At 39.1% G+C, this 72,089-nt stretch overlaps 1 pseudogene; it reads left to right on the forward strand.

Moving 5' to 3' along the window:
- Positions 1-35,660: 35,660 nt before the first annotated feature.
- Positions 35,661-36,191, forward strand: LOC118834265 (annotated as a pseudogene).
- Positions 36,192-72,089: the final 35,898 nt, after the last annotated feature.

Raw genomic sequence — 72,089 nt, forward strand, 5'->3', positions numbered from 1 at the left:
CTCAGGAAGAAACAGGAAAAACCAAAGTGATTCATCTCCATTGGGTCATGGGCAGTAATGAATTTCACTATAGATCCTAGAACGGCCACCCACATCTATAATTTGCTACTTTACAACCTCCAAGGTATTTCACTCATAAACATTAAATGAAGAGTCAAAGACACATTTCAGCTCAAAGCAAATGTGATTCAGGGACTCCAAAGTCTCCTGTATCAAACAGATTGGGACTGCTGGAGACTGAGGACTGGTGACTGATTGGACTAGGTCATTATCTCCTGGTTTTTTTTCCTTCTTTTGGCTCTTGGCCCCAACATGGAGTAAATCCAAGATCATTTCCAGAGTAAAGTATAATGCTTTAATGTTTCTTGTCCAGATTCCCCCAAAAGCGGGGAACAGCATCCCTACTCTCTCTTAGGTATTCAATATGCAATAGTAACAGGTATGGGACAGCCTTTATCTCCTCCACTTCTGAAAATGCATAATGGCAGTCAGGCAACAAGTACTTATCGATCACTTATTATATCAGAAGCTACATGCTAAGTGCTGGGAATACAAAGAGTCAGAATGATTATAGGCAGCATTTACTTAGTGTTTTACAAATATTATCTCTGTTTTTCCTTACACCAACCCTGGGAGATGGGTGTTATTTTTATCTCCATTCTACAAATAAGGAAAGTGAGGCTGAGAGATGTTTAGTAATGTGCCTAGGGTCACATCAGTAAGTGAAAGCCCCAAATTTGAGGCTAAATTGGAACTCAGGTTTTCCCCTACATTCATAATAGGCATTCATACCCAGCCCATGCTCTAAAATCCCACCTTTCCCAACCCCTTCCTCCCAGTGCCTTTTCTCTGTCAATTTTTTTTCCCCTAACTATGCTTTATGTAGTTTGCTCTACATATTTCTCTTTGCATGTTGTCTCCCCCATTAGATTGTAAGGTCCTTGAGGGCAAGGACTATCTTTTGCCTCTTTTTGTTTCCCCCAGTGGCACAGTGCCTGATATATACATATGTGTGTGTGTGTGTATGCACCACATATGCCATATATATGCCACAAATATGCCATATGTCCATACACACATGCATGCACATATATGTACATATGCACAGAAAACATGGCTATATATGCATACACATATAATGCATGTATATGTATAGACATCTGTGTATGTATGTATATGCACACAGATACACATAGATACATATATGTACATGTGTATATGTGTGTATGTACATATGAATATATGGAACTTAATGTTTATTGCTTAGTTGGCTAATTATTTTTGCTCTCTAGTTATCTTTCATTTGCACTGTCCAGACAACTCACAGTAACATAATTGAGGGTTGGCAGACTCCAGATCTCCTGGTGCCCTGCTCCTGCCCTACCCCCATCCCACCTTGTGATCCTCCAGCTACAAGACAGTCCTCTGCCTTCTCCAAATTACACAATGTTGAGAAAATCCACTCCCACCCCTGGAGATGAATGCCTGATTCACAAATTCATGAACTTGTAGAAACTCTGGTATTTGAAAGACCTCAACCCAAGTTACCCATCAGATAACCTCCAGGTGGGAAATATTCTCTCTTATTATTACAAGTCTATGACCTGTATGTTGAAAAATAAAACATAACAAAAGGGCAGAAGAAGAAAGATGGAAATTGCAAATCAAGGAATTCTTTCAGACTCATTGATCAAGTAAATGCCATTTGCCCTGTGCTTCTCCTGAAAGCTACCATTTACTGCTAGGTGGATGTGGAGAAAGGAGAAAGCCCATCCTGCCTTGTTGTGCACTCCTTTCTGGCCTTCTAAGGCAGAAGAAACACAAAAAAGAAAAGGATTTGAGTCTTTTCACAGTTCACTTTTATAGGCCACAAAGGGCCCCTCAACAAAGTCTAATTCTCCTGAGCCTCAGGCAACCAATTAGAAAAAGGCACCCTTATTTTCTTGAGACCAATGAATAAGGTGTCAATATGTAAGTCCACATTCATTGGAGGTGCCCATGAGATGCCTACAGCAATTAGCCTCAATTAGCCTCATCAAGCTGGTTGGGGAAAATGAAAAGGAATCTGAGACTCTCCTGACCAATGCTTTGTTACACAAAGAAAGCCTTTTTAACAATCAAAGCTGCCCAAAGTAGAATGAAGTTTTGCAGCGCAAGAAGGGGGTGGGGGGAGCGGAGAGAAAAGGAAGGCTCATCACTTGTCACCTGGATTATTGCAGCAGCCTCCTAAATGGTCTCCCTGAATGAGGACTCTAACTACTCTGGTCCATTCTAATATCCAAAGTAATTTTCCTGAGTGAAGATCAAACTGTTGACTCTTCTGCTCAGCCAACTGTGGTGGCTTATTATTGCTTCTAGAATAAAATATAAGCCATGTAGCTTTTACCCTATGCAACCTGATGCCAACCCAACTTTCTAACCTCAATGGATATTACTCCCTCTCCTGCACTCTGCAATCCAAGGAAACTGGCCTCTCTTTTCTTCACTTGCAATGCTCTATCTCCCATCTCTGTGCCTTTGAACTGGTTACCCCCACCCCCTCCACTAGAATGTACTCCTTTCTTACCTCAGCCTCAGAGTCCCCCAGTTCAGACACTGTCTTTTGCATGATGTCTTTCCTAATTGCCCCAAGTGCTAGTGCCCTCCAAACTATCTTGTATTTCATTGCTCTGTGTGTGTGTGTGTATTATACACATATGTGTGTACATGTATATATGTATGAACATGTTTCTTGTCTCCCTCATTAAAATGTAAGTTCATTGAAAGAAGGTTTTTTTTTTTCATTCTTGACTTGGCACATGGTGTGGGCACTACCTAAATGTTTATTCCCTTCCCTTCTTTTCTACTTATATCTTTAGCATCTTGCACAGTGCTTGGCATATAGCAGATGCTTAATAGACATTTGCTAATTGATTGAGTCTATACTTTCTTCTCCCTTCTCCAGGAAAACACTTTTTAATCTCTCCAAGCCACCCTCAGTAGCAAGCAGGTGAAGAATTTCACAGCTTGGGAAGAAGCAAATGAGCAAATTAAGATTGCTCCACTTTTGCACAAAAATGCAATGCATGTGTGACATTCCAAAATCACAGAATTGGAATAATAATGCTAGGATCATAGGATTTTATTTGATTTTGTTGTTTTATTGATTTCTATTTTTTTTTTGCATCACATGCATTTCTTCATATATGCCCTGAATTCAGGGAGCCCTCCTTTACAACAAAATTTAAATACAACACACACACACACACACACACACACACACAGAGGAACACATAGACTACACTTGACACAATATGCAAAATTGTCCCCCTCTATCTCCAATGAAAAGAGGAAGGTGCATTTTCTCATTTCTCCTCCTGGGACAAGCTTGGTCACTATAATTATATGACATTCACTTTTGTTTTATTGCTTAACTTAAATCCACTTCACACACAAGTCAAATTCCTCTTCAAAAATGAAGGACAAACAACAGCTGTCCTTTCCTTTTGCATTGTTGAAGTCAATGTATCTGCTGAATTCCTGGTTCTGCTTTCCTTTCTTTGAATCAGTTCATATAAGTCCTCCTATATTTCCCTGAATACTTTGTTTTTGTCATTTCTTATGGCATAGTCATAGTCTGTCACATGCATATACGAAATGATCTCACCATTTCCCAAGAGATCAACAAGAACTTTTTTCTACTTCTTTGTTATCCCTCAATTGCCAATACAAATATTTTGGTATGCAGTGGAAACTCTGGATTGAAAAGTAATGTCATTTTGACTATTATAAACACTCAAATTAACTACAAAGGACATATGAAGGAATACACTATCTGCACCCAGAGAAAAAAATTGATAAAGTTATGTGTAGAAAGATTTTACATACATACATACATATTTGTGTCTTATTGTAGCCACCTCTAGGGTGGGAGGGAAGGAAATAAAAAGAAATTTACATGATAGCTTTTTATATTTAAAAAATAGCAAGTTATATAAAATATATTTGCAATTTCATGTGCAATCATCTTTTTATTATACTATCTTGTGGAAATGCTTGTTTAAAAGAAAGGAAAGAAAGAAAATGTGCACATTTTATTCACCTTTATCATAATTCTAAATTTGCTTTCTAGAATATTTGGATGAATTCACAGTTCCACCATAAGTATAGTAACGTAGCTGTCTTCCCAAAGAGCTGCATCATGGGATTTTATAACTGGAAAGGTACATAGACATTATTTAATCCAAACAATTTATTTTCCTGATGTGTGACGTGTGAACTACGTCCAAGAGAAATCAAGTTCTATGAATAAGATCACTCATATGGGCAATGGAAAAAGAATGATTTTATCCCAGGTCAGTTGATGCCAAATTCATTGTTTTTCCTTTGTATAAAGCCTCCTCTTATCATTTGAATGCTGTTTATATTGAGCCCCAGGACCAAATTCCTGGGCAGCACCACACCAGGATCATTCTGCTTCTAATTCTGAGGCCATTGGGAGCAGAAGAAAATTAATATCATCAAAAGCAGCTGATTAAAAGCAATTCTATGGTACACAGAGTCAAAAAAAAGTGGGGGGGTGGTGCGGGATACAGACCAGGTCTAAACTGGGGAAGAATTTCATTGTTTAACATATGTCACAAATATTACAGAGAAAAATTGTTATTGTTGTTTCATGTCCTACTCTTTGTGACCCCATTTGGGGTATTCTTGGCAAAGATGCTGTGATAGTTTGCCATTTCTTTCTTTAGCTCATTTTGTAGATGAGTAAACTAAGTCAAATAGGGTTAAGTGACTTGCCCTGGATCGCACAGCTAGTAAGTATCTTAGGCCAGATTTGAGCTTAGGAAAATGAGTCTTCCTGACTCCAGTCTGGCACTCTATCCACTGTGCCACCCAGCTGTCCCACAGAGAAAATAATGAAGCCTTAATATTTAGATGAAACTGACATGCATTTTTAGATTAGGCTGAAACCCCACAGGTAGACAACTCTTAACTAACAGAGGTCTCTTGTAAAGTGCCCCAGGGATCTGTCGTTGGCTCTGTAATACTGATCATTTTTATCAGTGATTTGGATGAAGGTACGGATAATTGCTCATCAAGTTGTGAATAACTCAAAGCTGAGAGGAATAACTATCGTTTTGTATTATATGATCCAAAATGAAAACAAAGGGCAGAATCTAATAATACGAAATTTAAGAAATAAATGTAAAGTCATGGAATCATCACAATACAATACGATAATAACAATACAATAATAGTTTAAATGTATACAAGACTTTAAACTTTGTAAAACATTATAATTATATTATCTCATTTGGTTGTCACAACAGTGAGATAGGGGCTAGAATCACAGAAGCTTAGAACATCCCAAAGTTATCTAGTTCAACCTTGCATGAACGTAGAGATCCCATCCAGGTTGTTCTCGACAGATGCCCATCTAGCCTTTGATTTAACATTTCCAGTGATGGGGAACTCACTGCCTTCTGAAGGAGCCTGTTTCACTGTTGAACAGCTCTTGAGTCTATATCACATGATGATTCCCTGAAGAAAATGAGGATACCAAGCCTAGAGAAGAGGAGAGTATGATAGCCATCTTCAAGGACTTGAAAGGTGTTCCTGTGAAAGAAGAATGAAATTTGTTCTGCCCAGCAGAAGAAATGGTCATAAATTTCAAAGAAGCAAATTTTGGCTTGATGTCAGGGGCAAAAACTTCATTAAGTGTTAAAGCTATACAAACGGGATACATGGGGTGAACTGACTAAGGAGGCAGTGGGTTCTCCTTCACTGGAGGTCTTAAAGCAAAATCTAGATGATCAATTACTGGGATTCTTTCAGAGATGTGAGTTGGACCAGATGGTCCTTTTGGACTCTGAAATGCCATGTTGGATGCTAGATGTTAGAAAGCAAGCCTCAAGCTGCCTCCTTGTAACTTCTACCCACTATCCTACCTGCTTCTAGAGCAACACAGCACCAGTCTATTGCTTCATATCTACTATAGTGTTTTCCCTTGCCTTTCTCTTTCCAAGATTAAACATCCCTAGTTGCTCATGTGATATGATTTCCCAGTCTCTCTTTCATTGTGCTAGCCCTCCAACTTTCCTATGGCCTGTCAAAGGATCCAGGTTCAAATCCTGGCTTTTCCACTTACTACTTGTATGACATTTGACAAGTCACTTAACCTCTCAGTATCTGACTCCCTAGCTTAAAATCTATGGTCCTACTACCTACTGTATCCTGCTCTGATTCTACCACATCTGAAGCATTCTGGGCAGCACGTTTTAGAAAGGATGCTGATAAGCTAGGGAACATCCAGAGAAGGATAATAAGGATGATGAGGGAGACAGAAGGTCATAATGTAAAAGAATTGGTTGACCAGGAAAGTTTAGCCTAGAGAAAAGAAGCTTTTGGGGGGACATGATTGATGCCCTTAAGAATTTCAAAGACTGTCATATGAGAAAGGAATTAGATCTGGTTTGTCTGTACTGGGTCTCCTTGGAAAGCAGTGCCCCAGCAATCCTCAGCAAAGACAAAGAGAAGGCAAGATGCATACTTGTTGGGTATGTTGTAAAGGAGTGGTTCTCCTTTATCATATGATGTATGACATGATATGATATGAACAGGCAGTTTTCCAATGAAGAAGTCAAAACAATTTATAGTCATATAAAAAAAACACTCTAAATCATTATTGATTAGAGAAATGCAAATTAAAACAACCTTGAGATATCATTTTACATCTATCAGATTGGCTAAAATAATTGAAGAGGAAAGCAATAAATGTTGGAGGAGATGTGGAAAAACTGGGACACATTTATTGTTGGTGAACTGATCCAACCATTTTGGAGAGCAATCTGGAATTGTACCCAAAGAGTAATTAAACTGTCTATGCCCTTTGTCCCAGCAATACCACTGCTAGATCTATTTCCTTTACATTCTGAAAAATTATTGAGGATCCCAAAGAGTTTTTCTTCATGTAGGTTATGTTTATTGATTCTTGTCATTTTAGAAAAGAAAACGTTTTTATGAAAATTACTCTGTTTTCCAGAATAAAAAATAGTGAGAAGAGTGACATTGTTTTATATTTTTCTATAAATCTCTTTAATGTCTGGCTTAATAGAAGATATGAAGGTTCCTGTATCAGCGGCATACAATATGCTTCAGTATGTTATTTTGGTTGAAGTATTTGAAGAAAATCTGGACCCACATAGATAGGTAGTTGGAAAAGGGAAGAGTCTTTTAATAGACAAAAAGGTCTTAGTATTTTTATGAAAGTAATTCTGTCATTATGAATCCTTGAAAGGCATCTCCAGGATTCCCCTCAGATCCAAGGAACACATCTTCAAGAGCTACTATTGTAAAGGGAATTCTTGGTCATGTATAGGATGGGTTCAGTGACCTTTGAAATCCCCTTCCAACTCTGGTTTCTGTGATTATCAGACACTAGTATTGGTATATAGGCACCTTATAATATAGTGCCCAGTCTCTAATTCACCCCATGAACAATATTTTCATATAGTTAGGATCAACATACCAAAAATACATATGGAATATTAATTCTAACAGGAGAAGGTGAGATACAGGGGACCTAGAGCTCGACAAAGCACTTGAGTTCAAATCCTGCTTCTGCTACTTCCTTCTTGCATCACTTCTCCTCAGAAGTGGGGGTTTGGAGTAGGTGAGAGTGGGATTAGAGGCAGATCTTCTCAAAGCTCAGTTCCAGCTCTAAATTCTTGGATTCTTTGTACAAGCCCCAGTGCTAAACAGTGAAGAAGATCTAAAGAAATACGGCATTATTCCTATCCATAAGTAGAGATTAGGTCTTCTATGAAAGATAAGATACACATACAAAGAGCTAGAACCGAACTAGAATGTGCTAAGTGTCTAAATCCAGCTAAATATGTAAAAGAGGATTCAAGAGGGTTATTGTATATATATATATATATATGTATATATATATATATATATGTATATATATATATATATTATTCAGGGAATAATTATACTAGCTCCCATTTGAATGACACTTTGCATTTTACAAGCATGGTACCTATCTTTTCATTTGATACTCGCAAATGCTCTGTGATATAAATTATTCAAATAGCATTTTCCCATTTTACAGATGAGGAAACTAAACATCAGAGGTGAGTGAACAATCAGTCATCCAATAAGCATTTAATAAGTGCCTATTGTGTGCCAGGCACAGCTAAGTGCTGGAGACACTGTGCTAAGCACTGGATCATCCTATTTTCCTATGAAAAGAGGAGAGCAGAGTCCTCAAGTAATTTCTGCTAACATTATTAGGAGACTATTATGCTAAAGTGAGCTAAGCTGAGATAGGAGATAAGAGATAGGAAGCCTGCATATATACAATGACTACAACAATGTAAATGGAAAAAAATAGCAACAAAGTAGCAAAAGAAAAAATAAAAATTTTTAAAAGAAATTCACATGATAAATTTATTATATATTTAAAAGGACTAGCAAGTTGTACATAATAGATTTGCAGTTTTGTGTAGAATCACCTTTTTAAAATTATACTATGCTATGAAAATGCTTGTTTTATTCCATAAATTAAAAATAAAATAAATTTTTAAAAACAGCAACAAAGCCATCATAAATGAATATGGCAAAATTATAAATACCAGGCTAGGTCCCAAAGAAGTGCTAGGGGAAGACACCTCCCCATCCTTCCTTTGTAGAGGTAGGGGTCAATAGGTCTACAACATTTGCATGTAATGTCGGAATTTGTTGCTGTGTTGATTCATTTTATTGATTTTTTCCCCTTTAAAAAAAAATCAGTCATAGAGGATAGCTCGCTCAGAGGAGCAGAGGGAAGGATCCACAGGGAGAAATTTAGATGATATAAGAACAAAGGATATCAATAAAACGTATTAGAAAAACCAAAAAACAGATGTGTGCATAGAACATTATTCTGCCTACTATGTGAGATAGAAATAAGAGAGACTCTGCCCTCAAGAAATTCAGTCCAGTAGGAAAAATAAGCCATACAAACATACTTAACAAAACTGGGATTTCTTAAATACAGGAGAAATTCTAGTGTGGGAACTCTTCTCACTGATGCAGATTATAACTTGTCTAATACTTGATAAGTAACCCTTAATAGGGTACCTGAGGTGCATGAAGGTTAAGTGATTTTCGCAGAATTACTAGTAATTGTCAGAAATAATTTATCATCTATTTATAATTGAGTTTTCTCCCCCTCAATATAATGAAAGCTCATTGAGGAGTGGGAGTGTTTTACATCTGTCTTTGTATTCCTAACACCTAACTCTGTGACTTGGACATAGTAGACATTTAAATGTTGATTAGATTGAATCAGGATTCATTCATTGTGGTGATGGTGGTGGTACTGGTGGTGATGGTGGTGGTATCTCTACTTCGACTCATTACCTGATTGATCTTTGGCAAGATGTTTAAACACTCTAGGCCTTGGTTTTCCTACCAACAAAAGGAGGTCAAATGCATTATTCAAGTAATATAATCTTAGAGAGGTGCCTGCAACACTGAGAGATTAAATAATTGCCCAGGGTCACACAGTAAATACATGAAAAAGAATTTGAATTCATGTCTTCCTGACTTCTAGTCCAACAACTTGTTTAGCCATACCATTTCATTGCCTGTATCAGGGAAGACTTGGATGAAAGAGATACCATTTGACCTGGGCCATGGAGTGTGATTTCAATAGGCAGATATGGGAAAAGGAGGAAGTGGGGTCCCAGAAATTTAGTTTGGCAGGAACACTGAGTCATTCAGCCTCCTCAGGAAGAAATGAGAGTTAACCATCGTAAACAGCTATGAATTGCATATACTTGCAAAGTATACTAAAGATTCACCCTCAGTCAATATTTTCACAGGGTGATATTTCTCAAGAAGATAGACCTGAATGAAGCAAATAAAGTGAGCTTAATTAATTTATCTGCCACCAACTGCACCATGATCAGAGCATTTATACCAAGTCTGGAGATTGGGCCCCACTACTAAAAGCATGGAATTAGATATAACCCAAAATTCTTTGGACCATTACAATCATTAAGGAAAGGATATTGCAGAATATTAAAAATTCTTGATTCATGGGACTGTAGAATCTCAGAAATAGGAAGAGACCTCAGAGATACTTTACTCAAACTTACCCTTGAACAATTCTGTCTACATCTCCAAAAAGTGGTCATCCAAAAATCTACTTAAATTCTTCCAATAATGGAAAACTCATGCTTATCAAAAAATAAAATATTCATTATTAGAAACCTCTATTTTATTTAGTGCTTTACAAATAGCATCTCATTTCCTACTCAGAACAATCCTGAGAAATATGTGCTATTTATTGTCTCCATTTTGCTGATGAAGAAACTGAGGCAGAAAAATGTTGAGTGATTTTTTTTCCGGGATCATCCGGCTAGCAAGAACCTCAGGCCAAATTTGAACTCAGGTCTTCCAGACTCTAGATCCAACATTCTATCCACTGCACCAGCTGCTTCCTGACAGCATAGGATTTAGGTCCCCAAGTAGCCTTATAAACCATCTCAAGCCTCTTATTTAAAGACAAGGAAATGGAAGCCAAGAAAGGTGAAATGAGTTGCTCATGGTGACAGAGACTAAATAAGTAGCAAAGCCAGGTTTGAACTTGGAGTCTTGGTTTGAAAAGCCTTCTCTTTCCACTATACATCTACGTATCTCCTTCCACTACTCATCTCCAGATATTTAAGAATAGAAATCACGCCCTCCATCTCAAAAAAAACCTATGCCAACCTGGTGATAGCGTCAAAATTGTAAAAAAAAAAACCCAAGCAAGGTGCAGATTAAAACATATGTTTTATGGCATGGCCAATGAGGTAATTAGTTTTGCTTGACTAGCCATATTGGTCACATGGTTATCTTGTTCTTTCTTTTTCCTAATGGGGAGAGATAAGAGGGAGAGAAAATAGATTGTTGTTAACTGAAAAAAATTAATTAAAAATAAAAGCTGCAGTAATGTCTCTTCTGCATGGTATTTTCCAATTCACAAAGCACCTCAGGTCCAGGTCTGAGGATATCATTTTCATCACTCAGTATTCTTCATTGTTCTCTCTTGCCTCCAGGATCAAATAAACTGACTTTAAAATATTTAACCAGTCAACAAACCTTCACCTTAAACCTATCATGTCCAAGAGTCTATAGTTAACAGAAAGATGAATTGGTTGTATTCCCTGCCCTCTAGAAGCTTGCTCTCTAGTAGGAGTGATATGATACATACAAGACAAAAAAGTAACTAAGAAAGAAAACCAGGCTGTGCTATGTATCCAAATCAGCAATGCTGGCAATTAGTGCTCAGCTGTGAAGGATTACAAAAATTCTGAAAGTCAGGTATCTTTAATTATGTAGCAAATTGCCTTCTGTACTATTCCTGCAGAATATACATCCCTTGAAAGCAGGGACTTTGTATCCAATAGGGCTTAATAAAATGCCTTTAAAATAGTATGCCCTTATTAAGACTCACTGAATTGTGTCGCATTGAATTATTCTTTATAGGGAATGGGGGAGGGGTAAGGCCTTGAGCAAATGCATAGAAGCAGAAGATAGAACCTTGAGTTCAAGGAACAGATAATACATGGTTCACTTTGGTGAGAGTATAGCAAGTTAAGTGGTATGGGACATGCCGGGAAAGCTAAGATGAATCCTGATGTTGAGATCTTGGGATAGATTTGGTTCAGTCACCAAAATAGCTTGCATTTACTTTACAAATATTATCTCATTGGATTCTCACAATAACTCTGGGAAGTAGCTGATATTATCATCCCCATTTTGTAGATGAAGAAACTGAGGCTGAGAAAGGTTAAATGATTGACCCAAAGGTCACTCAGCTAGCAAATGTATTTCAGTAGAATTTGAACTCAGGTCTTCCTGAGGCCAAGTCCAGCACTCTATCCACTGCACCACCTAGCCACCTCTGAAAAAGGCTTACAGAGATGATGTTGATAGCCCAGCAAGCACAAACTTTATTAATTAGTGCTTATTAATAATTTAGCCCAACAGTACCCAGCCACTGGTAGGAGAAGGCAGCCAGACACCCACCTCATGTAAAACTGAAATGGAAGGTACATCTCCAATCTGAATGTAATCCCTCCCTTCAGCCATTAAAATGTTTCTTTGTGTGGGACACAAACCTCTCACTCCTTGGAATGGTCAAGGAGGAAATGAAGTCTCAAATATAATAGAGGAGCAGCTTTGGACTATCACTTGCTCAGAGGGGATAGGTACATGGAGTTCTTAATCTGAGGTCCATCTACTTATTAAAAATATTTTGATGGGTCAGCAAATAAATATTTATTAAGTGCCTACTATGTGCCAGGTACTTTGCTAAGCATGGGGATATAAATATGAAAAATAAAGACAGTCCCTGCCCTCAAGGAACTTACAATCTAATAAGTGAAGATGATAAATAAAAGGGAGCTAAAAGTGGGGGAGGATTGTTGTTGTTGTTGTTTGTTCTTCATTCTCAAAGAAGACCATGACATCAGGGAGGTGATGCAATGACAGGAAAGTGAATTAGATTTAAGGGAAGGCAGGCTGTGCAAAGTCACCAGCCTCACTTTCTCCTCCAGAGCCATCCGGTCCAGTGGCCAGATATAGATCAGGATGACTGGAGATGGCCCAGGATGCAGTGGGAGACCTTGGCCCTTTTGAGCTAAGGTCTTTTCAAGTGCTCACTTTGAGTGAGTCGATGCCCATTCAGTGATTAAGACTTAATAAGAAATGAGGCAGAGAATGGCCTCTTTACCTAGTTAAATTTAAAAAAAATTGATCCAGGATGGAAACATCCTCAGGGTTTCTGGCCAAAACAGAAATAATTGCTATTTACATTCATTCTGAGCCAATCAGGGCCCAAATAATGACCAAACATAGCATCACCTCCCTGATGTCATGGTCCTTTTCAAAAACGAAGGGCAAACAACAGCCTCTATGAATAGAAAAGGAGCATCCCACTGGAGACCAAACTGGAACTGGCCAGGTGGGCAACACAACTTTCTCTTCCTTCCTTCCTTCCTCCCTCCCTCCCTTCCTTCCTTCCTTCCTTCCTTCCTTCCTTCCTTCCTTCCTTCCTTCCTTCCTTTTTCCTTTCCTTTCTTTCTTTCCTTCTTTCTTCTTCCTTTCTTTCTTTCCCTTTCCTCTGTCCACATAGAGCCTTACCTAGGGGTGCTCTGCCCAAAGGGAATGTAAATTTTCATCTCTGAAAAACCTGTTTTTTCTTTCTTTCTTCCTTAAAGATCAACCTTAACGCCAAATCACTCTGGCTCTCATTGACTAGGGGAGGAACGAAGGAGTAGGAGGCAGAGAGACAAGGTAAAAAGATAGCCAACCAGTAGGGGCCTTAATGGCAAGTTGAAAGAAGAGTAGTCAGGTAGAAGAAGAGATGGCTGGCCTGGGCACCCTCCTTTTGGGGAGAAGCTCATCACTCCAATCAAAGGTGCAGAGGATATTGATGAAATGTTTTTCAATCTAAAATTAGTTTCCTTTGTAATCCTATGTTTGTTTGTTTTTTACTTTAAGCATTTAAAAACATTACATGGAGGAGTTCATAGGCTTTGTCAGACTTCCAAAGGGGTCCACGACACAGACAGAAGTTAAAAACCAATGATTCTGTTGGGAGGAACAAACACTGCTAAACATTCCTAAGTATGGCAAAGCAGTACAGTTATCCTTTCCACGTGGTGACTTTCCCCATCACAGTTTCAATATATGGTGTCAGCATGAGAAATTAAATGGGAATTTTGGGGGAGTTTTGCAGAAGATGCAGACCACACAAAGGCCAGCAGATGACAAACATGAAAAACAGAAACTCTGAAAATATACCATATTTCATCACATAATCATCCCCGCCAAATAATTGTCACACCCCATTTTTTTAGTCCAAAAATTGATTTATGACTTTTCATCATGTAATCATTGCATGGTGTAACTCTGTGCCTCACAGAAGTAAACAGCGTAGCAGTGTATTCACCAGTGGCATATGGATATGCATTTATCTCTCATTGCAAGCCATGAGCCTAGCCTAGAACTCTCAGAACATGAGCATTTTCATTATCTTTCAGAGATTTGACCTGTGTTTACAGTGCTGCAGTACTAAGGGTATTGTCACTCAACCAAATGAAGAGCCCTAGGAGCAAGGGGAGCGGCAGGCAGGATGCCATGAGGAAGACGTGATATGGTAAGACTTGCATCTTCCTGCACTAGCTAAACTGTCCAGTTCATCTGCCAGAGATACAGTTTAGTAATAAATGATTTTTAATTAATACCAGCACAATTAAAAAAAAAGTTTCACATAATATCAAATCCCACTTTTTTACAAAAATATTTGGCATAAAATCTGTGATGATTATGCAATGAAATACAGTATGTATAGTATTGTGTAATATCAACCCAAATGTTACAATAAAGTACTGTAAACACCCCATTAAAGAAAAAAATCAAACTTTCTCTGGAAGACCAAAATAACTTATGCAGATTTTCCAGATCATGGGGCACCATGCCCCTAAGCTTTACGATATGGAAGGAATAACTGTAATAACGAAGAAAAAGCTCAAAGTAAAAAACAGTAAGGACCATAGGTGCCCCCAACATTCAGGAATCTAGTTTACTAGCTCCAAGAATCTATCCCTGGATCAGAAATGATAGAGCTAGAGCAAACCTTAGACATCACAATTTTTTGATCAGGAAGAAACTTTAGAAATAGCCTTATTCAACCCCCTCTTTTGATAGAGAGGTTCAGATTGACTTTAGAAATGCCCAGCAGCACAGCTTGACTTAGCCCAGGTGCTCTGTGGACAAAGCCATCCCACCAGGTTGCTGCCATAGAGAACCTCAGTTTCCCATTATATCTGAACACTTTCCTTCCCCATTCTTTGCCCTTTTAAACAGACTTAGTGATGAGTTAGCTGCTCCTGGGGTGTTGTTGGCAGCCTCATTTCCTCAGAGTAGTGGGGACAGAACAGATTTCAGGAGTAGGCTTTTAAACAGCATTATCTCTCTGGGGATTGTATTCACAGTTTTGATGAAGCCCTTTCCAAGTGTGTATTTAAAAAAGAAGAAGAAAAAGAGGAAGAAAGGGAGCAGATACAAATGATTGCAGGGATGCACCAGCCTGGCCCTTTGGCCCTCTGGCCCTCTCTTGGGTATCTTCCAATGCTAGCTGGAACAAAGACCAAATTGCTACGAGGGAATACACCCAGCGATTTCCTTGATTTTTTTCAAAAAACAAGACACACCCAGCCCATTTCTGATGTCATCCTGGACCCTTTCTGGAAATCTGGATATCCACTGAAAGGAACCATAAAATCCAAGGTTTAATAAGGAAAAAAAATAGCCTTATAATGAGGGGGGAAATGGCCTTTAAGCCTATCTAGCTATAACATTCTACTGTTACATAATTGTAAAGGTCATCTAGCCTAACTTCCTACCCCCTCTCCTAGAATCCCTTTAATAACTGCAATAACAGAATAGCAATAAATTCATTTAAGTTAATATTTATCAAGTACTTCTTATGAGCCAAGCCCTGTACTAGGTATTGCAGATTCAGATGAGAGAGGGAAAAATAGTTTTTGCCCTCTAGGCACTCACAGCATTTAGTGAGATAAATATAATATAATTTCAGAAAAGAGAAATAACAACTAGAGAGTTTAGAAAAGGCTTCCCTTAAGTGAAAGTATCTGAATTGAGCCTTCAAGAAAACGAAGTATAATAGTAAGTTTGCAAAGCCTGACAATTATCATTTAGCTTCAGCACCCCCAGGGATGATAAGCTTATTACCTAATGTGGGAGTATAATCTTTTATCAGACCTCTCTAATTCATAGCAAGTTCCTCCTCAATAAAGTCAAACAATTTTGTTAAGGACCTACTATGTGCCATAATGTCTAGAGTCATAATGACCCGAAACAAAAAACAAAATCCGGCCTCTGCCCTCAAAGAGCTTACATTCTACTATGGTGCCCCAAACTTCCTCGCTTCAATTTCCGTCCAATATCCCTAGCTCTGACCTCTACAGCTAATCATAGCATCTTTAATGTTTGCCTGAAACAGTCCTTCAAATATTTGACACAGCCATCTCATTCTCCCTAAGTCTTCTCTTCTCTAAACAGCCCATTTTCCTTCAATTGACTCCTCTAAGGAATGGTTCCCTTTCCCCTCACTATTTTCCTTATACTTCATGGGACATGTTATAGTTTGTTATGTGTTGTCAGATTGCTATATTCCAGATGTGGTCTAAGGCAGAAGATAGCAGGACTATCACTTTCACCATTGTGAAGGACAATATGTTTGGACGATACATTTCTACTGGTGTCTGGACAATATGTTTTTATCACTTAAAATTACATTGGTTTAATCTGGTTAGTGTGAAATTGAAATTAGGAGGCAGATCTTAGGGCTATGATCCCTGTCTCTGAAGCTACCAACCAAGAGAACATAGATAAGTAATGGAAAATGTCTACTGGGCTGAGTTATCCAAACAGACCACCTGCCTCCATAAAGCTATGCTGGTGCCTTCTTCTAAATAGCTGGGATTGGGCCAGAATCTTCTTGAACTAGGTTTCCGAAGCTCCAAATGGTTGACAGTTGCAGTTCTTGGCATAAGTCAAATTTAGATTCCAGTTATGCAAAAAGGGAGGGACACAATCCCCCAGGGAAGGTATATTCAGCTCTGAGCTGATAGGCCCCAGCTTTCATCCAGACTCACTAGGATTGGATTTCTAGAAAGCATGTCAGGAGGTAGTAAGTTTTTTTATCACTGGAGATGCTCAAGCAGGGGAGAATGGGATAGAGAAAGAGTCTTTCCTAGACAAAAACCATTTTCCCCAATTGTTTCCTGGTTTCTTAAGGGACTCAGGTCAATGGAAACAAAGATATTTTCATATGTGGATTGTAAGTTCCGGTATTGAGGATCCTTGAAGAGTTTGTTTCTTTTGATTAATTCAGTGTCTTTGATTGAGCCTTACTAGGTGCTAAGCTCCAAGACCAAACCCCTGTTAGGTGCTAAGCCTATGTAGGTGTGAATTGGCAACTAAGGTGGGGCTCCAGGTGGGACCAGTGAAGGGAGGTGCTAACACTGGAGCCAATAGAAGGAGCCTAAATTCTGGTCGCTCAGATGACATTTGATGACTTCTGAAACTGCATAAAAAGGGAAGACAGAGCTATTTGCTTAGGGCTCTCATTCTTGGTGGCCTGCTGATGTGGAGACTCTGGGCAGCTGTAACTAAGAGCCCTCCAGCTTGTAAACCAGGACGTTGGGACTTTGTTAAATTCTGGTAACTATGAATTGTATTGGGTCTGTTTGTAATTTGATTGTATTTGCTCTGAAGTTCAGGGTGCTCACTTTTTTCCCTGAACTAAGTGAGTGATATTTGTATGCTGGATTAAAGTAAGCTTGTTAACCCCTTAACGTTGCTTTCCTTAGTAAAGCAGGTCAAAAGAATTTGGGCTTGCCACATTCTGTGAGCTGGTTGTTGTTGGTTTTACACCCCCACGGCAGCTGCTAGCAGGGAGGACAAGGACACATCTGATCCAAACTTTGTATCTTCCCCAGAGTCAAGCACAGTTGTCACACAGTAGTAGATGTTTAATAAGTGTTTGTTGAATTGGGCAGACACACCAAAGCAAGAGAATATTAGTGTGTTAGAAAGTCAAAAGAGTTGTATAATGAGAGTCTGGCACATGCTCAGACCCCATCATCTCATTTGCCTGATGCAGTCTGTCCACATGAGGGACATATGGAAGGTAGTTACTGGGAGAATTATGATGACATGTAAAAGAAGAGCTTGGAGACACTGGAGCATTGTAGAGTTTCTGTAATTGATTCTGGTTGGCTAACCATGTGGCAAAAGAGGTTTTAGGATTGGCTTTGAAGGTATTCAGAAAGTCTTGTTAGAATCAGTTGGCTCCTCTTTCTTTCATTCACATCAGGGAGGAGTTCAGTAATACCTTTGTTCACAGAGTCGAATGAAAGACCTTACTGTAAGGACAACCTTTAGTGCCTTCCCCACTCTGAGGCTCACCGAGCCCTAACAAAGATGCCTCAGTCCTTGCCCTTTTCATTTGTTCTTTCCTGTTGTGGGTGAAGGGAATGGAGTCTTTGACCCTGGAAGTTTTGAAAGGTCATGAGGGTGCTCCCATATCCTGATGTTTCAGAGTTTCATTTCCAGATTGGATGTTGCAGGCGGCAGCAGCATTGCCCTGAAGGGGCAAATGCAAGCTTCAGGGCCCAGACCAGTGGAAGCTAAGATGAGGACTCATCTGGCAGTCGTGTTACTTTTGAACATGAACTTGATGGAACAAATGCTTTGTAGGAACAGAATTAAGTTTTGAGCCTACTCCTTTAGAGATTAAAATAATAGAGGTGAGTATATCCCTAAAGGTATGGGGATGTGGGGAGGGCATGGGTGGAGAAATAAAATGTGTGTAAGTTTGTACAAATGGAAAGATTTGCTAAATCTTTAAAGTAAGTATCTCTTTGTAAAATTAACCAAAATTAAACAGTCAAATGTAACTAGGATGCTACTTACTGGCCCCAACAATGGGTACAATAGAACCAATGGAGGCTCAAGCCAATGGCAGTAGAGAAGAGTCACACCCCAACCCCTCTGGATTACCTCCTGGAATCCCAAAAGGACAATATAGAAGCCTGGCTCTGAGAGAAAGGGAGAGAGCATGCATGCTACACTTGTATTCAAGTTTGGGTTTTGCTACTTACTGTGTAAGCAAAGAATACCCTCTTGACAATCTTCTTCAACTGTAAAATAAAGGAATTAACGCAGATGATCCTTCTGGTCCAACATTTTATGATATTGTCTCTAACAGCAAAAAAAGAGAAAAGTAATGAAAGAAACAAAAGTGACAAATATGCCGTCAGAGCCCTCTTAGAAAATAACACTTTAATCCAAAGGAAAATAATAATAATAATACCTGACATTAACCTATCACTATGATGCACATCCATCATTGCATTTGATCATCCTGATAATCCTATGTGCTCATTTGTCTTCAAAGGTAGGGAACCTGTGGCCTTGAGGCCTTCTAGGTCCTTTTGACTGAGTCTAAGTTTTTCAGAACAAATCCTTTTATTAAGGGAATTTCTTCTGTGAAGTTTGGATTCAGTCAAAGGGCTGCACTTGAGGATCTAGAGGGCCACATGTGGCCTCGAGGCCACAGGTTCCCCACCCCTGGAATGGTATTTATATCTTCCCCACTTTACAAATGAGGAAACTGAAGCTCAAAGAAGTTAAGTAAGTTGCTCACAGTCCCCAAAACTTTTGTTTAGTTGTTTGTCAGTCATGTCTGATGCTTTTAAAAAAAATTTATTTTTAGTTTTCAAAATTTACTTTTATAAGATTTCCCTCCTCCCTCCCCTCATCTGTCCCCAATACAGCATGCAATCTGATATAGGCTATACACATACGATCATATTAAACCTATTTCCACATTAGTCATGTTGTGAAAGAAGAATCAGGACAAAAGGGAAAAACCAAGAGAAAAAAAAGACAAAACAAAAAACAAAAGAAAGTAGTATGCTTTGATCTGCATTCAGCCTCTATGATTCTTTCTCTGGATGTGGTTAGCATTTTCCATCATGTGTCTTTTGGAATTGTCTTAGGTCATTGCATTGCTGAGAAGAGCTAAGTCTATCAAGGGTGGTCATTGCACAAAGTTGCTGTTATTGTGTACAATGTTCTGGTTCTGTTCACTTCACTCAGCATCAGTTCATGTAAGTCTTTCCAGGTTTTTCTGAAATCTGCCTGCTCATCATTTCTTATGGAATGATAGTATTCTATTAGATTCATATACCACAACTTGTTCAGCCATTCCCCAATCAATGGGCATCATCTCAATTTCCACACAAAAAAGAGCTGCTATAGATATTTTTGTATATGTGGGTCCTTTTCCTATTTTTATGATCTCTCTGGGATATAGACCTAGTAGTGGTATTGCTGGATCAAAGAGTATACACAACTTTGTAGCCTTTCCGGCATGGTTCCAAATTACTCTCCAGAATGGTTGGATCAGTTCACAACTCCACCAACAATTCATTAGTGTTCCAATTTTCCCATACCCTCTCCAACATTTATCATTTTCCTATTTTGTCACATTAGCCAATCTGATAGGTGTGATGTGGTATCTCAGAGTTGATTTAATTTGTATTTCTCTAATCAATAGTGATTTAGAGCACTTTTTCATATGCACATCTGACTCTTTATGACTTTTTTTTGTGTTTTCTTGGCAAAGATACTGCGGTGGTTTGCCATTTCCTTCTCTAGATCACTTTGTAGATGAGGAACTAAGGCAAACAGAGTGAAGTAACTTGGCTTGGGTAACACAGATAATGTCTAAGGCTGTATTGGAACTCAAGAAGAGGAGTCCTCCTGACTCCAGGCTTGGCACTCTTTCTATTCTGCCACCTAGATGTACCCCACAAAAAAATACTAGTAAGCGATATTAAAAAAAAACTGTTTGAACCTAAATCTTTCAACTCCAAATTCAGTTTCTTTCCAACACACCAAATATGTCTACAATAGCCTACTGGCTATTTAAAGGACCAAGTTTCTGGAGAGGTAAAAAATATTTGGGGATAAATATTTTGGTGTCCCTAAAATCATATCCTGTGGGTGGCCACCTATTCCGGCAATGGATACCACCAGTTCTTATCTAGGCCATTTAAACTTGTCAGATATTAACCGGAAGGAAAGGATCCCACACTAATCCAGTATCTATCTTTTTGCTATATCTGTCACAACTCAGCTTACCTTATTTATATACAATCAAAAATTCCCAGACCTCTGCAATAGACAGTCTTTGGGCTACAGTTTATCTCATCCTCTCTATTTCTAAATAAGTTCAATTCAACAAATATTTATTTAGGGTCTACCATATGCAAGGCACTATGTTGGACAGTGGGGACAAAAAACAAAAATAAACCAGTCCTTGTCTTCCTCTTCTGGGAGATTGGAACATGTACACAAACAAATGCAAAGTGCATGAAACTAATCAAAAGTCATTCCAATAGGGAGTGAGCACACTTATAACTGGGAAAATCCAGAAAGGATCTGCAGAGGAAATGGTCCCTCTTTGATTGCTGTTTGTCCTTCCTTCCCAAAGAGGACCATGATATCAGGAAGGTGATGTCCTGACATGCAAGTGAATTGGAGTTTAGTGAGGGAGGGCTGTGCAAAGTCTCATCCAGAGCCATCTGATTCAGTGGCCAGATACAGATCAGAAAAACTAGAGATGGCTCAGGATGTAGTGGGGAACCTTAGCCTTTTCACACTAAGGTCTTTAACAGGTCTCAGTTGGAAGCTGAGGCAAAGCTTATTCAGTGATTAAGGCTTAATAAGAAATGAGGCAAAGAATGGTCTCTTTAAAAAAATAGGTCTGAAAGGAAAGACCCTCAGGGTTTCAGCCAAAACAGAAAAAAGTTACTATTTAAGTTTATTTTCAGCTAATGAGGGCCAAACAATAACCTAGTAGGGCTTGGTCTGGGACCTATTATTGGTCCCCAAGTGCGTTTTGAAGGTAGCTAGGGATTGTATAAGAGGGAGGTGAAGAGGTAGTGAAATAGGAGACCACTTCTACAAAGGTGCAGAATTGGAAAATAAAATATCACGTCTGGGGAACAGCTAGTTGGTCAGTTTGAATAGATTGGAGAGTGTATAAAAGAGAAATAATCTGAATAAGACTGAAAAAGAAGGTGAGAGCCATATAGTGGAAGGCCTGCCAAGCCTGTGTGAGAATTTTTTCATTTTTTTCTGGTTGGTTGTTGTCCTTCATTCTCGAAGAAGACCAAAATGACATCACTACGCTAGAGGCAAGTTTCAATGTGTCCAACTGTGGCTGATCAGACCAATATAAACTCAGAATGCTCTAATAGTCCATGTGAACATTTAGGGTAGATTCTCTAAATTTGTGCATCCTGCATTTCCTTTGAGCTGTTTCAATTCTGCTTTGCTCATAGAGCATAGCACCTTCTCTGATGAGGACATGCCATGCTGAGTGGTCCTGTGCCAGTGTCTCCCATGTCACACAATCAATTCCAAAGTTCTTAAGAGAGACCTTGAGAGTGTCCTTATATTGCTTCTCCACCATGTGAATCCTTGCCTTGTGTGAGTTCTCCATAAAATAGTCTTTTTGGTAAGCTTACATTTTGCACTCAAAAAATGTGGTCAGTCCATCTGGAGTTGGCCTCTCTGAAGTGGAGTTTGAATGCTTGGCAGTTTAGTTTGAGAAAGGTCTCAAAGTCTGGTACCTTATCCTGCCAGGTGATCTTCAGAATCTTCCTAAGACAATTCAAATGGAAGTGATTCAGTTTCCTGGCATGGCTCTGGTAGACTGTCCAGGTTTCGCAGGCATACAGCAATGAGGTCAGCACCACAGCTCTGTAGACCTTCAGTTTGGTAGTCAGTCTCTTCTCCCATACTTTCCTTCAGAGCCCCCCAAATACTGAGCTAGCTCTGGCCATGCGTGCTTCAACCTCATTATCAATTCATACATCCCTGTAAAGTACACTACCATGGTAAGCGAATGCTGCTAAGTAGGGCAGTGAATAGAGCACCCCACCTGGAGTCTGGAGGACCTGAGTTCAAACCCACCCTCAGACATTTATTAGCTGTGTGTCCCTGGGAAAGTCACTTAACACCACTGCCAGGAAAAACAAAGGAAGCAGGCCATCTGCTTGAATTCCTTTCTATAGGCAATAGGGAGGGGTGTGTGAATGAACTTGACCTCAGTTCACATCTTCATCATTTATCACCTGGACCACAGCAATAGTAATCTATTAACGTCCTGTCTTCTAGTATCTCTTTTCCAATTTATCCTCCATTCAGCAATCACCTCACTATTCCTAAAACAGAACAGAGCTTGTCGCTCCTCTACTCAAAAATCCTCAATGGCCCCCTACAGCTTGCCTGTAGAATAAAATGATGGATACAAGAGATGTTGTGTGGGTAGGATCAACGAGATTGACTGCTTATGAGGTTGAAGGAGGAAGAAATTTCAAGTATCATTCTAAGACTGCAAACTTGGGCAGCTGAAAGGTTTGTGGTACCATCAACAGTGGCGAAGTTTGAAGCAAGTATGGGTCTTGAAGAAAATATAAATTCAATTTTGGTCATGTTGAGTTTGAAAAGCTTATGTGAGGTCCAGGCAGAAATAGCTACCAAACAATTGACAATATAGGTATGGAGTTCAGAAGAGAAACTAGGTCTGGATATTTAAATCTGGGAATAATCTGAATAGAAATGATCGTTTAAACCATGGAACATGATGAGATGAGAGAGAGAGAGAGAAAGGGAGAGACAGACAGACAGAAAGGGAAAGAGAAAGCAGGAGGGAGAGAGAGAGAGGGAGAGATGAAGGGAGACAGACAGAAAGACAGGAGGAGAAAGAGAGAGAGAGAGAGAGAAACAGAGAGAGACAGAGAGAGACAGAGAGAGAGAGAGAAAGAGAGAGAGAGAAAGAGAAAGAAAGAGAGAGAGATAGAGACAGATAGAGAGAGAGTTAGTTTAGGAGGAAGAAGCCCCAAGACAAAACTTTAGGCAATCCCTAAATTGTATGTGAAGGAATTTAATAATGTAGTAGATGATACTGAGAGAGATTGGCCAAAAAGTTAGATGAACCTTGAGAGAACAGCATTGGAGAAGCTGAGAGAAAAATAGTGTCTAAGGGTAGAGGAGACTGATCATGACAAAAGTTTCACAGAGGTCTAGAAAGATTAGAACTGAGAAACAGACATTTGCTTTAATGGCTAAGACATCCGTGAAAACTTTAGAGAGAGCTGTTTTAGTTCAGTGGTGGAGTTAGAATCTAGATCACAAAGAATTAGGAGGTGACTAGAAAGTGAGAAAGTATACAGGGATGTACAAATTGATAATGAGGTTGATGCACGCACGGGCAGAGCTAGCTCAGTATTTGGGAGGCTCTGAAGGAAAGTACGGGAGAAGAGACTGATTACCAAACTGAAGGTCTACAGAGCTGTGGTGCTGACCTCATTGTTGTATGCCTGTGAAACCTGGACAGTCTGCAAGTGCCGTGCCAAGAAACTGAATCACTTCCATTTGAATTGTCTTAGGAAGATTCTAAAGACAAACATTTCTATTGGTTCATCTGTAAAACAATGTCATTGCTACAGCTGACCTGTGTGATGCCTTCTGGGTGTGTCATTCATTGTTCTAAGGTCCCTTCTAGCTCTGACAGTCTTTGTTCTAACACAGGTCCTTCCCAATTCAACCATTCTATGTTCTTTCCTTATAAGATCTTATGCAATATTCATATCTGAAATATTCTCCCTTACTTGTTTCTATCTCCCTGGAGCAATAACTCTAGTCCCTTACTAACCACTCCCTCTAGCTTCCCAATTTTATAATCTTCAGTTCTTGTCCCTTGCCTCTACATGATACAACAACAAATTAAAACAAGCATGTATTGAGCATTTATTAAGCACCTACTTAGTACAAAGAACTGGGATAAATGTAAGAGAGACATTAAGTTTAGATGAGACATAGCCCCTGTCGTCCTAGAAATTAGAGACTAGTTGGGTGATAATACCAGTACGAGGACTTATAATATACAATATTACAGGATGAGTATATTAGAAGAGTAACAAAAAAAATCAATAAATTAAGTAAAGTCTGAAGGGGAAAGCTGTGACTATCCAGGGGGATCAAGGAAGACTTTCTGGAGGAAATGACATTGGGGTTGGACTTTAAGAGTAGGACTTCCAATAGGTAAACAAACTCCTCTGTGGAGGGCTCTATGTGCCCTCGTGCCCCCTGTCTGTGACCTTCTCTCTTCTTAGTTGTATGACCTCTCTAAGCCCCACTGCTATTTAGAATTACCATTGTCCTTGAGAACAATTAGGGCAAGATTCCAAAGACCGGTTCAGCTGGAAAGAATTCAGAGGAAACGGGAGGGAAGGGTTGGCTACCCATGATCAACTTAAAAACAAACACATGGCCACAGAACCACCAAGCATAGCAAATTAGGACGATGCCTTAACATGCACCACACTGTTGTTTACCTAACTATGAACCTCCTGCAACTGCCTTGACCTTACCTCTCGCTGGCCTTTTCTGCCTTTGTTCTGATTTTGGTTTTAACATAACTTCCACTTCTGGCATTTCAGACACATGATCCATGTCCCTAGTCGCTGCTCTGCCCTTATTGGCACCAGGATTCTGCTCTCTTCCCCATGCAGTAACTAGGATTGGGATGCTACCATGTACCTCCCTAAATCGGGAGACAGCACCTTAAAACTTCAGACAGCACCATAAAAGTGATCCATGGCAGATTTGATCCCAGCCCCATCCAGGAACGAGGTCCCCCACTTCTGGTAACTTGCAGTGGTTTTCATGATTACAGCCCCAAACACCATAGTACCCCAGAACCTAGGCAATGTATGAATCATTCAATCAATCAATGAAAGAACCAAAACATATTTATTAAATGCTTACTATATCTTGAATATTGTGCTAAGCAATGGGAATACAAAGATGATAATCCATGCCCTCAAAGAGTTTACCTTTTAACAGTGGAGACAATTTATGGGAGTAGTAGACAGGGAAAGGAGTTGTAGGCTAGGAAGTCACGAAGATGGTGAGTAGAGAAATAGAGTAGTCCATCAACACACTCTTTCTTGAGACAAGGGGAGTAGGGATATGATTACAATTGTTAAAACACGGCCACGATGAAGATGAGAATGTGTGGTACAACGAGGTACAGAGCTCCCTCTGTCCCAGTGCATCCCAGGATTGGCTTCTAACGGTCTGGGTTTGAGGGCAGCTGCAACAAGGGTAGCATGTCTGAACATTGTTGGAGTGAAGAAAGGGCTGCATATCTCTGTCTTTTCTCTCTCTATCTCTATCCCTATCTGTGTATGTGTGTCTTTGTCTCTCTCTCTTTATATCTCTGTGTCTCTATCTTTATGTGTGTGTGTGTCTATCTCTTTCTGTGTCTCTGTCTCTCTGTGTCTGTCTCAGTTTCTCTGTGTCTCTGTCTCTCTGTCTCTCTCTCTCTCTGTCTCTCTCTCTCTCTCTCTGTCTCTCTCTCTTTTTCTCTCTCTCAAGGAAGGATTCACAGAGAAGGAAGCACCTTATATGAACCTTAAAGAAAGACAAGGATTCTGAAAAGTAGAGATTCTAAAAGAATGTATTTGAGACATGCATCATGGCCTGTTCAAATGCACATCGGAATGGCAGGAACAACCTGTGGCCTAGTTTTCTCATTTCTGAAACAAGAATAATTATAGGACCCACCTCCCAGGATTTTTGTGGGAATAAAATGAGACATTTATAAAGTGTTTGATAAGGCTTAAAGCTCTATAGAAATGCTAGCTATTATTATAGCAAGTGATGGAATACCAAATTTCTGGGAATAGTTACTAGTCCAGATTGGCTAGGGATCAGGTATTTCACATGTTCTTAGCATTTCAGTAGCACAGCAGTATTAGTGCCCAAAGTTGGTGGTGGCGGCAGTGGTAGTAATAACAGGCAGTAGCAGTAGAAGTAGTAGTAGCTGTAGTAGTAGTGGCAGTAGTTGTGATGGTAATAGTTGTTGGAGTGGTAGTGGTGGTAGTAACAGTAGTAGGAGTAAGAAGAAGATGAGGAGAAGGAGGAGGAAGAGGACGAGAAGGAGGAGGAGAAATATCATTAGTTCCTCACACTTATATTGCATTGTTCTTTTCTTTAGGAAACCAAATCTTGTTTTTCAATTCTGTACGTACAGAATTTTCTCTTATTCACATATATCAGTAATGAAGGAAGTGTGCCCATTACAAAATACTTTGAACTACACCAGAACTTCTGGTTTTCTGACCCTGAGAACCATGTTCAAAAGCAATTCCCCAGAGACTATGAACACGTGGGAGTCAGAACCTTATAGTGACTGCCAGGATTAGCAGAAATTTTTAATTTAACAAGGTATCTATACACATAATTCCCACATATGTTAAGCCATGATTTAGAGGTGATACAGTGGATAGAGTACTGGATCTAGAAGAGTCAGAAAGACTCAAGTTCAAATACAGCCTCAAATGTTTACTGGCAGTGTGACCCTGAGCAAGTCACTTAATCTCTATCTGTCTCAGTTTCTTTGTAAAATGGGGATAATTATAGGGCCTACCTCCTATGGTTGTTGTAGGGATAAAATGAGATAATATTTATAAGGCACTTTACAAAGCTTAAGTGCTATAGAAATGCTAGCTCTTATTATGGTTGCTATCATCATCATTCTTATTACTGTCACTAATAATAATAATTAATATACTTCCAGTGAAGTCCTCATCCACACCTCAATAAGGTATGAGCTCCTGAAGACTATGCCAGCAAGACACTAAGTCAAGCTGGAAAAGCTTTGAGTTTGAATTCTCTTGACAATAGACTATATACCTGCTGGCCAAGGACCAGCCTAAATTGGAAGACATTCTTCACTAGAGGAATGACCACCTCTTGATGAATTTTAAGAACTCAGGAAATTATGAAACCGCCTATATATATGTGAGAGTTTAATGGTGGGTAGATGGGGTGGGTAGTTAATTTGCCATTTCCATCAATTCATAACATAATAGAAAGAGCACAAGACTGAGAGCAGGAGAGATTGGGGTTCATATCTAGCCTTTAACACCTCCAAGCTGTATGGGCAAATCTCTTACCTTTTCTGAGTCGCGGCTTCCTTATCTGGGATAAAAATACCTATGGCTTTTGCCTCATATGATTGTTTTTGTTTGTTTTGTCAGAATTAAAACTAGATGATGTATGTAAAGTATTTTTGCAGACCTCAAGGTTCTATAATGTCAGATATTTTTAGTATGGACGGTATTCATAAAAGTGAAATCACAGCAGTATCAAATTAATAACAAGTTTCCATTTTGACAGTTTTTAGTGTTTACAATGCAATCCTCCAATAATGTTGTGAAGTAGGCAGTTGGTTTTATTTTTTCCCATTTTGCCGATGAGGAATCAGACATGTTAGGTAATTTGCCATCTATCACACTATTAGTAAATGATGGAGATGTATTTGAACCCAGGATTTCTGCCTCCAAATCTCACTCTCTTCTTCCCACTATAATATGGTGCTATGCACAATTTCCTTTACATATGAAAGTTTTCTAGAAACTTAGTACATCTGTAATGTAAAATTCTCAGCAGGCAGCAGAGCAGGGTGTTGAAGCCCTATGTGTAGACATTACTTCACCTCTATTTGCATAGGGACAGAGGCAAGTCCGTATATCAGTGGTATCCAAGTTCCGGGAGTTTCTGGAAACTGAGGCCTTTACTAAGGTCCCAATGTCACTGTCTGCCCTCCTGGATCATCAGGTTTCCCTGACAGTCTGCAACATCAATTGGTCAACTAATTAACAAGGAATTACTGAGTGCCTCCCATGTGCCCAGCTCTATCCTAGCTACCATGGGCTGTATAGAGAAGCACTGTATGTGTTACAGCCCTTGACTTCAAGCACTAAAAATGTAAGCCACCATCACCATTTTTAACTGCAGCATGATGGGTAGCTGTTCTGCCCAACTCAGATATATCGGATATAATGATCTTCAGAGACTGGCTTAATGACTCGCACTCAGAATTCAGTAAAATTAGGACAGGGCAGCTAGGTGGTACAGTGGATAGAGCACAGGAAGACCTGAGTCTTTGACCTCAGACACATCCGAGCTGTGGGACCCTGGGCAAGTCACTTAACTTTGCTTCAGTTTCCTCATTTGCAAAATAAGCTGGAAAAGGAAATAGCAAACCCCTCTTGTATCTTTGACAAGAAAACCCCAAATGGGGTCACAAAGAGTCAAACACAACTGAAAAGGACTGAACAACAGCAATAGGACTTCAATGGCCCTTGGAGATCAAGTCCAAATCAACAGATATTTAAATACCTAGTATGTGCACAGCATCAATACAAAGGAGAAAGCTGAAGTCCATTTCACTGAAGACCTTGTGCCCAAGGTCACAAAGTTAGTTCATGTTACCTATTACCTGTTACCTATTGCAGTGTGACCCTGAGTCTGTTTTCTACACTGCTAAATGGAGAAAATCTCTGTAGCAGTGGCCTCACAGTTCAATGAGATCAAAATAAGATAATATATGCAAATTGCTTTGAAAAGTACAAAGTACTATAAAAATGTGGGTTATTATTGTTGGAGTGTTCCAGGCCTCAATCCATTCTCCTGTTCTGTTCAATACTTTTACATTCACTAGACTGTTTATCAGATTTTTAGGAGAAAAAGTTATAGAGGATCGCTAACTAGTTGGATGATAAAATCATAATCCATAAGGATTTCAATAACCAGGAACAATGGGAAGAAGTCTAATGAGTCTACTGTAATAGATAAATGTGGCATCTCATATTGTGGTCAAAAAACAAGTGGCACAAAGTACAGTAAATATATATATATATATATACATATATGTATGTATGTATATTATATATATATATATATATAATAGAAAGGTCATTAGGCTTGAGGTCAAATGACAATGCAGATGAGGGTTTAAGTTCTGGCTGTGCAACTAACTTGGAAATGTTACTTCACTTTTCTTGGTATCAGTTTTCTCATTTAGAACATGAGGGGGATGGACCAGCTAGGGAGTTTTCACTCTGGGGTCCATGGACCAAAATAGTCCATCCCAGGACCACTTCCCTATGAAATTATCATGCATCCATGCTGATTTATGACTCTGATAGGGGTACCTCCTTCCCTTTGTCCCCCCATGTTTTCTCCCTCTAAACAAATTAATGTTAGCCTCTGTCATGTATAACCCAAGCCTTTAAACTTATGCAGGCATTCTTAACATGGAGTGCATATGCTTATTTTTTGTTAATATTTTGATAAGTATATTTCAATATAATTGGTTTCCTTGGTACTTCTATCATTTACTTTCATGTGTTTAAAAAAAAAACAATCTGAGAAGAGGTCCACAGGCTTTACCAGTCTTCTATGGAGTCCAGGACACAGAAAAAGGCTAATAACCCCTGTTCTAAAGCCTCTTTTCCTCCAAGTAACAAGGTTCGAAAAAGATCTAATATCCCTAGAAATCTCCTCATATAAAATTCGCAGATCTCTAGAAGTTTTCTTGTTATTGCCTGTAGCTCAATAGCTCATTGCGGTGAGCAGCAGTATGGCCCCTCCCTTGAACGGAAAGACCGACTAATTCATGCTTCCAGAATATATCTGAGCACATTTGGGTGGCTAATTACGTCAAAAATGCAATTTCTCCATGTAAATAAATACACTGAAATCTGGGCCAGGCCCTTACTTGAGGCTTAAGGTGCACAGGAGGATGTCCATTAATGGGGGCCATCTGTTGCTAAGTCCCTGATACCTTGAGGTCCAAGTGCACACTCAGTGACTGCCCATGTGGCTCTTGTGATGCCCTTGGCACTGAAGAGGAAGGGGGGAGGCTGATAAAACAGATGGCGCTTCAGCGAGTAGTCACCTGACTTTTGTTTGTGTTTCTGCTCTCAGTCCTGGGTGAGGGAAACATTTCCAGCTGTCACAGAAGGCAATCCCCAAAATGAAGATGTCTGTGATGAAGAAGGCTGCCTCTATGGAGTCATATCAATTTAACACAGAAACCATTGTTCTAGATTCCCAGGAAAATCTAAAACTATTTCAAATAAAAAGATTTTAGAGCCCTGAAAGCGAGGTACTATGAAAAGCAGATTTGGTTTAGAGTCAAAAGACATGGCTTTGAATTCTGCCCTTACTGCTTGTTTAATTTTGGGCAAATTATCTCATCTCCCTGACCCACTGTTTCCTTATCTATAAATTTAGGGAGGTGGATTATGTAATCTCTAAGATCCCTTCTAACTCTAAATAGGTGGTTCTATTAAGAGGAAGTACACAGGGGGAGGGGCCAACTCAGGAACCAATCGGCCCTGGTCATTAGGGCGGAGCTTGATGATGTCAGAAACCCTATAAAAGGGGAGAGGACAGCTTGAAGACTCTCCTCTCTCTTCCTTTTCCGGTTGGAGCCAGCGACAGTTACAACGACCGTTACAGAGGCAGTTACGACAGTTACATCGTCAGTTACAGTTGCAGCTTCAGTTTCAGAAACAGACACAGCTGAGGCAGGAGCTGCCAGCAGCAGAGCTGATCTACGGGAGGAAGCTGAACAAAGACTTCAGTCCAGTGGGTAATCTTATTACCATCAAGGGGGAAACATGATTTTGCTTTACGCAATCATGTTTCTCTGTAGCCTCCTGGTTACTCTTTCAAGGCGTACTTATTGGGCCTGGAAGATTATGACCAACATATCAAAATGGGGCTTCTGGTTCATGGGTTGGTTACTGTGGAGCCTAAATAAATGTTTTGATTCTTCTGCCTTCTACTTTGAGAGTTTCTTACTATAATACAAATTAGATCTTGCTAAGTGTCAGTGAAGGAGTGGTACTGTTTTTAAAAAAAGTTCTACAAGAGATTCCAGGCATAAGGGATTCCCTAAGCTAAACTGAACAGGAAAAGATATGGAATCACTAATTCCTGAGCAGGAACAAAAGAAATGTTTCAGTAAGTAGAGATAAAAACTAGGGGACCCAGAGGGAACTAATCCCAAGTGAGCATAACAATAACAACAAACGATAATGACTACTGACATTTATATAGTATTTACCATGTGCCAGGCACTGTGCTAGGCACTTTGCAAGTATTATCTCACTTGATTCTCACAAAAACCTTGGGTTGTAGTTATTAGGGTTCAGGCTATTATTAGAGTCAATGCAGTCAAGATAAGAAATGAGGGCACCATGTTTAAGGAAAGGATGATGATGATGACGACTATGATGAGGAAGAGGCTAATAATGATAGCCACCATTTACATAGTACTTTAAGGTTGGCAAAAGCACTTTCTGAATATCTTATTTTATCTTCCCAACAACTCTGGTGTGTATTATGATTTCCCCCATTTTACAGGTGAGGGAACTGAGATTTAAAGGTTGAAGAAACAAAGGTTCAGTGAATTGCCAGGGGTAATATAGCCAGTAAGTGTCTAAGGCTGAATTTGAACTCAAGTCTTCCTGGCTTCAGGTCCAACTCTCTATGCATCTTCCAAATGAAGTCCTGCTTTTTATTTATGGTGAAACTCCACCACTGTTTCGCCATAAATAAAAAGCAGGACTTCATTTGGAAGATGCATAGACTTGGCCATGATTATGGAGAATAATGAGGGTCCTGTGTCAGGAGCTCCCCAGGTTATGTCCTCAGAGAAGACCAAGACCAGCCACACATGGAGCAGAAATTAAGTCAAACAGAAAACCTGCATTCCACCAATTTCAATAATGATCTATCTAGTTGCACACCTCATTCCTTGCCCAAAATCAAACTAGACTTTGGTAACCTTGTGCCTATTTCAAATCCCATGTCTCACCTCTGATCCTTTCAACAAAAGCACTCATCTGTCTATTACACAATCTTCTCAAAGTCTCAGGGTTGGAGGAGGCTAAGTCCAATCTTTCCCTGTACAGAAGTCCCCTCCAAAACATCTGTTAACACTCATCTTTTGGCTTTTGATAGAAAACCTACCCTGCGCAATCATTCCATGCTGGGATAGCTCTAATTGTTAGGAAATTTCCCTTGACATCAAGCCTAAATCTGTCTTGCTGTAGATTCAAAAAAGACAAGTCTAATCTCTCAGCACCATGAGAGCACTTCAAATCTTATCATATCCACCCTGACTAGCCTCTTCATGCTTTTCTTCATCTTGGTTTTTGATCCTGGTTCTCAGTTTTGTTTTTTCTGCACCATGATTCTGATTCCTGCTACTACAGGATGGTCATAAGATTGTAAGATGTTTGAGGGCAAGTGAAGACTTGTGAAGACTTCCCCTGGTGGAATGCGGGGATGAGAACAATTTTTTTTTTTCATAGCCACAAAAGCAACTAAAGCAAGCACTGTGGAGTACTTAGAACTTGGTTGGGCATCAAAGATGCCAAGGTCATCCACTGCATCCTGAACCATTGCCAGTTGTCTTGACTTTTATCTTGGCACTGGACTTTGATGACTCTGGAGGAAAGAGCAAAGCTGAAGACTTTGTGCAACTCTGTCTCACTGAAATCTAATTCACAAGCAAGTCAAGACATCACCCTGTGATATCATTGGTCCTCTTCAGAAACAAAAGGTGAACAACAACAACATAAGGGCAACTACTATTTTTTGCCTCTTTTTTGTACTTTGCTTAGCGCAATGCCTTGCACATAGTAGGGTGTTTAGTAAATGTCCAATGATTCATTAATGTAATGATCCACTTTTCTCACTACTCTTCAAACTAGGGAGGAGTCAAACTGTATTATAAACTTCCACATCACAAGACTGGGAAGGAGTAAATAACCCAACCCCCAAACACGCTTCTACTCACATGAAAGGAACATTCCCTGTAGTACCCACCATGAGCAGAATCAGAGTATAGGTTAATTTAAGGAGCCCCATGAAGGTCATTTTCTCCATATACAACTTTACCTCAACCAGCCACAATATCTAAAATTATACCATTTTAATGTTATCTCTTCAACTTGGGGTGTTGTGTCCCCAGGAGACTCCTGTGAAATTAAAATTTTAGGAATGTTACCCTGAGTGGCTTGTTGGTCTGATAAGTGTTGTCCTTTCAGTTGTCTCTGACTCTACGTTACCTCACTTGGGGTTTTCTTGGCAAGAATACTGGAGTGGTTTGCCATTTCCTTCTCCAGATCATTTTACAGATGAGAAAACTAAAGCAAACAGGGTTAAGTGAGTTGCCCAGGATCACACTACTAGTAAGCTTCTGAAGTTAGATTTGAACTCGTAAAGATGTGCCTTCCTGACTCCAAGCCCAGTACCACCTCGCTGTCCTGATCTGCTGATTAGCCATTCCTTTAAAGAACAAACAGCAAATGTCCTAAGATATCCTTCCATGTTTCCATCTTTTTGCACTATGAATTCCATAACAAAAAAGGAAGACACTGTAGTGGAATGAACATTCAATTCAGAGTCAGGTACCCTTGGCTAATATCCCAGATCCGCTGTTTACTAATTTTGTGACCCTGTGAACAGGTCACATCCTCAATAAGCCTTAGGTTTTGCCTCTTTAAAATGAGAAAGCTGGACTTGATGTCTTTAAAGAGCCCTTCCAGCTGCATTCCTATGATCCTATAGAAATTTTCATAAGTTTGGGCAAGTCACTTAATCACTCTGGGCCTCAGTTTCCCCACTTACAAAATGAAAGGGTTAGATTAGATAACCACTAAGATCCCCTCCAGGTCTGTATCTATGATTCAATGACCACAAATAAATAACAAATCATTTATTTATTTCAATTCTATATGGATTTTGCCATTTTTACCCTGAGATTGTGTATCTGAGTAGGCTCCCCCAGATACTCGAAAGCCACAAGTATCCTTTTGCCAAGCCTGGCTTCCAGCCACCAAGTTTGGGTATAATTTTCCAGGCTATGATGTCTCCACACTGAGCATAGCTCTAACATGGCACTGTCAAATTAGTATCATTCTTCTTCCTCCAACCAAAGACACACACACACACACACACACACACACCCTATCTTCCTCCCATAAACTAAGGAAACATTACAAGATTTCATGTAATATATCCATAACTACCTAAAATTCTTCCCACTTTCAAAATATACAGGAAGGAAAAGGACCTGGATAGAATTGGAGATGGGATGGAAAAGTATAGGCAGGGGAGGAGGAGAAAAGCTTGGAGCTGTTTGGAGAGTATAAGGCAGGGACAGAAACCAGAACCTTTATGGAGACAAGACTAGGGTTAGAGGCAGAGGGTAAAATAAGTACACCAGATACCCACAATGAGCATGGCATGGGGAGCCACAGAAGAGGAAAAGATAGAATTCAGCATGGACAGACTAAATTTCACTTTGTGGTGGCAGAAGAAGGGGGTGTGGTAGTAGCCTCACTATCCTGTGCCCTTGTCAGACATCATCTGGAACATGGAATTCATTCTGGACATTTTAGGAAATGCTTTAACAGGCTGGATTGAGTTCAGAGGAAGGAGATGAGATCCTTGTGAAAGGATCATTTGCGAGAAAAATTTAAAAAAAGAAAAAACACAAATAGCAAAATAATCTTTGGATATGATATTCTAGAGAGAGAAAAGGAGGGGGGAGAGTGCATAATATGTCTTAAAATATCTGAAAGGTTGTCCTGTCAAATATTAATGTATTAGATTATTGATTTTTTATTCATCAGACTATTAATTAAATCTAAAAATTAGATTTATTTCATGTTGAGCCAGAGTGCAAAGTTGTTGCTGTTGTTCTGTTGTGACCAATTTCTACATGATCCCATTTAGGGTTTTCTTGGTAAAGATACTGGAATGGTTTGCCTCCTTCTCCAGCTCATTTTACAGATGAGGAACTGAGGCGAACAAGGTTAAGTGACTTGCTCAGGGTCATACCACTAGTAACTGTCTAAGGACAGATTTGAAGTCAGGAAGATGAGTCTTCCTGACTCCAAGCCAGGTGCTCTATCCACTATGCCACTAACCCAAAGTGCAAAACCAAGACTTAAAAGCTACAGAAGCAGTTTTTTGGCTCCCAGCTCGTGGTGGTGAAGGTGCAACTTCTTTCAGTCGTCCCGAATCCGGGTTCATCTGACACCAGCAGCCACCCCACAGCGTCCAGGCAAGCCACCACCTTTGTCGTCACCATGCCACCCAAGTTTGACCCTAATGAAATTAAAGTCGTGTTTTTAAGGTGCACAGGTGGTGAAGTTGGTGCCACATCAGCTCTGGCCCCCAAAATTGGTCCCTTGGGTTTGTCTCCCAAAAAGGTTGGTGATGACATTGCCAAAGTAACTGGTGACTGGAAAGGGCTAAGAATCACAGTGAAACTTACCATTCAGAACAGACAGGCCCAGATTGAGGTTGTGCCTTCTGCCTCAGTCTTGATCATCAAAGCCCTAAAGGAACCTCCTCGGGACAGAAAGAAGCAGAAAAATATTAAACACAATGGAAACATCAGTTTCGACGAGATTGTCAACATTGCCCAACAGATGAGGCACTGATCTTTGGCAAGAGATCTCTCTGGAACCATTAAAGGGATACTTGGAACAGCCCAGTCTGTGGGCTGCAACATTGATGGCAAACACCCTCATGATGTCATTGATGACATCAATAGTGGTGCTGTTGAATGCCCAGCAAGTTAAAAGCTACAAAGGAGACTATTTGCAATAAATTTAACATTTCACAACAACAACAAAAAAAACTACGGAAAAGTATATTTGGGCTGAATTTAAGGAAGGATTTCCTAACTGTTGAAGCTGTCTGCCAATGGAAAGGGAGTGGCTTCTTCTTTCTCGTAGGTTCTTGACCTGAATGCTTGTTTGGGATGTCTGGAGCTGACTCTGGCCTCAGAGGTCCCTTCTAAATTTGGGAGCCCATGATCCCATGATTGCACTATTTGTCAACCATCATACAGATCAGAGGGAGGTTTGACTCAGGATACAGATGGACCTCACACCTAGCCTCCTTCATATTTGCAGCCTGTGACATCAGTGGGGGTACTCCCTTCACTGATACAGATCCCATCTCATCTAGGATGTAGTAGGTCTTTAAGAGCTTCCATGGCCTCAGAAACAAAAAACAAATAAACTAAAACAACACATCCTACTACATGCCTACCTTGCGGTGAACCTCTGAACTCATTGACGCTCCTAAGACAGATCCCATCTTAAAGCCTTTTCAGCTTGGCAAAATCATCCAGAGCTTACATTCTCCTCTCACTGCCTTTAAGAATTCTGGGTCACTCTTACACAGAAACATAACTAGAAATTGTAGTGCGTGGGGCAAATTCAGTTTGTAGGTCAATAATGGATCACTCTTTCAGGAATGCCCAGGGGCTGTGCTCTTCCCCTCCTTCAGACTGAATTTGGTTTGGAGAAGCTCCTTCCCTGCCCCATCTTTGGCCAACCTCTGTCCCTAGAAGGCCTGAGGCCCTCAAGTGTCCCCTTCCTCTCTATGGGCAAAAAGTGATCAGTGGTGTCTGGTTTGCTAAAACAGTAGCTGTTGTTGTCTGTTTCCCCAGGGGAAAAACCCTGGGAAGTCCCTGAAGCATCCTCTTTCTATTAGCAGAATTCAGTGCAACGCAATTGAATTCAACATGCATTTACTAAACTACATGCCAAAAGTTGTTTTAAATGTGCTAAGACTGCAAAGGCAGAACTTGAAATAGTTCCTTCCCTTAAGAAGTTTACCTTCTACTGGGGTGAATCATGAGTTACCCTGCATTTATTACCTTCAGTTTCCAAGAGTGAAGTCTAGTTTCTGAGGAAAGAAAAGAAGGACATGCCCTCTCCATGGGCATAAAGCGGTCCAAACTACAGCAGCCCCTCTTGGGAGCTATGTTGGCCCTTTGGTTAAGGGTATACCTCCCCTGACGGTGCAGTGTCTCTCCACTGACCTTTTTCCTGAGACAAACTGGAGACATGGAGTCTCTCTCCCTTCTCTGACCTTCCCCTTAATGGAAGTCTACCTTGGAATACAAATGACCCCCACCCTCAAATCTACTGATGCCCTTGGGAACAGCTCTGCTGACCCTGCCCTGGTTAAATCCATGCCATGATAAGGCATCAGAGTAGGGCTTCAACAGAGGTCTATAGTAGAAACCACATACAATAATAAATGTGAATTAAATTGAATTGAATGCTCAGCTCCTGGCAGTGGCAGCTGCAGCACTGTCCCCAGGTCCCAGACGCTTACTCTGATTATTAAATCCTGTCATTTCAAATGAAAATTGCTGACTTCCACTGTGCATCTTCCACTCAGGCTAGCTTCCCACTTTTTTCCTATTCCTTATCTTCCCTGTTCCTCCCACTCAGCTGACTAATAATTTAGAAACAGAATGCTTAAAACCACTCATTGTCCTATGTTATCTGTGTGCTTTAAAAAATCAGAGGAATGATTTTCTGAATTCCTCAGCTGAAAAAATGCTGGGGAAACCTTTTGGATAAATAAATTAATGCTAATAGCAGTATGACCTTCAGCAAGTGACTTCATGTGTCTGGGCCTCCGTTTCCTCATTTGGAAAATGAACATGTTAGAAAAAGCGATCTTTAAAGTCCCTTTGAGTTGAAGCATCCACTCTGCTCCAGCCAGACTGGACTACTTTCTGACTCCCACAAAATACAACTTGTTCTTTCCTATGCCCCTGATTTCGCCCTCCACCCCTCCTTTGCACCCATCGAATTGTTGCTCATTTTTTAAAAGTTTAACTCACATGCTACTTCTTCCAAGAAGTCTCTGTCAGTTCTTAACACATTCCTCCACCCCCACGCCAACAACCCTTTATTCTGTATGTCTGCAATAATTTGGTCATCAGGTAGTTGTATATGTTGCAGAGAAGACCGGGGATGAAGTGGATTGAGTATAGGAGATGCTGATTTAAGTCCCATACCCAGCACTTACAACACAATAAGACCTTAGGCAAGTAATTTAACCTCTCTTTATCTAGGTCTCAGTTTTCTCATCTGGAAAATAAGAGGGTTAAACCGAATGGCCTCTAGGGCCCCTTCCAGCTCTAAAGTGATGATTGCAAAGCCTTTTCTGATCCCCACCCCCACCCCCAGAGCTGTTAGTGCCTTCAAATGAAATAATATTTATAAAGCTCCTAGCACAGTGCCTGGCACATAGTAGGTGCTTAACAAATGCTTTCCCTTCTTTCCCCCGCTCAAAACAAAAAAACTTTCCTTGTGTTTGTTTTGTAGGTATTATTTATGTACATTTTGTCTTCTCCAACAGAATGTCAGTCATTCAGTAAGCATTTATTAAGTGTATCATTTATACATTTTGCTTATTTATACAGTATTTATTACTGAATAAGCTATGCATGAATGTAAACTCTTTTAGGACAGAGACAATTTCATTTTTTGTCTTTGTATTCTCAGCACAGTACCTGGCAAATATACATTAGGTGCATAGTAAATGCCTTTTGGTTGACTCATAATCCTATGATACCATCTGGGTTAGTGGTATAGTCCATTAATAGACTGTAATCTCCTTAAAAGCAAGACTCAAGCTTTTTCTAAATTTTGTATTATCTCTATGCCTAGCATAGTTCACACACAGTAGTACTTAATACATCTTTGTTGTATTTTGTTATATTATGTCTTCTAATATTCTAAGGAATCTTCTTTGTTGTTAAGTTGCTTCAGTCACATCCAATTCTCCATGACCCTATTTATTATTTTCTTGGCAAAGATACTGGAGTGGTCCTTCTCCAGTTCATTTTACAGATGAGAAAACTGAGGCAAACAGAGTTAAGTGACTTGCCCAGGGTTACACACTAGTAAATGTCTGAGACCAGATTTGAACTCACAAAGATGGCTTCCTAAATCTAGGCCTAGTGTTCTATCCACTGCATCACCTAGCTGCCCTAAGGAACCTTCTAGTTATAGCTTTTTTTTTGTTCTATCTTCTAAGACTCTATGTTGTACTATCACTTTCAGATCCCTAGAATAATTAGTACCTGGTTATTCTAACAACTCTTATTTGAGTGAAGAGGATGATGTGATAAGATCTATGCACTAGGAAAATCACTTTGGTAGCTATATGGACGATGAGTTGGTGTGGGGAAAAACTTGAGGTAGGGATAACAATTAAAAGGCTATTATAATTACATAGGCAAGAGGCAGCTTACGAGGTAGCTACATGAGTAGAGAAAATGGGACAAAACTTATAAGTTACCAGGAGCTCTGGAGAACTTTAATCTGAGAAGTGATTGTCCCTAAATAGGACAATAATTGAAACCCAAGTGAGATCTCAACCCTGCCATGGTTTTTGTTGGGCAATACTGATTTTGTATTTTAAATAATTGGTTCTAATGTGTTTCCTACCACCATTATATAGATGCACTCAATTTAACTGCATATGTTTCCAGAAGAAACTAAAGAGAAACTCTAATAGGGGTAAGTTTAGTCACTATGATAGGCTAATGAGAAATATCTCTTGGTAAAGTTATCACCATGCGTAGTGCCAATCTCATATAAAATCATATCCCATTTAGATAATGTGGCAAAAGACAGGTACTCACAGAAAATCTGACAGATTTAGAGTTCTAAGGACCCTTAGATGTCACCTATTCCAATGCTCCCTAGTTTTTACTAAAGCAGATACAGAGGCCCAAGGAGATGACATGATTGCTAGAGTCACATAGCTAGGAAGTAGTAGATTGAGGATTCAAACTTAGATTTCCCAAGTCCAAATCCAGCTTTCTTTCTACCACTCAGCATTGCCTTCAGGGAATCTCAACTTTAAAGTATTTATCTCTCTGAGTTGCCTTTACTTCTTAACTTTTCTCATTCTATAACTATTTTATGTGTTTAATAGAATACTGGCATCATCTTATGAATATTTACTATGTCTCTCCCTAATATCTGTTATTGAGTCTTGTAAGACCACTAGGAGACCCATAGAGCATCCTTAGATACATAGTCATAAAAACACATAATTTCAAGTATAATTTTTCTGCTCTAAGCTCATTTTTATTTTATAGTCCATTAAGTCTTAAAGGTGTAAACTTTTTACAATGTTGCTCTCAGGCTGAGTTGTTGAAAAAGACAAAAGGACAGTCATATTCTGCTCTGCCACAGAAACCAGTTAGTTAGTAAGACAGAATCTCAGAGTTTCCATTTTATATGTAATCATTCATTCTTCAAGATGTATTAATAAGCATCTACTATGTGCCAGGTCTTGGGCTAAGCAGTGGATATACCAAAAAAAGTCCCTGCCTTCACAGTGCTTCCATTAAAAGAGGGCTTGTAGATGAGGAAATCATAAATTCAGGAGCTCCTTTATAATTCATCCACTTATTCTACAGAAGACAAAACTGAGGCCCCAGAAAAGCTAACTGTTCTGCTCAAGGTCACGCTGGTAGTAAGTGGCAGAAAATATATTTGAAACCAGATCATTATGCTTCAATTACAACATTCTTTCCATTAACTGGTTGCTCTTCTTAAAAACCAGAGAGTTACAAAGGCAACAATGGGTTAGAGTATAGGCTCATTTGCAAAAAATTATCAATAAAGATGACCAACAGTATCACTTCATAAGACCCCAAATATTTATGGACAGCTGAGAGACAACTAAGTCAGGTCACACAAAGAGCATTTGCAGATTGAAGTGGAAGAAAAGCATCTAGACCAGCAATTCAGTGACTTGGGTGATATGCCTCATTCTCCCCATTTACCAAGTGGAAGAAAATGAGACTCAGAGAGGGAAGCAAGGGAAGGAAATATGCATTTATATAGTGCCTACTATGTGCCAGGCACTATGCTAAAAACTGCAAATATTATCTCATTTGAGAGGAGAAGTGACTGGTCCAATGTCGCAAATCCAGTAGCACTGGCTCTACAATACCAAGAATTTTGTAGCTGTATGTGCCCTGACTAAGCAGAAGAGGCAGGGAAATGTAAGTGAAGTTAATATAGCTTCTTTCTGGAGAGCCTTGACAACTGATGAGGATGTAACCCTTAATAACCTTAAGATCGCAGCCATGATTATAAGTCAAGAAAATGCATGTTATTGGGTGATATAGATTTGTAATGACTTTGCATTTTAAATAACTAGTTCTAATGTGTTTCCCACCTCCGTCATATATAATTATTCTGCTTAAATGCAGAAGAAACAAAGGAGAAACTCTAGTGGGGATAAGTTTAGGCACTATGATAGGCTTGATAAAGTTGTCTTCCATGTGTAGTGCCAACCTCATATAAAATCATGTCCCATTTAGATAATGTGGAAAAGGCAGGTACCCGCTACAATACCAAGAATTTTGCAGCTGAATATACCAACTAAGCAGAAAAGGCAGGGAAACGTGAAGTGAAGTAAAAATTGCTTCTTTCTGGAGTACCTTGCCAATTGATGTGTGTAAACCCCAGTATCCCCAAGGTCAGAGGTCAAGAAAAAGCATGGCATAGTGAGAGGCAGGATGGAAGATTGGTTTTGGAATCAGGAATAATTAGGTTCAAATCCTGACACCGATACTTACTAGCTGTATGATCATTACCAAATCACTGAACCTCTCAGAGCTGTAATGGTGGGACTAATGATACCTATCATACTTATACCACGTCTAGGAATTCTTAAGAGGTTCACATTGATAGTTTATCATAAAAGTGCTATATAAATGTTACTGTTTAAGACTGGCCTACAAACAGACCATACTCTCCCACTAAAATCATTACCCTCCTTCCCCCAAAATAGTCCCTGCCACACCCACGTCACCAACTTCCCCCTTAATTTAGGCCCTATTTATCAAGGTTTTTATTATCCAGCTAATTCCAACATCTAATCCTTGCTAATATGGTCTACTGATTATGTCCCTGCAATATTTCTCCCATTTATATTTTCCTCTTCATTCCTACTGCTCTCATCCAAGTCCAGATCTCCATTACCTTTGGCTTGAACTAATAGGGCTTTCTACTCCAGTTTCTCCCCTCTACAAAACATCCTCTCCTTGATGCCAGAATAATCCTGCTATTGGAAAACCTTGATCATACAGCTTTGGAAGGCAAACTGGATTTACTGACTGAGCAAAAATATAAATTAAAAGTTTTTTTTTTCTTTTTAACTGTATCTCTCATTTCATCAATGTAGGTAGCTCTCCAAGCAAGTAACTTCCTATACAAAAAAAAAAGGGCATCTTCTCTTTAACTTACAGCCTTAGAGAGTTGTGTAAGGCACTGGGATGTTAAGTGATTCTCCAAAATGTGTCAGAGGTGGCAAATGTTTCTTAAATCCTTCTATGTATGAGTCCCACTGCTAGGGATACAAACATACATGATTCTTATCCTTAAACATCTGACATGTTGCTGGTGTTTGGAGATGGTGGGGGCGGGGAGGTTGGCAGCAGATCAGGAAGGGGATTTGAAAGGTAATGTAAGACATTAACAGAAATGACTAAAAGGCTAATTAGAATATGAAAGACTTAGGATATTCAAATGGGGAGTGGAGGCCATCTTCACTCCCACCATGGAGGATCAGGAAAAGAACCAAAGAAGATATCTTGAGAACATGCCGTGGAAAAAACTGGGGATGTCAAGTCTGAAGAAGAGAAGATTGAGGGTGGAATGAATGATTATATTCAAGTAATTGAAGAGCTGTCATTGGGAAAGGGATTAGACTCATTTAGCAGCTTGACCTAAAGGGTAGAACTAGAATAAGTGGATTAACCTTGCAAAGAGACAAATTTAGGCTTAACATTAAGAGAAAAAAAGATGTCCTTCCTAACAATTAAAGCCATCCCAAAGGGGACTGGGCTGTGTAACAATCAAAGCTATCCCAAAGTGGATTGGGCTGTCTAATAATTTGAGCTATCCTGAGGGGGATTGGGCTGTTTTAGGAAGCAGTGGGTACCCGTTCACTGGGGTGTCCAAGCAAATTCTGAATGACCACTTATGTGATATGCTAGAGAGGGAATTCTTGTTTAGCTGTAGATTGAAACAGATGGTTATTGAGGTCCCTTCCAACTCTGAGGTGATTTAATTATCCTTAGGCCTTCAAGAGGTAGCCTAGAAAGACTGTGGCTGACAGATTGTGAGTCAGTCACTTTCACTGGAGCAGAGGCCCCAGTCAAAAGCATGCCTCCTCCAGTAAGCTTTGCTTGATTCTTCAGGCTTTCATCTCTAGCCAGAAGCCATTGTTCCCTCCTGTGTTTCTATGTAACACTTACCCAAGCTCTTTGACTCTCTCTTAAAGCACTTCTCACATTTTCACTGGTATTGCAGCTCTCTGTGTCCGTGTCATATGTCCTCTACTAGATGGCATATGTCAGCTCTATGACTATGTAAACTACCCTCCACTAGTCCTCCAGGTCCTCCAGTCTAGTAGAGGGCTAGATCCATGATTAGCAGCAAGATCTGTATCCTAGCATTAGCAACAATTACCTATGTGACCTATGGCCAGGCATTCATCTGTATCTTAGTTTACTCACTTGTAAGATAACCTTTGTACCATCTACCTTGTATACCTATTGAGGAAAAGGACTTTATGAAGCAAAGCACTTATTTATAAATTTATTTTTTTTTTATTTTTAGTTTACAACACCCAGTTCCACAAGTTTTTGAGATTCAAATTTTCTCTCCCTTCCTCTCCTCCTTCTTCCTCCCCCAAAAAGACATGTAATTCAATGTAGGTTCTACATAGACCTTCACACTGAGTTTATTTATATGATAGTCCAGTTGTAAAGAATTATAACCAACGGAACAAATCACGAGAAAGAAGAAACGAAACCAAAAAAGAAGGAAAAAAATAAGAAAGCAAATAGTTTGCCTCAATCTGCATTCAGACTCCATAATTTTTTCTCTGGATGTGCATAACTTTTTCCATCATGAGTCTTTTGGAGCTGCCTTTGAACCTTGCATTGATGAGAAGAGCCAAGTCTATCAAAGTTAGTCCTTATAGATACCATATGTCTGTATGTATAATGATCTCCTGGTTCTGCTCCCCTCATTCAGCATCAGTTCCTATAAGTCTTTCCAGGTTATAATGAAGTCTGTCTGCTCTTCATTTCTTATAGCACAATAATATTCTATTACATTCATATACCACAATTTGTTTAGCCATTCCTCAATTGATGGGTATCCCCTTGATTTCCAATTCTTTGCCACCACAACAAGAGCTGCTATAAATACTTTTGTACATACTGGTCCATTTCCCACTTGTGTGATCTCTTTGGGATATAGCTGTAGAAGTGGTATTGCTGAGTCAAAGAGTATGTCCATTTTATAGCCCTTTGGGCATAGTTCCAAATTGCTCTCTAGAATGGCTGGATCAGTTCACAACTCCACCAACAATGTAGCAATGTTCGAATTTTACCACATCCTCTCCAGCATTTATCAGTTTCCTATTTCATCATTAGCCCATCTGACAGGAGAGATGTGGTACCTAACAGTTGTCTTGATTTACATTTCTCTAATCATTAGTGATTTAGAGCATTTTTTTCACATGACTATAGACATCTTTAATTTCTTCCTCTGAGAACTGCCTGTTCATATCCTTTGAACATTTTCCAATTAGGGAATGATTTGTATTCCTATAAATTTGACTCAGTTCCCTGTATATTTTAAATATGAGGTCTTTGTCAGAGGCACTGGTTGTAAAGATTCTCTCCCAATTTTCTGCTTCCCTCCTAATCTTTGTTGCATTAGCTTTGTTTGTACAAAAGCTTTTCAATTTAACATAATCAAAATTATCCATTTTGCATTTTGTAATGCTCTCTATCTCTTGTTGGGTCATGAATTCTTCCCTTTCCCATAAATCTGACAGGTAAACTATTCCTTGCTCTCCCAAATTGAAGCAAAGCACTTTTTTAAAAAGAAAAGAAAAAGAGCACACAGGACCCATGAGATGCTCCATAAATACTTGATGGATTTGGATTCTATGAATTCCTAGATACTGTGGTTGGGTCAGGACTCAAGGAGGAAGGACAAAGGAGTCAGCACTACCTCTCCATGCTCATGATGCTATTCTCTTTTTTGGAAGCCAGTGCTGGGACCTGGATTATTGTTCTTTTTTGGAGATTGCTTCCTCCCCTATTTCATGGGTTCCCCATTCTCCATTCACAGATGGATAAATAACAAAGACATAGTTTTTTCTACCCCACCTCTTCTCCCTTCCTTCTTTTCTTCCTTTCCTTCCTTCCTTCCTTCCTTCCTTCCTTCCTTCCTTCCTTCCTTTCCTTTCCTTCTTTCCTTTCTTCCTTCCTTCCTTTCCTAAGCCATTCTTAAACCTCTTAAGTGCTTTAATGGGGGATTCCCATAAAGCACAACAGGGGGAACATTTGTGGAGTTTAAGGGAAGAATAGAGATAAAGTTTATTTACAAAGGTTTGCCAAGGTCTGCCAACACCTCCTCTAAAACCCTCCCCCAGTATTTCATTGTCACAAAATCGAAGTGACCCTGAATTCTTAAAGGCAATGTCTTTGGACCACAAGCCCTGGCAGATCACAGAATCAGAGATCGAGAGCTGGAAGGAAACTCAGAGTCTAAGGCTTTGAGTAATGGGCCTTCTGAAAGGCCAGCATCATGGGCAATTTGGAGAGGCACATTTCTAGAAGGCTGGACACGAAGACATAAATGGTTTTGACCAAAGTACTCATGAAGATCATCTACTCAAGAAAGGAGCTTTGAGGAAAAGGATGGACAGGCCCTACAATGAAAAAAGAAAACATACATCCTTAAAGTTACATAGTATTCACCAACTAAAGGGAACTAGGCCCACTCTTACATAGATTTAGGTCTGGAAAGGAAATTAAAAGCTGTCTAGTCCAACTCCCTCATTTTATTGATGAGTAAATTGAGAGAGAAGCTAGGTGATATATGCATGGTCCCACAGCAAATCAGAGTCAGAAGTGGGGTTCAAACTCAGGTTCTTCTCGACTCTGAATTCAGTACTCTTTTCAACATATTTGACTGTTCTTCATAGTATGAAATGTATCTTAGTCTTCTCTAACCCTGCATTATGGGTTGGGAACCTATGGTTTAGAACCAATCTCTAAATAGAATCTAAACCCTAGAGTTCTGTGCTCTAGCCCTAAATCTTATGGTCCCTTTCTTCAGTAGTAAACTCATTTTAGCTACTTCATAGGCTACTTCCCTCCAGAACAATGATTGTGGATGTAAAGATGAACTTCCCTATTTCTTACTGACTTCTAGTTCAGAATATAATGAGATTTATGTGTAGATGCCTTTGCTGCTTCTAGCCAATGCGATTGTACAAGCTCAGAGTTTAAGTGCTTTGGGAATGACAAAATCTCCTGGCTGCTTAAGGCCAGCCATGTGTGACTTAGCATTGCAGGAAACTCAGGTACTTTATGGATGATGGGCAGTCTCTTTAGTGGTCACTGAGCATAAAGAGCCAATGATTTAGTTGAGCTTTCAAAGGGAAATGAATCTCTATTCCTATGTCTCTTTTTTGTTGAAGACCCTCCCACCCCAAACCCTGTGGCATCAGGTAACTCTGGGAATTACCTTGAGAAGTGGGGGAAGGGTGGCTCTTTTCCATCCCAGCAGCATATTGACTTTCCCCACATGACTGTTGGAGCAGAAGGGCTTAGCTAGGCAAGTTTGAGCCTGGGTATATGGATACCTCTTCTGTCTTGTGTTTCTTTGCCTGATCCCAAGTAATCAAACATCAGTCTCAAGATGAATGTATCAAACTCAAAGTTGCCTTGTGAGTTCCAGGAGTCCAGAGAAACTATGTTCTTAGTTAGTTCCTTCTGCAGTTTGCAAGAACTCCCCAGCCACTAATCCAGTGCCCTTGGAGAAGATGACTACCAGAATGGAAAAGAGCCCAACTGTTGGCTTAGCTTGCCAGAAGACAGCTACCAGGAGGAGAACTGTGCCAAGCCAAGGCAAAATGAAAATTGCCTGCTGAGCAGTCATTGTATATACTTTGTAGTTTTATGATTTTTAGTAATGATGATGATGATGATGATTGCTAACATTTCCATAGTACCTACTATGTGTCAGGCACCACGCTAAGTGCTTTATAATTATTATTTTATTTAATCTTTACAACAACCCTAAAAGGTGGGTGTGTTATTATCCCCATTTTACAGATGATTAAAATGAGGAAAACAGAAGTGGTATGACTTGCCCTGGGTCATACAGCTAGTATCTCAAGGTGGATTTGAACTCAGATCTTTCTGACTCAAAACTCAGCACTCTGTCCACTGCATCATATCATAGTAGAGTATAATAATATATACTACTGCCATTTGTTTAGCTTATGTTTTTCTATCAACTGTCAACTAGCATCTATTAAGCACCTACTATGTGCCAGGCACTATGTGTAGTGCTGGGAAGCACAAAACAGTCCTTGTTCTCAAGGAATTCAAAGTCTAATGGGGAGACAACATAAAACAAGTAGGTACAAATAAGTATAGACAGGATAAAATGGGGATTATCTCAGTGGGAAGGGACAAAGACTGAGGGAAGACTGTGAAAGTATTCCTGCAGAAAGTGGGACTTGAAGAAAACCAAGGAAACTTAGAGGGAGAGAGGAGGAAGGAGAGCATTCCAGGCATGGGGGACAGCCAGTGAAAACTCTCAGAGTCACAGAATGAAGTGTGTGAGGAACAGCAAGAAAGTCAGTGTCACTGTATCAGAGTTCGTGGAGGGGAGCAGGACATAAGAAGCTTGGAAATGTAGGAAGGAGCTAGCTTATAAAGGGCTTTAAAAGCCAAAGAAAGGGTTTTATATTTGATCCTGCAAGGATCCATTGGGGTTGGTGGGTGGGGTGGGGGAGGTAAGGTGAAGTGGTCAGATCTGTGCTTTAGGAAGATAGCTTTGGCAATTGAGTGGAGGATGGATTGTAGTGGGGAGAGATTTAAGGCAGAAAGAACAACCAGAAATCTATTGCAACAATCTAAGTGTGAGGGACTTGTGTTCTGAGCAATGATGGAGCAGTGTTAGAGGAGAGAATGGGGTGTATACAACTTCCAAACGCAGTAAGGACTTAACAACTGATTTGACATAGGGGGTGAGAGTGATAACATGAGGGTGACAACTAGGTTGTGAGCCTGGGTAACTGGGAGAATGGTGGTGGGTGCCCTTGACAGTAATAGGGAAGTTAGAAAGAGGAAAAAGTGGGGGGAGAATGAGTGTAGTTTTTGACATGTCAAGTTTAAGATGTCTGTGACATATCCAGTTGGAGATAAATAATACACAACTGGAGATGGGAGATGGGAGATGGGAGGTGAGGAGAGAGGGTAGGACTAGACAAGTAAAACTGAAAGTCATTTTCATAGAAATTTCTCATAGGAAAAATTAGAAAAAAATCAATTTAAGAAAATTATAAAAAGAAAGTTAACCAGTTGAAAAAGGAGATACAAAATCATAAGAAAAAAAATAAAAAGAAATTCAAAAAAATCAAATAAGAGAGAATGAAGAAAAATAGGGAAAAAATAATCCAAGAAAATTATGAAAAGAAAGTTGAACAGTTAGAAAAGGAGATACAAAATCTTAAGGAAGAAAATAACTCCTTGAAAACTAGAATTGGGTTAGTAGAATGAAATGACATTATAATATACCAAAATGTAATAAAACTAGAAAAGAATGTGAAGTATCTCATTAGAAAAACAACTGATCTGGAGAACAGATTGAGGGGAGACAATACAAAAATTGTCAGATTACCTGAAAGTTGTGATCAAAAAAAAATCTGAATATAATATTACAAGAAATTACTAAGGAAAATTGCTCTTAAGTTCTAGAACAGGAAGGTAAAATAGAAATAGAAAAAAGCCACTGATTACCACCTGAAAGAGATCCTAGGGAGAAAACTTATAGGAATATCATAGTCAAGTTTCAAAATTTCCAAATTAAAGAGAAAATACTGCAAGCAACAAGAAAAACAAGAACAATTAAAATATTGTGGAAAAACAATCAGGATTTCACAAGACCTAGCAGCTTCTCCACTGGAAGCCCACAGGTCTTGGAACATTATATTTTGAAGAGCAAGGGAGCTGGGGTTGCATCCAAGAATAACTTACCCAACAAAGTTTTGTATAATCCTGAATAAAAAAAATGGACATTTGATGAACTGAAAGACTTTCAGGTATTTGTAACAAAAAGACTAGAACTCAATGGAAAATTTAATAGAAAAGATCCAGAAGAAATATAAATTAATCATTAAACACTAATGATAAGGCACTGATAAATGTTAAATTGTTTATTTATCATGTATGAAAATGTTATCAGTATACTTAAAACTATTATCATTACAAAGGTATTTTGAAAGAAAGGTTGTGGTTGAGTTGTATATGCTGGCATGATTCTAAAGAACAAAATTGGGTAGGAAAAGATAAAAAGGAACAATTATCTCATAAAAATGGGTCAGGAGAGGGAGAACTAATATAGGGGAAACACGTGGAGGGGAGGGGCTGGTAATGTTGGAACCTTACTCTCATCTGGGTTGAAGAGAAAACAAAATGTACATCTGAAAAGGTTTAGAAGTCTTATGAACTTCTAGAAAAGTGGGAAAACTGGGGGATGGAGAGGAGAGGGATTTTTAAAAGGGTGTATAGAATAAAATTAAATAGACGGGGGAGAAGACAAGGGAGGGAATTTTAGGCAGGTGGGTAAAACAAGAAATAAGAGGGTAGTGGGAAAATATAACGTTACAGGGATAGGGTAAAAAGAGATGATGAGAAGGAAAATAGTAAGTAAAAATAAGATGGAGGGAAATTCACAAATAGTAATTGGGATTTTGTCAAATCCATAAGAATAGGAGTCAATTGATAGATGGTCAAATGATATGAACAGGAAGTTTTTCAGTGAAGAAATCAAAACAATTTATAGTCATATAAAAATACTCTAAATCATTATTGATTAGAGAAATGCAGATTAAAACAACCTTGAAATAATATTTTACAACAGGAAAGTGACAAATTTTGGAGAGGATGTGTAAAAATTGGGACACGTTCATTGTGCAATTGTAAAATGATCAAACCATTTTGGAGGACAATCTGGAATTACGCCCAAGGAATTATTAAAATACCTACACTCTTTGGGCATAATAAGAAAACATTGTATACAGTAGCAGCAACATTCTTTTAAGAATGACTTTGAGCAAATAAGTTATTTTGTCTATTATAAATACCCAAATTAACTATAAAGGTCATATGAAGAAAATGCTATCTGCATAGAGAAAAAGAACTAAAAAACAGAAGTATATATAGAATAATTACACACACACACACACACACACACACACACATACATATATACACATAGGGAAAAAGAGAAAAAATTGCATGATAATTTTGTTGTGTATTTGAAAGGAATATCAAGTTGTGCATAGTAATTTGCATGTCATGTATTGTATGTATCTTTTTATTGTATTTTGTTATAGAAATGCTTGTTTTATTCCATAAATTAAAAATATTTTGAAAAGGAAGTTAAAAGAAAAAGAAGTGATAACTGAAATCATGTGAGCTGATGAGGTCACCAAGTAAAATAGTATAGAAAGAAAAGAGAAGAGGGACCAGGACAGGGCCTTGGGGACATCCCCAGTTAGGAGACATGACATTGGATGAAGCTTGAGCAAAGTAAGCAGAGAAGGAGAGGTCAAACAGGTAGGAGGAGGACCTGGAAGGAGAAGTACTGCAGAAGCCTAGAGAGTCTCAAGAAGAGGATGACTGACAATATCAAAGACTGCAGAGAATGTCAAGAAGTATGAAGATTAAGAAAAGGTCATTAGATTTGGCAATTAAGAGATCATTAATAACTTTGGAGAGAGCAGTTTCAGTTGAATGATAAAATTGGAATCAAATTGTAAAGAATAAAGAATAATGATAATAATAATTATATATATATGTATATTATATATATATATATATAATTTATATAGCACTTTCTCTGTGCCAGGCACTGTGCTAAGCATTTTATAAATATCTCATTTGATCCTCACAATAATCCTGGCATGTAGGTCTTATTATTATCCTCATTTTTCAAATGAGAAAAATGAGTCAAACAAAAGTTAAGTGACTTGCCCAAGGTCACACAACTAGTAAGCTTCTGAGATTGGATTTGAACTCAGGTCTTCCTGATGCCAGACCCAGTGCTCTATCCACTGTGACACCTAAACACATATGGAAAGAAAGTGGAGTCACCTAGTACAGCAGGCCTTCTCAAGATGTTTAGCCAGAAGAGAAAGAAGAAATATAGGGTGACAGCAAGAGGGAATAGATGGATCAAGTAAGGTTTAGGGGAAATGGAGGAATGACAGGCATGTCTGTAGGCAGTAAGGAAGCAGCCAGGAGACAAGGGGAGACAGAGAATTAGTAAGAGAATAGGGATGATAGAGGGGACAATCTACTGCAGAACACAGTGTGGAATGTGATCACAACCACATAGAGGGGTTTTCTTTAGCAAGGAGAAGAACCACTTTATCACATGGAATAGGGATGAAGAAAGATATAGTGAGGGAAGACATTTGAGTGACATGAGATGAGGGAGGATGGGAGAAAAGGAAGCTCTCAGCAAATGACTTCTTTTTTAGTGAAATACGATGCAAGATTTTCAGCTCAGAAGGTAGGGAGAGGGAGAACAGTGGGAGGTTTGAGGAGGAATGAAAAACATTTGGGAAAAACTTTGTGGTGTTGTTTATCCTTCATTCTCAAAGAGGACCAATAACATCAGGAGGGTGATGTCTTGACTTGGAAGTGAACTGGATTTAAGTGAGTCAGAGCTCATCAGCCTCATCTCTCCTCCAGAGTCAAAGGAATCCAGCGGTAAGATACAGGTCAAGAAGGTGAGTGGGATGGTGAATCAATTCAGGAAGTATAGTAGGATTATCTTACTACAGTAAGGGCCCAGTTCATATTATGTAACATAAACACTACAGTTGGCCAAGTCAACATGGTTTCCTGATTTTCTCCAACTTTACTCAGTAGCACGTGAGTAAAAGCAAAAGCAGGGGGATGGTGGGAGTAATCCAAACAGGGTTTGGATGAGCAAGATTTTTGATATCATGAAGGGACTGAATAGGAGAGGACCATTTATAGCTGAGGTGGTTCACCAAGAGATCAGGATAGGGAAGTAAGGAGAGTATAACCAGTACAAAAGTGATGATAACCTAGGGAAAAAGAAAGGTGTCAATTGATTAGAGATAATGATGAGGATGACAAACAAGGTTTGGAGTTATAAGGCAGAGGCAGAGGTAGAATGACAGTAAATTATGACCTGGTCTGTGTGATCTGCCATTAGACTATAAGCTCCTTGAGGGCAGACTATCTTTTGCCTTTCTTTGTATCCCCAACATTTAGCACACTATCTGATACATAGTAGGTGATTAATAAATGTATATTGAGAAAGGATATTTTATCATTCATGAACATGGATATGGAACATTTGTGAATGATAGAAATATCAGGAGTAAGTCCACTTCTGTGTGTAGTTGTGGTGGGGTGGAGGAATAGGTCAGAGGGAATGAATAAATGGAGGAACTGGGAAGTTAGGGTATTTTAAGAAGTATCAATATGTGTGTTGAAATTCCCTTGTATGAAGCGCTTATGTGGAAGGAGAGAAAGACTATGAAGTAGGCACTGAACTCATTAAGGTCGAGAGGTTTATAAACATCAAGTGTTAGAATCTTGATTGAGTGATAAATACAGATTGAATGAAGTTCGAAGGAGGAGAGGCTACTAACAGGAGTAGAGAGAAAACCTAGAAGTAGAAATGAGGAGCAAGGAGTAATCCAACTCTTCGACTATGACCAGTGAGTAGGGGTAGGGGGTTAATGAGTAAAAGGGCAACCAGTGATGGAAAGGGTAGCCAGAGAAGCTGTTCCATCAGAAGGGAGCTAGGTCTCAGTGATTGCAAGGGGATGGGAATGTCAAGAAAGGAAAAAGTTAGAGATGAAATCTAGTTTGTTGTGTATGGAGCAGATATTCCAGAAATCACAGGCTAGGTAGCTTGAGAGTGGAAGGCTGGGATCAATGGGTTGAATAGAATGGAAGTAAGGAAAGAGCAAATGGGGGATGGAAGATGAAGTATGAACTATGGCAACCAGGGGTCCAGAATAACTGGGATGGGTCAGGTATGATGAGGTATACTGAAGCATCTTAATTATTGAGAAATGAGCTTATCACTGCTCATGAGGCTTTGGTCTCAAGTGGAGTTGTCCCAGGACATCAGGCAGGGCATCAAACCAGACCTCAAAGTCACCGCATGTTCATCATAGCTGAAAATGATTACTACAAACACACGATCGCTAAGTCATACAAACTGTAGATTTCCAGTAGTGCAGATGGCTTTGTCCCAGGCCATTCATATTCTTTTGTCATGTTCTCCTTGTGAATAGTAGGTTGCAACTGTATGACCAGTCAGTTCAGATAAAGCAGGCTGCAAATGGTCATGTGAATAGCTTGTTTGTTTTTTCTCAGTTCAATGATAAGTTATTCTATAAATATTGCACTTAGAATCTTGGCCTCATTAAGCTAAACTCTTCAAGAGCAGAAGCCATGTCTCATTTAGCTTCATATTTTCCCAATGTCTAGTATAGAATATTACACACAGTAGGCACGTAATACATGCTGAGTGAATGAATAATGAATTAGCACAAAGCTTGAATTTAAGATCATCCTTCAGGCCTTTTCTTCTACCAGGTCAAAAAAAAGGATAATAGCTCCTTCAAATTTCACAGTTGTTTCCTGATGGTGATGATGGTGATGATGATGATGGTGATGATAATGATGGTGATGATGATGGTTTTACATTTCACCCAAACTGGAATGCTCATTAATCCCGTCTTTTGTATTTTTATTTTGTCATCTGTAAAAAGGCACACAATTACTTCTCTCCCCATTCTAATTCATCTTACTCACCACCACCAAAACAATCTCAATAAAGCTTTGGTCTGAATCCATCACTCTTGCTTAAAAAACTGTAGTGGCTCCAATAAAACGTACATTCTTTTGTCTATCATCTCTCCTTACTTTTCCAGCCAATTTTCACACCACTCTGTCCCCTCCATGAACTCTATATTCTGGCCAAACTAGATTACCAGCTGTTTCCTGAGCTAGGCACGGTCATCTCCTCCATCCATGAATTCGCTTTGGGAATCCTCCCTTTGACTAAAGCATATTCCTTCTTCACCTTCACCTATTGAAAATCTTTCAAGGCCCTGTTCAGGTGACACTTCTCCAAGAAGTCTTCCCTGATCCCCTAAAATAAAAGTACTTTCTCATTCCTCAAAATTTCTTAGAGTATTCTGTCTGGAGCTTTCCTTTACCCCCATCACATTCTATCTTATATCATTGCTGTTTGTATGCATGACATACGTTCCTTATTAAATTATAAACTCCTATAGTGCAGAGACTGTGTCATTTTTCAACTATGTGTCCCCAGCACCAATCAGAAGGCATCATGTGTGAGTATGTCTATAAAGTGTGGTGTGTGTGTGTGTATGTGTGTGTGTGTGTGTGTAGTAAGTGTGTAAAAAAGGTTTGTCAATTTTAATTGAATCGAATTCAACAAGGAGAGTTGCATAATGAGGAATAAATTACTTCCCCCAACCAAGACCATATAACATCTGTTTTAATAGTTGTGTTCGACAACCAACCAGGAAAACGATGAGACTTTCTAAAATAGTAAAAAAGTGCTGGAGCTTTTCAGGCTCTAATTCCAACCTACAAAGGCAATCCAGGGAATGATGCTTCCTGTTAGGGCAAGCTAGCCATACAAGATGCTTCTTTTAGTGACTTCGGGTGGTCCACAAATCCCAGCTTTCCAGAAAAGTTTAATAATGGTGATAATAATAATTGGAGAAGTAGATAGTAATTCTTGAGAACCGTGTAACCTTTGTTTCCAAGACATTTTCCTAACACAAAGGGTCCAGGTACATTTTTAGAATGTCACTTCCTTGTCCAATTGTCCCAACCCAAGAGATCTATGAACCCCAGTTTCTGATTCACCCCCAAGGGTAGTCACCAGCTCTACTTGTGAGAACACAGGCTTATAAGGCTCAAAACCTGAATTGTTCTGTTACTAAATTAATGAAAGCAAGTCAGGTTCATCTCTGAAATCACAGAAAGTAAGAATATCCACCAGTGAAACCCCTTCCATTCAGGTGCCTTTATAACCTGAGTACTGCTCAAAGTAGGGCTTCGCCTAGGAGCTAGAGGTTTGCTCCTCCCCTTTGGCACTCCCTTTCACCATCACCTCTGCCTATGGTTTATTTTTAGCTGCTCCCTCATGCCACTGCTAGCAGCAAATGTCCCCAATTGTTCTCTTTCCATCTCTGATCCCTCCAGTTATGCTTCGTGCAACCTCCCCTCAGCCCCTAGAAGATGGATCTTTTTATTGACGGCCCAGTTAACTGTCCTCCACAATTCTTCCTCTCTCTGATGCCTCTAGAAGATGGTATTCATTCCCCTTTCCAGAACTCTAACAATTGTCTCTATGGAGGGCATACTCTGGCTGTGTTAATGTCTCAAAAAAAAAAACGAAACTGCCTTTCACTTCCAAATCTTATGTTTCACCAGGGATGAATGATGGGTAGAGAATATTTGGTGAACTGATCAATTATCAAGCATTTATTAGATGACTTCCAAATTCTAGGCAATGTGCTAAGCAGTATGGATACAAAAAAGTGAAAGGTTCTGCCCTCAAAGAGCTTACTTACATTCTAATGGAGAAGATGACATGTGTGTCTGTATATGCAAGGGTATCTATACAAATAGATAGAGAGATAGAGAGACAGGCAGACATAGCTGATATGGATATAGACTATGTCCCAAATGAATCCCAGGTAGTCTGGGAAGGAGTGCACTCACTAACAGCTAGCTGAAAGGACCAGGAAAGCCTTCATGTAGAAGGTGGTTTAAGCTGAATTTTGAAGAAAACCAGGGATTGTAAGACATAGAGACACCCTGGAGTCAGGAGGAACTAAGTTCAAATCCAGCCTCTGACACATACTAGCTGTGTGACCCTGGACAAGTCACTTGACCCCAATTGCTTCCATAATAATAATAATAGTAATAATAGATAGATAGATAGATAGACAGACAGACAGAGCCAAAGAGGGACTGAATTCTAGTCTGAGAAGAAGCCTGTGAAATCAGACTCAGAGACGGGAAAGGAAGGGAATGGCAAGTAGGAACAGACATGAGTTAACCAGGCAAAGAGAATATCTTCCATTCACTTGCCTGCTTTTTCACTCATTCATTCAGCTCCAGCAGGAAATGTTAACAAAAATCAGGATACCTTTACCTCTTTGATGGGAGAGTTCTAGGCAAGGTCCTAAAGAGGAGAAAGAATCTATGGGAGCCAATTAAGTAAACAAGCTTTAGGGGAATGCCAATCATCAGCAAGGAGCTTCCTGAAGAGTATGTCAAGATGACAGACACTACAGAAAATAAGAATTCAAAAACCAGAGGCTGATCAACTGCAGAAACTCAGACCCACATACTTAATATCATTATCTCTGAATGAAGATAAACCAGCTAAACAAATTCAGCCTGGGAACTAGGAGAGGATGGTTTCTGGGTCTTATCTCTCATTTCTCTGAACTCTTTGAAATCTGGTTCCCTTCCTTCCTTTCCTCACAATCTACAGCACAATGCATAGCAGGCTATGCCTGGTTTTCTTCTTCTTATCAGTCTCAAATTCTTTGGTTGGTGAGCTGGGATCTAGGGTTCTGGAATCCAAGTTAAAGGCCCATTTCTGCTATTTATTTCCTACATAATCTTAGGCAAGTAACTTCTCCTTTTCTGAGCCTCTAATTCCTCTTCAGTAAAATGGAGAATTTGGGTTAGATTTCCTTCAAGCTGTAAATCTGTGGTCCTAAGATAGGGTGGTCACTTTGTCTCCATATTCCAATCATTTGTACCTTAGCAACTAGCTTTTCTTGGAGACTGAGAATCAGATTCAGGTATAGTTTCTCCCCTTGTCCTTCCCTCTACCTTCTGAAGAGTCTGAGGCATATCACGTTGCTGTCTACATACAGGACACTGAACTAGACTTTGCAGATCACTGTAAGACACAGCAATAGTAAACATTGCTATTTGTTGTTCAGTTGTTTTCAGTTGCATATGACTCTTCATGACCCCATTTTGGGGGGGGGGGTTTCTTGCCAGATATTCTTAAGTGGTTTTCTAATTCCTTCTCCAGCTCATTTCACAGATGAGAAAACTGAGGCAAACAGGGTTAAGTAGCTTGCCTGGGGGTTGCACAGCTGGTAAGTATCTGAGGCAAGATTTGAACTCAAAAAGATGAATCTGGCTGATTCTAAGCCCAGTGCTCTAATCACTGCATCACCTAGCTGCCCCTCACATTGCTAGAACACTTTCAGTTTTGCACATCTCTTTCCTTGGAATGATACTGGGAGGTAGGTGCTGAAATGTTGCTATCCCCATTTTACAGATGGGAAGCCTGAGGCTCTAAAAGGTAGAGTGATTCATCCAGGATCACATATTTAGTAAAGGTCAGATATAGGAGTCAAGACCAGTTTGTACATCCAGGCTGTGATTTCTCCACTGTACTCCCAATTTGGGGTAAAACATAGTCACTGCCCTAAGGAGTTTTAGTCTCTTAAGAACAAAGACATAAATACAAAACAGTGTGACATTTTGAGGTTGAGGATCAGTAGGAAAGTCAATGATTAGGCCATTTGACCAAAGGTGGAAAAGTCAAGCACAGAATCACAGATATTTTTTGTCAGAGTGGATCTTTCTTAGCATTCTCAGGACAGGTTCACATAGAATAGCTAAATAGCTCTTCACAGTTAAAGAAGGCTTTGAGAACATCCTTTCCTTTGCTCTTCAGAGTTCTTCATGCTAAAAGTAATTTGGTACCAATTTAGCCCCATAAATATTTGTAAGTACAGTGAGGTAGCTTAACATAGTGACTAGAATGCTAGGCTAAGGGTTAGCAAGGCAAATTTCTCCTCTAACCCTTACTAGCTGTGTTGTGACCCCAGATACGTTACTTAATGACTCTGTGCCTCAGATGACTCTGCAGAATTTATCTACAAAATATTAGGTGGGTAACCTCTGGATAGTGCAGGGAGTTCTCACCCTGGGAATTCCTTAAATTGATCAAATCTCACACCCTTCCCTGTATAGTGATTACATGCACCATGTTCTCCTAGACAATCTCAATTTCAAAAGAATAAATCAGCTGTATATTCTTGTTCAGACCATGAATCCTGAATTTGGCTTCCCAAAATCATAGCTACATAGAAAAATCTATTTCAAATAAATAAACAGATAACCTATATATTCTTTCTTAGACCATGAATCCTGAATTTTGGTAACCCAAGTCATAACTACATATCAAAATCTATTTCAAATAAATAAACTATATATTCTTTCTCAGTACATGAATCCTGAATTTTGGTTATTCAAATCATGGCTACATATCAAAATGTCAGTGGAGGGACAAGAAGGTTTCCATCTGGGGCTTTGTGATTCCACAAATGGCCCAGTGAGTCTAAAGCCCTGTCCTCAAAAAACAAAACAAACCAACAGCAAAATATCTAAGTGGTAGTTAGTGCATGGATTATGCAGGATTATTATCCTGAGTTTACAGATGAGGAAAGTGAGACTGAGACAGCACTGCAGTGTAATAAGAAAACCACTGGCGATGTAATCAAGGGACCGAAGTTTGAATCTTGGCTCTGTCATTTACTATGCAAAAGATCTTGGACAAACAACAACCTCTCTGGGCTGCCATCTGTAATCCTTTGGTCCTGAGTGGTGTGGCCCCTATTACACAGGTAGCGATTGGCAGAGATTCACATCCAGCTGCTGACTCCAGTTCTTGTGACCTTCCCCACCATGCCATGTTAAACTTCCCACCATCTCTGTTCCTGTAGAAAAAGCAAAATGAAGTAATTCTCTGACCCACTTCCCAGAAATTAGAGGCCCAATCCTTGGACAGGAAATGAAGCTGTTTATGCACTCTTTGGGAGAACTGATCAATCTCCAGCCACAGACCTCCCACAGGGAGATTAGAAAGTTGAAGGAACCCTGGGGGGAGGTCAAGAACCATAGAGCCAAAAGGATTTTTGTGCAATGTGAAGCAATGTTTACTAGGCAACTACCCAGAGCAAAAAAAAAAAAAAACAGGAGCCAGAATTTCCTGCCTCCCCTTTCCACAGCCATTGTATTCTGAGAGAGAAGGAAGTTGGCCTCTCTCACAGTGAATGGACAGCAGAAGTGTTAATTGTTAAGGGTATCTCCTTTCACTGGCCTGGGTACTGAGTATCAGAGAGCCAAGCGAATCAATAAACATTAAGCACCTACTATGTGCCAGGCACTGGAGAACCAGAGAATGTTAGAGATGGAAGGGACCTTAGAGATTTAGCCCTATTGGCTTCATTTTGGAGACGGAGAAACTGATATTCGGAAAGGGAAAGAAGTTTGTCCTGGATCTCACAGGGGCTAAAAAGACCATGCTCTATTATCCAAAAAACACAAAGAATGATAAACACCAAATCTTTTGCAAGAAGGCCTTGTTCTAATTTCTACAGCTCTAGACAATTTATCACAATCCTTTCCATAAGTACTGTCTTTGCAGTTTACCTCCAGGTTCTCTTTTGGCCTCGTAGTAATCTTGGGTATCAGGCAGCACAGTAGAAGAGGAAACCTGGAGCTCAGGCTGACATTCTGACTTCAAAAAGCAGAAGAGAACTTTTCTAAAGTCCCTTAAAATAGTAATAGTGTTCCTCTATCTGCATAGGGCTTTACAGTGTACAAAGCATGCTTGCCCCCACTCTCCCCTTATCTTCACAATAAACTTAAAAAGGTGAGTAGCATAAGAACTTTATTGTTCCCATTTTTGATATGAGGAAACTGAGGACCAGAGAGGAGAGCCAGATTGACCCAGGAGGCACAGTAAGCCAAGGAACAAGGATCCAGGTCATATATCTTCCAGACCAGTGTTTTGTCACCTTCTTTTTCGTATCTCTCTTTGAATCCAATCCTTGGGATTCCTGTTGAAGCCTTTTCATAATATGTGCCAAGCCATTCTAGACCAGGAGGGAAATCAGTTCTATGAGGTTATATTTGACAGCTTTGGGGTTTCACTTCATTCTGTGGTACAATCTTTTCCCTCTGAAAATGGGGAGGAGGGTAGAATTACTCCATGACCTTCCTGATTTCACTTTAGCATTAGCCCTAGGCAGAGGTGATATCTCTTCTTACCCATCTTTGCTGGTGGTTCAATGGGTAGAATGCTGAACCTAGAGTCAGGAGAGACCTGAGTTCAAATCTGGCCTCATATTGCCAATAGCTCTGTGACCCTGACCAAGTCATTTAACCTCTATTTTGCCTCAATTTCCTCAACCATAAATTGTAATAAAAATAATACCTATCTCCTAGGGTTGCTGTAAGAATCAAATGAGATAATTTGTTAAAAGAAAAAAAAATAGCATAGTTCCTGGCACATAGTAGGTTCTTGATAAATGCTTCTTCCCTGCCACTCCAATCTTATGCTTGTGGAGTTCAATATACATGTTGATTTCCCCTCCAGCTAGGGACAGATGTCCTCTGCTTTTCCATTCCTTCACTTTCTCCACAGCTCTCATGTGCACAGGATTACAGGTGACCAATCTAGAGGTAGAAGGGCCTCAGAGTCATCTAGTCCAATTCCAGCATTTTATCAATGAAAAAAATAAGGCCCACATGTGGAAAGTATTAGAAGTGGGGTTTGAGACCTGATTTTAGAACTAGCATTTTTTCCACTGTATTTCTCAGCTATTTCTCAGCACTGAGGCAATCAGGAGTCATTGACTTGTATATGATGTGATACTGGGGTTGGGGAACTTTTACACACTCAGCCTGGGTGAGGTCAGAGCCCTTAGGGCTCTGAAAGGGATACAATTGAGGGGAGCTTGGTGTTTGACTTTTGGGGCACACACATGGAAAGAGTGTTGAGACTCTGGGCAAGCAATCTAACTGCCCCTCCCCAACTTTGCTAACCCAGACTCATTGGTTCTTCTATGGTAATTATGCATTGTGATTTGAATCAGACAAGGTTTTTCTGTTGATGTTGGTGATTTCTGTTTGTATTTGCCTTGAAGTTCAGGGGGCTGATCTTTTCCCCTTGAACTAAGTGATTGATATGCGTATGTTTAATTAAAATGAGATTGTTAACCCCTTAAAGTTGCTTTCGTTAGAAAAGCAGATCAAAGAACCTGTGTTGGCAGTGTTTTTGTTGTTGGGCTTGTGTTGGTCTTTCACCCCCACAATGGCTGCTAGAACATTGCTGCTACACTACCTCACAAAAATAAAAAACTACTGCTTCCTCACTAAGACCTCAAGTCACTTCACTCCTTGTGCTCAGCCTATCAACCCTAATTTGACTTCACTTTTATCCCTTTGCAATCTTGACCATAAAGTTAACCAGTTGCCACTATAGCTCATGCCTTCCCAAACCCAAATCCTGAGTCATCCCCACTATCCACTTTCTTTTTTTCCAATTTTTTAACATTTTTATTTAAAGTTTTGAGTTCCAAATTCCATCCTTCCCTCTCTCCTCTTTCCCTCCCTGAGAAAGTAAGTAATCAGATACAGGTTATACATGTGCAATTAGGTAAAACATTTCCATATTAGTCATTTTGTACAAGATGACTTGAATAAAAGAAAAAAAGAAAAAAGTGAAAATAGCATGCTTCAGTCTGTATTTAACCAATATCGGTTCTTTCTCTGAAAGTGAATAGTATGCTCATCATTCATCTTTTGGATCTTTGTATGACCAAACATAGCTAAGTTCTTCATCACACAACATTGCTGTTACTTAGCACAACATTCTCCTGGTTCTGCTCACTTTACTATGTATCAGCTCATGTAAACCTTCTCAGGTTTTTCTGAAATCATCCTGCTTGTCATTTCTTACAGCATAATAACATTCCATTACGATCATTTACCACAGCTTGTTTAGCCATTCCCCAATTGAGGGGCATCCCTTCAACTTCCAATTCTTAGTCACCACAAAAAGAGTTGCTATAAATGTTTTTATACAAGTAGGTCATTTCCTTTTTTTTGTATGTCTTTGGGATGTTGATCCAGCAATGGAATTGCTGTATCAAAGGGTACACACAGTTTTATAGCCCTTTGGGCATAATTTCAAATTGCTCCCCAAAATTGTTGGATCAGTTCACAACTCCACCAACAGTGCATTAGTGTCCCAGTTTTCCCATATCCCTTTCAACATCCATAATTTTCCTTTTTTGTGGTATCAGTCAACCTGATAGGTGTGAGGTGGTACCTGAGTTGCTTTAATTTGCATTTCTCTCATCAATAGTGATTTAGAGCATTTTATATGAGTATAGATAGCTTTTATTTTTTTGTCTGAAAATTGCCTTCGACCTTTCCTTTGACCATTTATCAATTGGACAATGACTTGTACTTTTTGTGATTTGACTCAGTTCTCTATATATTTGAGAAATGAGGTCTTCATCAGAGACACCTGTTGCAAAATTTTCCCCAGTTTTCTGCTTTCCTTATAATTTTGTTTGCTTTGGTTTTGTTTGTGCAAAAACTTTTAAATTTCATATAATCAAAATTATCTATTTTACATTTTGTAATGCTCTCTATATTTTCTTTGATGCTAAATTCTTCCCTTCTCCATAAATCTAACAGATAAACTATTCCATGCTCTCTTAATTTGCTAATGGTATCACCCTCAATGTGTAAATCATGTAGTCATTCACTCTTCATTTTCTCTGCTCTAACTCAAGTGCTGCTAAACATGACTGGAGGAAACCATATAAGCATGCCTCAGTACTCAGTATACTACAAATTTGTTGTCCAGTCACACAGCAGGCCTTTTGCCCTTCCATGATTAGCTATACTGAATTTCCCTTAACTAAACTACTTTTCCCCTCAAATCTCCCACAATACCATTTCTCTCTCTCTCTCTCTCTCTCTCTCTCTCTCTCTCTCTCTCTCTCTCTCTCTCTCTCTCTCTCTCTCTCTCTCTCACTTTCTCTCTCTCTTTATCCCTAACCTCATTTCCTCCTTTATAGAGAAGGGAGACCATTATTATGAATGCTTTGTTTTCCTCAACTCCACACCTCAAAAAACACTCTATACCAACACCAATTCTCTCCTACTCTGCTCCAGTCTTTTTCTCTGACCAAAGAGGAGACTCTATCCCTCCCCATGGCCAATCAAACCACTTGTTCCCTTGATCTCATCACCACCACCATCCAAGCCCACCTTCTACCAGAGCTTGCTGTTTGAATCATGCCCTCTCTTCTGTAATATTTCCATATCTACTCTTTTCTTCTCTGCTCCCTACGAACACATTAAGGTCTTCCCTATCTTAAGAAAAGATTTCATTTGACCCCATCATTCTCTCAAATTTTCCAATATATTCTCTTTCACAGTAAGACTCCTAGAAAAGGTCACTGACCTTTCCCCTCTCTCCCTCACTACCAATATCTAATCCATTGTCATCTCTACTATTACAACATCTCTGTTGCAGACCAAGGGAAGAAGAGGCTTAGAGGGAGGGGAAGGGTTTAGTCTGGCTGCCTCAAGGTGGATCAGAGAATGCCAATATTTCACATGGAAGCAGGAGTCTCACTGGAGGCAGTTTTGACAGATTTGCAGAAAACAGGGGCCAAGCACAGAAGCACTGACAAGAAAGATTAAGGGAACATTAGAAAACATTTAGAAAACTAGAGCCAGGATCAGAATCTGACAGATCAACTTTGTAATGACCAGGTATAGTATGATGCTATCATGGCCAGTTAGCTGAAGTTATATGAACAGAGATCTTTGACTTAGGAGCGTTCTTATGTATAAGCACCTCCCCTGGAAGAAATCTCTTTGCTGATCTGTACCTATGCTGGCAATGGACCCCCAGATGATCTCTTTCCTCCATCTGCCCCTCAGTACTCACCCTGCCACAAGCCTGAATCAAGCCTTCATCACCTCTTTTCCAATGTTAGTGATAACCTCTTAACTGCTCTATCCCTCCAGTCTCTCCTGTCTTCAGTCCACCCTTTATAAATATTTCAGGATACAATCTGACCACATCACTGCTCCTGCTCCAAAACCTCCCTATTCCACATAGTATAAAGCATACATTTCTTAGCAGAGTCTTTAAGATGTTCCATAATCTGGTTCCAATCTACCATTTAATATTACTTCACATAATAATCCTCAACACAAATTCTATATTTCAGCCAATTTGGAATAAATTCCATCTCATAATGAAACTCTGCTTTCTCATGCGTCAGCATTCACACATCCCAGTCCTAGAACAGACTCTGCCCCTCTCCATCCTGATTCCCACTTCTGCCTATTGAAATTGCCCCTTTTCCTTCAAGATCCAGCCCCGGTGCCACCTTCTCCATGAAACCTCCTCTACCGCCACATCCTCCAGGTATCAATGATGTCTTCTTTCTCCACTTTCTCTTAATACTTTACCTGTGCCCCTTATTTTTTTAGGATCATAAACCTAGGGCTATGAGGGACCTCAGAGAGCTTCTAATCCAATTCAATAGAGGAGGAAATTGAGGACCAAGGAAATTAAGTGATTTGCCTCAGGACATATAGTTTGTAAAAGATGAAATTCTTAACAATTAACAAATTCTTAACAAATTCTATCATAGCTGTCTTTGTACTTGTTTATCTCAAGTGCCCACCTCCATCAGATTCGAAACTCTTGAGGGCAGAAGTTGTATCATTTTTCATCTTTGTATCACCAGTGTCCAGTACAGTATCTACTACATTTTTGTTGTTGTTGACTTGCTTCAGTCATTTCTGATGCTTCGTGACCCCATTTGGGATTTTCTTGGCAAAAATACTAGAGTGGTTTGCCATTTCCTTCTCCAGCTAATTTTATTGATGAGAAACTGAGGCAAACAGGGTTAAGTGACTTGCCCAGGGCCACACAGCTAAGTAAATGTCAGGCCAGATTTGAACTCTTTCTGATTCCAAGCCCAGTGCCTTACCCACTGTGGCACCCAGCTGCCTCATCTACATGGTAGGTGCTAAAGAAATGTTTTTCATTTAATTAAATCAAACAAGTTTTGAGATGGGAGTCCTTTATTGCTCTAAAACTGTATTATACAATACTACCTTAAACGTATTGGAGCCCACAACTACAGCAACCTAGCTAATAGCAACAACTAAAAATTTACACCTCAAACGGACTACAAATTACTAGCATCAAAACACTCTGCATAAACAAACATATCATAAACAACAGTTGCAAAAAAAGAAGGAAAGGAAGGATAGAAGGAAGGAAGATATTTGGAAAGAAATATAATCCCTTCCCCTAGCCCAAATTAATTTTATTTTGCCTGGGAACCCACAAGGTGGCCAACTGGAAAGAATGAAAACAGTTCTCTTTCTCTGTTCCTTCCTTCTTTCCTTCCCTCCTTCCTCCCTCCCTTCCTTCCTTCTTCCCTTTTCTTTCTTTCTTTCTTCCTTCCTTCCTTCCTTCCTTTCTTTCTTTCTTTCTTTCTTTCTTTCATTTTTTGTATGTAGAGAACTCTCAATGAAGAAATTCCTTCCACTGATACAGACTGATAAAACAAGATTTTGGAGAGACTAGCTCAGGAGGTTCCCTAGAGGTTGAGGTCTTGCCCCTGGTCAAAGTATATGTCAGAAGAGATCTTCAACCTGGGTCTCCTTGAGTTCAAGGCTGACCCTCTATGATACCACATCAAAATAATTAAAGTTATCTGCAGCACTGTCCTCTGAGTTTAGGGATTTATATTAAATATTCTCATTCTTAACATTCTTAATACTTAGCTTTTCCCAGTTTCTCAAGCCACATGACAATTATTCATCAAATACATTAGAAAAAGGCATGAAATTTGCAGACTTGGATGGAAAAGGGAAGTAGCCTAAAGAACTGTGTAATTTTTTAGTTTGCTTAATTTTACATGGAATTAGACAGACACAAATCGGTGGCTAATAAAGAATGCCTGAGAGCAAATGAACATGAAATGTAACCACTCTACAATAAATAATATTCTGTTCAGTTTCTCCCCCAGAACTCCATGCTTGTTCATGACTAATTTGATGAACTGATTTCTACTACTGTTAGAAAAATTATTTTGATCATCCCTCCTTCAGGCTGAGAATTTCAGTTGTTGCACAGTGGAAGAAACCCTGGATTTCAAGCCTGCAGACTTGAGTTCCAGTCTTGGCTCTGTTATTAAGTATGCTGCATGGTACTGTGAAAATAACTTCTCACTGGGCCTCAATTTCTTCTCCTGAAAAATGATGGCTCTAGACTTTGTTATCTCTACAGAGCTTCCAATTCCGTCCTGTTCTAACTCTAATTCTAGCATTCTGTGTCCTAAAGTCCCTTCCAATCCTTAGGCTCTTGTGTTCCAATGTGTCTTTCAGCTTTAAACTCTAGGATCATTCTATGAACTCTGAATGCCAACTATAAAAACGAAGACCAACACATAATAACAATTTATATGTCCATGTCTATTTATTGAGCTGTTGTTGTTGCTTGATTGTCCTTCATTTTTGAAGAGGACAAGTGACATCACAGGGTGATGTCTTGACTTTTAATGAATTGGTTTTAAGTGAGTCAGAGTTGCACAAAGTCATCAAACTTATTTTCTCTTCCTGAGTCATCAAAGTCCAGTGGCAAGACAAAAATCAGGATATCTGACAATGGCTTGCGGTGCAGTGGATGACCTTAGCATCTTCAAGGTCTGACCAAACTCTAAGCACTCCACAATGCCTGCTCCAGCTACCTTCATGGCCCTTGGAACTATTATTGAGCACCTACCGTATAGACTTAGTGAAGGTTTAGACAATGCAAGGCCTTCAAAGAAATTAAACATTAACAGCCATTTCTATAGCTCTTAAAGTGCAATAAGCGTTTTTACATACTTTGTTTACTAATCCTCACAACCCTGTGAGATAATTACTTTTTTTGTATTTTTTTTATGTTTTTTATCCCCATTTCACTGATGAGGGAACTGAGACTGAGACAGATGAATTGATTCACCCACTACCCTGCAGCTACCAAACATCAAAGAAAGTCTTCAAACCCAGGTTTCTCTTTCCTCCAAGTTCATACTCTTTCTGCTCTGTCTTGATGCCATCTTTCCAGCCCCAGAGAGTTTAGACTCTCCTAATGAGGTATCTAGAGCATACTTATAATTTTTCAGAGCAATTGTTAGCATATATGTTTATCAGATTGGTAGATGACCCAGATGGGGAGGAGAGATAATACTGTGAAGAATGAAAAATACTTTGATAACTTAGAATAGGGGTAGGGAACCTGTAACTTCAAGGTTACATGTGGCCTTCTAGGTCCTCAAGTACAGCCCTTTGACTGAATCCAAACAGAATAAATCCACTTAAAAAGGATTTGTTCTGTAAAACTTGGACTCAATCATAATTCTGCACCCAAGGACCTAGAAGGCCACATGTGGTCTCAAGGCCACAGGTTCACCCACCTCAGAGCTAGAACAGTGAAGTTAATCTAATAAGGTATAATTGAATAGCAATAAATGCAAAATCCAGCACTTGGGTTCAAAAAGTTGATTCCATAAGTGCAAGTTCTCAGAAGCCTGTCTTCATAGCAGTCCATGAGAAAAAAAAAGCCATGAGATATGGAATAGGTTAGAAATTCAATCTGAGTCAACAGTGTGATGTGACATCCAAGAAAACTAAAGCAATCTCAGATTGAGCTAAGAGAGGTCAGTGCTAGGGAGGTGATATTTCCATAATACTCTGCCCAAGACACATCACACTGGGTGTTTTGTGTCCATTTTGGGTACCACAGTTTAAGAAGTATATTGAAATAAAGAGCATTGAAGGTAGGACAACCCAAACGACAAAAGTCCTTGAGTTCCTGCCATATGAACACTGATTGAAAGAAGTGGGGAAGCTTAGCCTTGAAAAAAGAAGGGTAGAGCAAACATATGATAGCTGGTTTCAAGAATTTGGAAAACTGTCATGTGGAAGAGAGATTATATGTGTTCTTTTTGGTACCAGGGGCCAGAACTATGAAGAATGTGTGGAAGCTGGAAGAAGCAAATTTAGGTTTGAAATAAGGAAAAAACCACACAAAAATTAGAGCCATCTAAAAGTGAGATGAACCACCTCAGAAGATGGTAGGGTCTTCTCATTGTGGGTATCTAAACAAAGGTATGGTATCAGTTGTAATGTAGAGAGGATTCTTACTCAGATACAGGGCAGACTAGTTGGACTCTCAGATTCTTTCTAATCTGTGAGTTGAATGAGCACATCCAATGAGAAGGAACTCACTATCTATTAAAGTGAACCTATTTTTAAATATCTCAAATTTGTAGGGAATGTTGGGAATTATTAGGAAATTTCCCTTATTTTAAAGTGAAATGATCTCCATGTAATTTTTGCCTATTGTTCCCAGTTTTTCCTTCAGGTACTCTACGAAAACACTTTCTGAACATATGCTCTTCATATCTAAGGTATTCACACAATTCAAAATGCCTCTGACAAAGGGCTTGCTTTTGTCCCCTGAAAATAGCAATAGAATAGGTTCTATTATACAGGTAATAACTTATATAATCTTCTAAGTTGGTTCCAGAAAACATGATGTCAGGTGAAACAATATTACAAAGGATAGTTTGTGCCATAGAAACAATGTTTAGAAAGGAGTATATCTAAAGGCTTGGTACAAAGAAGTTAGGGAAGTGCCATGCTGCTCATACCAGCTCAGAGGAGTCAATTGTTGAATTATCAGTGTGAGCATTTATGCCTCGGAAAGAGGCAAATGCTATGAGTCAAAGCTTAATCTATTGTTTTGTTGATTGTCTAGTCTAGACTTAAGATAGAGAAAATGTCAATAATGCAGATTAAATTTAAAAGTGTTTTTCATACATTTATTTTTCAGAGAGCCAGGTGTTAAACATTTACCAGCATACCTCCTGGTTCAGAGGAATGGTGGGACTGAGAAGAAAAGCAGAATGAACCCTAAGACAAGCCTGAGTGAAGAAAAAAGATGAAGAATGTGATAGCCCTAAAAATGGAGGCCTACAAAGGGGAAATAGATATTGGGTAGAGTTAAAGTTAGCAGATCACACCAGAGCACACCAGGTGAATAATTCAGGTCTGATCTCCATTTACTGGCCAAAGAATAATGACACAACAGACAGGGGTATAGTAATGGCAGACTTCAAACCATGTCATAAAATAGGAATCACTAGAATTATTTGATAATAGTTCAAAAGTAGATCAGTGAAATAAACTAGTTAATCAAAATCTAGAAGCAATAGAAATAATCCAGTTATGGATAATCTAATTAATCAAGAACAGTAATCTGGTTAAGCATGAACAATAACCTTGTTATGGGTGACCTAACAATAACCTGGTTGTGGATGATCTAGTGAACCTAGAACAGTAACCTACTTGTGGATAACCTAGAAGAGTAACCTAGTTATAGATAACCTAGTTAACCTAGAACAGTAACCTAGTTATGAATAAACTCCAAAATATAAAATCTCAAGGAAAGAATCCTTAATTGATAATAAATTTGGGAAAAATAGAAAGCAATTTGGCAGAAATTAGGTTTAGACAAGTATCTTATACTTTATACTCCACAATAATCTCCAACCTCTTTATAAAAGTTCAAAAAATTAAATTTTAAAATATAATTGAAGAGGACAGAAGGGGATATTTTTCACCACAATGGCTGGGGGCAGGGAATTTTTAATTAAAGAAAGTATGGAGGAAATTATCAAGAAAAATAGACAATTTCAATTACGGAAAATTTAAAAGCTTTTACACAAGCAAATTAATGCATATAGAATTGTCTGGGGGATGTAGGAACTTTGCATTGAATATCACTACTAAAAACTTGCTATCCAAAAACCACACCAAGCCAATGTAAATATTTAAGACTGAGTTCCATTATCTACAATATAGATTGTCAAGGGATATTAACATCATGTTCAAAAGACCTACAGACTATCAGAAACCATGTGAAATTCATTAATAATAAGAAAAACATAATTTGAAGTAACTCAGGTTTCATTTTGCACCAGGAAAACTGGAAGAAATTACTATAAAAGTATTGAAACCATCATTGTTAGAAGGCTACTGTCAATGAAGTTGTAAACTGATCTAACTATAGAAAACAAGTTGGAATCATACAAGGAAATCACTAGTTCTTCAAACCCCTTGACCCAATAATTCCAAGACTGGACACAGACCTCAAGGAGGTCAGAATATGTCTATCTGTCCAAGCACCTACATGCATATAGTATTACAGGTGATGTACATATTATACAATATATTTAGGCACATCATGTATTATATGGGGATTGGAGAGAGAGAGGCAGAGACAGAGACAGGACAGAGAAATAAAGAAAGAGATGGGTATTTGTGTATATATTATAGAACATACATTATATAATTAATATATGATCAATTGCATATATATTAATTATATATAGTTACATATACTAGATCCATATCATGAATATATAATACATACATGTTTTATTTTTACATTTATATGTATATATCAGTATTTTGTGGTCACAAAAACAGGAACAAAGTATGTACCTTGATTGAGGAATGACTAAACAAATTGTGGCATATGAATGATATATATTATGCAACAAGAAAAATGAATGTGAGGAATGTGGAAAAGTATGGGAAGAGCTGTATGAACTGATGCCAAATAAATAAAGTACAACCAGGAGAATAATATAAACAATAGAATAACAAATAGGAAAAAAATTAAAAGAAGTTGAAATGAATTATTCCACTAAAGAATAAAGAAAAACAAAAACAAATGAAATATCTGTCCCTGCTCTCAAAAAGAAGCAAGGGATTACTGAAATAGTGTGTTACATATTTGGTCATGTGTGGTCACTTTACCAGTTGCTTTTGCTTAACTATTTTAATTACTATAAGGGAAGGTCCAAGAGAGGGGAGAGGCACTGTAATGGCAGAATGAAATAGGTGGGGGCAACACTATATGAGGCTTGAGTGCATTTAGAAAAGGGGAAAAAGCAATATTTAAATTGATGAGAAGTATATGCCATAAAATATCTGGGAGTATACCTGCCAAAACTAGCCCAGGAACTATATAAACAAAATTATAAAAAAGCTTTTTATACAAATAAAATCAGATTTAAATAACTGGAGAAATACTAATTTGCTCATGGGTAGGCAGGGTCAATATAACAAAAAAAAATTGACAATTTTACCCAGACTAATTTATATATTACATGCCATCCTAATTAAATCACCAAAAAATTTACTGAATTAGAAAAAAATAACAAAATTCATTTGGAAAAACAAAAAATCAAGACATCAAAGGAAATAATGAAAAAAATATATAAAAGAAGAAGGTTTGGTGGTACCAGATCTTAAACTATATTATAAAGCAGTAATTATCAAAACTATCTGGTACTGGCTAAGAAATAGAAAGGTAGATCAACAGAATAGAGTAGACATTCAATTTATAATAGCAAATAAACATCATACCCTCATACTTGACAAGTGTAAAGATTTTGGGATAAGAATTCATTATTTGGTAAAATAAAAAATATGTTGGGAAAACTAGAAAGCAGTGTGACAGAAACTTGGCATAGACCAATATCTCATACCATTTACCAAGATAAGGTCAAAATGGTTGCATGACCTAGATTTA

Source organism: Trichosurus vulpecula, chromosome 1, assembly GCF_011100635.1.
Source record: "Trichosurus vulpecula isolate mTriVul1 chromosome 1, mTriVul1.pri, whole genome shotgun sequence".
Classification (NCBI taxonomy): domain Eukaryota; kingdom Metazoa; phylum Chordata; class Mammalia; order Diprotodontia; family Phalangeridae; genus Trichosurus; species Trichosurus vulpecula.